The following is a 72,089-nucleotide window of genomic DNA, read 5'->3' as shown; positions in this document are numbered from 1 at the left end:
CTTGGACTATCATATATTTATTCATTCTTTAATAAATATTGATTAAGAAATAATTATGGACCAGAGCTGCGCTAAGTGCTACAGATACAGCATTGGATAATATGTGATTACTGACTTTCAAAAAGCTCACAGTCTAGTGGAGAAATTAGCTCATGGGAAGTTGAAAATTGCCCATTTCAATGCATTCTTTTTGTGAGTAATCTTAGAGTCATTATATTTTGGAACATTTGGACAACTACATTCACCTGAGGCTTAAAATGTCTCTCCCAAGGGCAGAGCTTAGTGTAAGTGTGGGAGTCACAGAGAGGTTCTTATCATATGGCTTTATGATAGTGCAGAATAAATCCGACTTACCTTGCTATAATACTTCAGTGAAAAGAAACAGACTGATGCAGGAAAAAGAAAAGAATTTTTAAAAGCATAGTTAAAATCCTCAAAGAGATTCAAGATATCAGAGCCATAAAACTATTATAGGTTACTATTAAAAAGAAGTATTCAGAATTCCTAGAAATTAAAAATTAGGAGAGCCAAAATAAAATGTAATTCAAACAGAAGAGCTGAATAAAATTCAATATGGAAAGCTAGAAGATTGAGCTGATAAATTTTTGCAAAATGCAATGCAAAAATAACAAAAGAATAAAAAGTTTAAAGAAAAATTAAGTCATGGATGATGGTCTGAGATCCAAAATCTACCAATAAGAGTTCTAAAAATAGATACAAGAGAAGATGGAGAGAATTAAAGTTTTTTTTCTTAATTTTATTTATTTATTTGACAGAGAGAGATCACAAGTAGGCAGAGCAGCAGGCAGAGAGAAAGGGGGAAGCAGACTCCCCGCTGAACAGAGAGCCCAATGATGATGCGGGGCTCGATCCCAGGACCACGAGACCATGACCTGAGCCTAAGGTAGAGGCTTAACCCACTGAGCCACCCAAGCACCCCAGATGGAGAGAATTAAATAAAGAAATACTAAAGATAATTTTTTCCTGAAATGAAGAAAGAATTAAGTGATTAGATAGAAAGCACATGCTAAAAATTGTATAGAAGTGCTGAAGGTGGGGGTACCCGTAACATATAGATAAATACTGGAGAAAGTTGTGACATTTGAGATTAAAAGGAAAGCCTTCAAGCTTCTAGTATGTTTGGGGGCAGGGGAAGCAAGAAGATTACTTACTAAAGAATGGTAATTAAACAACTTCTGATATGTAACATGTAATGCTAGGAAACAATGGAAAAAATGTCTTACAAGTATTGATGAAAAAGAATTTTGAACTAAAGTTCTATACCAATTAATAATTCAAGTAGACTGAATAATGCCCCCTAAAAATATCCATATCCTAATCCCTGGAACCTGTAAATATTTCCTGATATGGCAAAAAGGACTTTGCTGATATGATTAAATTCATGATCCTGAGGTGAGGAGATTATCCTACATTAACCAGGTAGGACCTAAATGCAATTACATGTACCCTTAAAAGAGAAGGCAGAGGGAAAATTTGACAGAAGAGGAAGCAATGTGGCTCTGGGGGGGGGGGGCAAAGAGTGGATTGACGCAGCCATGGCCAAAAGGCAAGAAAACAGTAGCCATGAGAAGCTCAAGAGCCAATGAACAGATTCTTCCCTAGGGCCTCTGGAGGGAGCACTGCCAAACCCATACCTTAGTTTCAGCCCCAGTGACACTGATTGCAGACTTGTGGTCTCTAGAACTGTAAGAGAACAAATTTCTCTTGTTTTAAGAAGCCAAGTTTGTGTTAATTTGTTAGAGCAGCTACAAGAGACTGATACAGTGAGTTATTACATAAGTAATACTATGAAAATTTCAGGTGCAGTACATACAAATGAGCCCCTTATCTACCACAGCTGAGATTACCAGAAAGACTAAGATAGTATTTCAAAGCCAAGGTAAGACGTAAACATCCCAAGTTTCAAAGCAGCCTAAAATGATTCCAATATTAAACTATTAATATTAAACTATTATATTAAACTATTAATGTATATTAATAGCCAGCAAAATTGGGCATAAATACAGATTTTAACCTACAGTGCTTTTTTTACTTGAGAATTTCCTATTTGAATCAGCCTTCTCTGTCCCAGTATTTTAAAGCTACATAATATCCATGCTGGATATTATCCAGATGCATGGCATCTGGAGCAGAAGTATTCCAAAAACTCCTTTTTTGCAGAGCTCTTCACTGTTCTGGTCTTTGTGTTTAGCAAGTAGTGCAATAACCAAATATCACAACAGGAGTTCAGATCATAAATGTATTACCAGTATATTCAACTACCCTCTCTCCTGATGTGTTTAGAACTTTCCTTCCTTTATATAAATCCAATACAGCAGTAGCCTACACTATTGGTCTTTAAGTCACACAAATATACTGGAACTCATAACAAAGGCTCTTTTGGAGAAAGGCATCATGGATGACAGGATTATGGGGATTTAGCACAGGTGGCCCCGCTGTATATAATGCTGTAAATCAACCAAGTCATCATTTCCTAACACGCCACTGTACTTCTAAAAGACTGTTCTCTACCTTTACAACTACTTCTTAATTTTAATTAAGTTGTTCAATATACTAGAGGACCCAGAAAACAAATGGTAAATTTTAAGTGAATGTTTAGCATGTCCCAGCATTGTACTATGTACTATAGTATATTTTTTAAATTGCAGAAAAAATGGCTCTGGTCAGAGGAAGCATCACCTGCTGGGGAAAAGAAGACTCTACACAACAACCAGAGAACTATGTTCCACAACAGCTGCTGCAGTGCTAAGACTGCTCTGCTGCTTCATTCCACTTCTTCCTATCAGGATGAACATAGCTCGAGTACCAGGACTACATCCAACCTTTTTATGAATATAAAGACTCCTTAACCAATTTTACACATTTTTCAACTTGATGCCAATTTACTACTTTGTATACTGAAAAATATGCCTATCCTGTGTATTGACTAGTACATGACTAGGCTGCTCCCATCGGTTTGCCTGCCCTATACTCCACTTTGAGACAGAACTGCATGGAAAGCCAAATGCCAATTGTAAAAGGTTTCTCAGAGCATGGACTCAATGCCAGGTGAGATATGTGAATGATGGAAAAGTTGAATGGTGTCAACCACGACTGACTTTCCAAACCACTCTTTGTGGATGGCTCACCTGGCCTGACGCAATTGAAGAGAATCGCCTTGTATGAATTAGCACCCATCACCCCGGCCTGAGTGGGTAAATCTAAATTAGTAAAGTTTTTTGTCTTCTCAAGTTTGCTACAGCTCTGCTAGCCAAAGATGAGCATTTTAGGTAATGCAGGCGCTTTCAGGAGCAGACCTTGGAGTCAAATATCTCATATAAAGCAATTTTAAATCACAGGTCTGGTAAAAAGCATATTTGCTAATAATGATACCAGCCAAAAACCATTTTTTCAAGAAGACTTTCTATTTCAGGTCTAAGCTACCTTCACAGCTTCTTCTTGGCAGATCAGTTTTGCCCACATGGTAGAAGGCAGTGCATGTTCCTTGAGAACATGGCATTATTTATTGACTATCTGCCTCACTCGCATCTGTGAGATGTGGAAACTCACCACTAGTTTATAAGACCACCAGTTTTATATAACACCATCCATCACAAAATGGAAAGGACTGATCAACACTCCCTCAACTGCAATGCATTATACGAGGGTCAGCAAGTGGGAGTCACGGTTGGCAACATAATTGCTGGCCTCAGGTAGCAAATCCATCCTTCCAGCTGTTCTGATCCATATGGGTTCAATGAACCACAGAGAGTGCAGCTTCTTCTCATTGGGAGTATCTGCTATAACTCTTCCAACCAAACCCCATAATAAAACAACTGTAAGTTAAGCTGACGACCATTTATCTAAACTTCATCTGGTACTCAAGTGCTGACAAAGAGGAAAACAGGCACATTAGTGAGCAGACAGATGTGATGAGGGAAATTAAGGTGTTCTTATCTTAAGAAACCAAAGATTTCAAATGTGGGAAAAAATTAAAATAATTTAGTCATTAAGTCAAAGCCAGATGGAAAGTCATTGCTGCTATTTTCCCTGCTAAGCAAATCGTAGGGCTGTCCTGATAATCCTAACACTCAATTTCTTACAACGTAAAGCTGTTAGGAGAAATACCATAACCGTTCAGTTGTCAAAATCAAGACTCTCACCTCCGTCTCTAGGGCCTCAAAATGAATTTCAAAATAGTAAGTAGTGCCTTTTCTTCTTTCATTTTGGTTGCCAATTTTAACTTTACTCCAGAACAGCAAATGTTCACCCCAAGAATTTCCCATTAATACCTGACTTACATTCTATATAAAAACTTGAAAAATAAGTTGATATATGACCAGACATACTGCCTTAACATCTCTGATTTTCATTTTCTTCATCAATAAAATAACGGTTTCTTCATCTATGCAATAACTATTCCTTCTTAACACAGTGGTTCTCAACTAGGGGTGATTTCCACCTCCCAGGGCACATGTGGAAATATCTGGAGACATTTTTGGTTGCCACAATTTGGGGGAGATGATTGCTAATGGCATCTAATGGGTAGAGGCCAGGGATGCTACTAATCATTTTCAATGCACAGGGGAGCCCCACACGAAGAACTGTCCAACCCAAAATGTCATTAGTGCCCAGGGAAAGAAATTCTGCCTTAAAACCAGGAGGTTATCATGGAGATCAAAGCAGATGATTAGTGAAAGGTTTTCTGAACAGTCATAATAATAATAAATTTTAACTTGTAGTTTATCCGTATTTCACTAAACTTAAAAAAAAAAGATTTTACTTGTTTATTGGAGATAAAGAGAGAGAACACGCACGCATGAAGGGGGGGGGTGCTGGGAGAGGGAGAAGCAGGCTCTCCACTGAGCAGGGAGCCAAATTCAGGACTCAGTCATAAGACACTGGGATCATGACCTGAGCTGAAGGCAGATGCTTAACCGACGGAGCCATCCAGGAGCACCTAAGCAAATTAAACTCTCATTGATGCATCATAAAGTAAGTGTAAAGGACCAATGATGACCAAAGGAAAACACTGTCAATGAAAAGTGTAAGCTGAGAACTGCAGTGATGCAGAGGCTGCCCTAATCACATCACTAAAAACTTGGACATAGGCCTGGGTCCCCAAGACCACAATGCTCTCTCTACCCTGATCTTGTGTGGTTCATCCCCCGGCTTCTGGCATGAAATCAGGCTGGGAGGCTGGTGCATGAACTCTGGAGCAAGGCCCACTGGGCTGGATTCATCTGTATTACGTTGGGCAAGGAGAGTGGGCTGGCTGCTTGATCTTGAGTTGTCAGGGGCCCCATGAAGGGATCTCATAGGATCAAACAGTGTTTGTGAAGGGTCACTGGTAAAGTCAAATTGGGGTAGGAGTTAACTAGGTAGAGTAACTTTCAGGGAGCAACATGTTAGTAGAAGACATAAAGCACAAAACTGGCATTATTCCTAAAGCATCTTCCTTTGGTGGTGGATCAGACTGTGGTCTATTTGTTCTCAGATTTCTTTCTTTCTTTTTTTTTTTTAAATTTTTAATTTTTTATAAACATATATTTTTATCCCCAGGGGTACAGGTCTGTGAATCACCAGGTTTACACACTTCACAGCACTCACCAAAGCACATACCCTCCCCAATTTCTTGCTCTTCTCTGTTCCTCTGTGTGTGGGTAGTGCAGGGTGTTTTCCTTAGGCTCCAAAGTCAGCAGGTATTCTGTAGGGTTTTCCAATGACAAATTAGAGGGCAGAAGGAAAGAAGTCAAGAGTATTTCTCCCTTCCTTCTTTGCCTCCAGTATCTCCCTGGCAATAACCACATCACATCCTTGATGTCAGTGTCCATCAGACAGGGTCTCTGTGATTTCAGGTTCTATCAGGTGCCCCCAGTCCCTGAGCTGTGATAAAACCACTTCCTCCTTTTGGTTCTCCAGTCTAGGGGGGTAACTTCTTACTGCCACTACCATGTGGGTTGCCTCCTCTTTTTTTCTTCTCAGTTTTTCTGGCACCTGTGTAACCAATTCCTGATACCCAATTCTCTCTGACTTAAATAGAGAGCTTCCTTTCTCCTGGTTGGACCTTATATGCTATTTTTCAGGATAGAAAGTCAGGCACAACAGTGTGACACCTGGAGCTCACATAGTTACACAGGTATAAGAAGACCATGGCAAGAAAAGGATGCAGAGGCAGCTGACATTCACCAGCCCAACAAATATTTGTTGAGCACCCACTACGTGTTGAAAATTGTGCTGATCATAGGAATTTGGTATGAACAGAAATGTATACCACTTCTAAACACCAACAAATAATAATACAACTATAAAATTATTATATAATAGTGAGTTGCCCTAATTAGGAATTTAAAAACTTTTTTTAATTCAAGAATTCTGGTAACTCCTATAACCACAAGAAAATAATCACAAGTTCTTCCATCAAAGTAAGAACTGAGCTGAGGTTCAGCCTAATAATGTACTGGAGAGAGAAGTTATAACTCTCCAGGTTTATAATTTCTAATATGAATATCATTAAGCTGCTTTTCCAAACCCCAAAATAATAGCCAATCTGGTTACCTTCTGCTCCTCAGTGATGCTTGGGGAGCAATGTATTTTTTAAAAGATTCTTTTCCAGTTTAAAGTCATATATCAGAGCTGAGAAAAATTAATAGGCCTTGGATTAGAGCTTTCCTGGATGACCAAGTGATCTTGTTAGCCAACCAGCTATATAGGAATATTTATGTAAAGAAAGAGAAAGCAGTTTTAAGACTGGTCTAATGATTCAAGACATGAAATACATTCATTCTGGGAGCTATTTGAAGGATAGAGTGAAACATAAATATAACTAAAAAACTAAATTGTTGAGCCAACTGAAGAGACTGAGAATTAAATTCTAGTCATATACATTTGCAAGGTTCCCTTTTGAAATCAACAGGCATGACATATATGTCTAAAAGCATTATATTTACATATTTTGCCCATTCCCAATTTGGAGTAAATTTTTTATAACAATAATAGAGGTTTATAGATTAGACACTGTTTTTGTCTGAGTTTGTTCTAATCTATTTTACTGAATAGTAGTCTCATCAAGGTTTAATTACTGCTTAAAAAGGGAAATTGAGGAACTCACAAAATGAACTGTCCCCAACTTGTCTTATAAATCTGTGGCCAATTAAGATTTCCAAAATTTTTAATTCTACACAATGCTATGCTTTCTGAAGATACAAGGCTGATCAAATCTCCTTTGTGTAATAACACCTGTGGGCTTAATCAGCACATGACTTACTTCATTAGACTCCTTTTCTACATACATATGCAGAATGAAATTCTTAGGAAAATAAAAACCTTTGGTATGGCATAGGTTTTGTTAAAAACGCAACTTCTTGAAATACCCTCATTTGTAAATCCTTCAATGTTTAAGAATAAAACCCTCCCTTTCCTTAAACAAAAAGCAACTTTTAAAACAGAGATCGTTAACATCAGTAGCTGATTAGTGGTTGAATAATTACATTCACTTCAGTGAAGACTGTAAACAAAGAGATATTAAGTAATTTTTTCCCAAGAACCCTGCTGTGATACCAGCTGATCCGGTTTAATAGCAACCAGCATTTCTACTAATTTTGTAAGAAAGATATATTTTGGGGATAATTTCATCTTCTGGAGTGAGTGTAAATAATCTGCTCAGCAGCAAGCTTACAGTGACACCTTGTAGCATAACCACCAGCGATCAACTCGAAAATGTAATTTTTAGAACTGTAGTATTTGCAAATTAAAGGATTAATGTTAACTTCAGTCAATACAGAAAATAAACTTGATTAGCAGAATGCATTAATATCAATTCAGTTTTGCAGATAATGTTCCCGGCTATACCCCAAGGTGTCTGTCTGTCTTACTCTTTCTCTAGAGAACCCTAAAGGATAACACTTTTCATTCTAATTGTATTATTTTAATATTCATCTTGTAAACAATGCAGTGTTTTTGCATGAAGGTAAAAATTTCAGTTGCTTTTAAAATGAATCCCCAAGGAACTGGAGAATTAGAAAACCTAGGTTATTTTTTAATTGATATCAAAAAACAGTGGAGAAACCACAGGTATTAAGACATCATGATTTTCTTTTTACTGTTAAATATACAATTATGTAAAAGAGGAAGACTCTGTAGTTATTCCTCTAAATAATATATAAACCCTGGAATGGGTTTTCATATAGCATAAATACTCTAGTAACAAAGTGAAAACTAAAAATCTATTAATTTTTTAAAGTTCAGCCCTTTGTATAGATATTTAATTATATTATTTTGAAGCAAAAATGGGGCCAGAAAGGCATGAGTATTTCAACAGCATAAAACATGGTGGCAGCTAGCAAAATTCAAACTTTTTTCTTCATATATAAAAGACAAATATAGTATTATTAGAATTCTAACCATCCCTTCCTATGGGTGCTTTACAATTTCATAATCATGGTTATAATTTCTATTATGATACCATGCTTAATTATCAGGATATTAAAAATACAACATAATAGAGGAATTACCAAGTTATGATGTATCCAAAAAGATCCTTTTTTAAAGGTAAAGATAATATGACAAGAGATATGATAGCTATTTTAGGAAAGCTTATTTCTATTCAGAGATAATGAAATACATCAGAAAAGTTTTTCTATCTGGCAAATGAGAATAAAAGTAATTATTTTTGCAAAGTACTTAACACATAAGAGGAAGGAAATATTTGAACACATTTAATTTAATACATTCCTAATTCCTCAAGCTCCTGCCTCTTAAGTTAGTCTTCAAAAGCTCTGCAAAACACAGAAACTCAATTTATTAGAAAGGATTAGACTAATTCAAAAAAAGGAAGATCACAAATGTTTACAACCTGTTTAGAGGGTTTAAAAGAGTAGAATTTTATTCCAAAGAGTACTAAATATTCTCTATTGAAGTGGGAAGTACACATCCTGATACCAGCCATATATAGATATTTTTTATTATATGCTAAGTTTTGGTGTTGATGAAGAATTTATCCATACCTTATATGAAGTCACTAATAGTTTATTATTTTTTAATTTTAATACCAAGAATGCCATATAAATTGTCACTTCTTTAGTGACTCAGAAGACTCAGACTCAGAAGAATCATACTGATTCAAATAACTAAATTTTGTCCAAAATTCTTTCAAATATCTTTTAGTATTCAGCAACTTAAAATCACAGTGATTTTTCTCCATAATCAGGAGAAAATCCTTCAAGAAAAAAACAGATCTAGGAAGGACAGAGATGATTAACTAGCATAGATGAGTTTAAAAAGACTCAAATAAAGTTTCTAGACAGGGAAAACATAATTAGAAATGAAGATGTACTGGATGTATTTAATATCAGATTAGACACAATAGAAGAAACAACCAGGAACTTGAAAATAAAGGAGTAAAACTTATCCAAAATGGACAGAGAAAACTGGTGATAGATATTAAGGAGGGCACTTGTGATGAGCGCTGGGTGTTGTGTGTAATCGCTGAATCACTAAATTCTGCACCTGAAACTAATATTACACTGTATGTTAACTAACTGGAAATTAACTATAAATTTGGAAAATAAAATAAAAAAAATCAAAACAAAAAGAGGTAGAGGGAGAAAAAAAATGACTGACAAAAATCAGTGATCTGTGGAATAATATCAAGCAATCTAACATATATGAAAATAGAGTTCACAAAAGCAAAAATGGAATCATAAAAATATTTGAAAAGAATAAATTAAAGGGGAGAAAGGGAATAAAAAACATATGAAATTAAAATTTTTGCTGAATGATTGCCAAAATTTTTTCAAATGCTATGAAAGTATAAACTTACAAATCCAAGCTTAATGAAGTCCAACTAAAATAAACACACACACACACACACAGGCATAACATCACATGAGAATCAAATTACTGAAACCAGTACTGAAATATTAAAAGTAGCCAGAGAGAAAATATAAAGTCTGTACAGAGGAAGAAAAACGAGAATTATCAGAGACCTTTAATAAGAAGCTATACAAATCAGAATAAAAAAAATAATAAAGTCCTGAAAGAAAAAACTTGATAATCTAGAATTCTGTACCCAGTGAAAATATCACCCAAATTTAAGTCAAAGTAAATATTTTCTCAGACAAACAAGTTGAGAGAATTCATTAGTAGACCTATACTGTAAGAAAAATTAAAGGAAGTATATCAAGAAAAAGGAAAATGATTCCAGATGGAGATTTGGATCTACACAAAGGAATGAAAAGGCATATATTTAGGTAAATATAGGATATGTGTTCTCATTTTTAAATCTTCTTAAATATAATTGCTATTTTAAGCAAAAACAATAATAATTCATTTCAGGATTCAGGGCATAGGTAGCAGTAAACTGTACTATGACAAAAGTAGAAAAGAAAAGAGGGGGGAATGAGGATATATTTTTCTAAGGTTTTTACCTACAATGTAGTATAGTATTATTTGAAAATAGAGTATGATAAATTTAAAAATATATTTTAAACCCTAAAGCAACTGCAAAAAAACAAACGAGAAAAAGGAGGAAAGAAAGAAAAACAGCTAGTAAGCTAATAGTGGAGACAAATGGAATCATAAAAATATTAAAAAAGAATAAATAAAAGGGGAGAAAGAGAATAACAAACATACGAAATTTAAAAAAAAGTAAGATAGTAGCTTTCTGCCCAGCTATGTAATAAATATAAATATAAATTGTCTGCACGCTCCAAATAAAAGGCAGTATTTGTGAAATCATATAGAAAGGCAATATACATGCTGTCTATAAGAGATCACTTTAAATAAAAAAATACAATAGCTTAAAAGGTAAAAGGATGGAAACCCTAATCAAAATAAAGCTGAAGTAGCTATGCTAACAACAGATAACAAAGACTTCAAAACAAGGAATAAAGAAGGGATAAAGATGGACATATCACAGGTAAAGGAATTAATTACTCAAGAAAGCATACCAATCCTAAATACATATGCAACTAAAACAGAAGTTCACAATATATGAAGTCACAGACTTATGCTGCTAAAAGAATAGACAAATCCACAATTTTCCTTAGAGACTTGAACATTCTTCTCTCAGTAATTGACAGAACAAGTAAACACAAAACCATAGTAGGGATAGAGAAGACTTGAACTATACTTGCTATCAAATTGACCTCATTGACATTAATGGACCACTACATCCAACAAAAACATAATAAACATATTTTTCAAGTGTACTTAGAACATTCACCATAATAAACCACATTCTGGTTTAAAAATCTCAGTAAATGTGGGGCACCTGGCTGGCTCAGTCAGTGGAGCATATGACTTGATCTCAGGGTTATAAGTGTGAGCCCCACATTGGGTATACAGATTCCTTAAAAATTAAATCTTAAAAAAAAAATCTCAGAAACTGGGGCACCTGGGTGGCTCAGTGGGCTAAAGCCTCTGCCTTCAGCTCAGGTCGTGATCCTGGGATCCTGGGATCCTGGGATCCAGCCCCATAGGGCTCTCTGCTCAGCAGGGAGCCTGCTTCCTCCTCTCTCTCTCTGCCTGCCTCTCCACCTACTTGTAATCTTTGTCAAATAAATAAATAAAATCTTAAAAAAAAAATCTCAGAAACTATAATAGGATTAAGATCATACAAAATACAGTTTCTGACACCAATGGATTTAAACTACAAATAAGTTTTTAAAAACCTGGAAATCCTCAAATACTTGAAAATTAAATAACACACTTCTAAGTAACACATGCATCGAAAAAGAAATCACAATGAAAATTTAAAAAATATTTTGAACTGCATGAACCTGAAAATATAACACATCGAAAGTTACAGATGAAGCTAAAGCAATCTTTTAAAAGTAAAGTGAAGGATGCCTGGGTGGCTCCATCGGCTAAGTTGTCTGCCTTCAGTTCAGATCATGATCCCAGGGTGCTGGGATTGAGTTCAGCATCCGGCTCCTTCCTCAGCAGGGACCCTGTTTCTCCTTCTGCCTGGCCCTCCCCTGCTTACGTTAGTTCTCGCTCTCTCTGACAAATAAATAAATAATATATTTTAAAAATATAAATAAATAAGTAAATTGATAGTTGGGGCACCTGGGTAGCTCAGTCAGAAGCATCTGGGACTCTTCACCTTGGGGTTGTACATTTGAGCCCCACATTGAAATTACTTAAATAAATAAAGTAAATTGATAACCATAAACATCAATATTAGAAAAAAAAATGGTCTGAATTCAATAATTGAAGCTTCTGCCTTCAATAAAAAAGACAAAATTTTAAAAAAAGAAGAAATTAAACATAATGGAAGCCAGAGGAAGAAAATAATGTGATCAGAGCAGAAATCAGTGAACTAGAAGACAAGGATACAATAAGCATCAAGGAAGCCAAAAGCTCATTCTCTGAAAATATTAATAAAATTGATAAACCTGTATCCAGACTGATAAAGAAAAAATGAGAGAAAACTAAAATAATTTTAAGGGAATAGTATGACCATCTTTAAAGCAACAAATTAATCAACTTAGATGAAATGACAAATTTGTTTAAAAACACAAACTACCAAAACCCCCTCAGAAAAATCTAGATAACCTGAACAGCATGATCTTTATCAAAGAAATTAAAGTTTTAGGGACGCCTGGGCGGCTCAGTTGGTTAAGCAGCTGCCTTCGGCTCAGCTCATGATCCCAGTGTTCTGGGATCGAGTCCCACATCGGGCTCCTTGCTCGTCAGGGAGCCTGCTTCTCCCTCTGCCTCTGCCTGCCATTCTGTCTGCCTGTGCTCTCTCTCTCTCTCTCTCTCTCTCTCTCCCTCTGATAAATAAATAAAATCTTTAAAAAAAAAAGAAATTAAAGGTTTAGATAATAACCTTCTCACAAAGAAAACTCCAGAAAGCTCCAGAAAACTCCAGGCCCAGATGGCTTCACTGGAGAATTCTACCGAATATTTAAGTTAGAGATAATATTAATATTATATTATATATTACATTATATTATTAATATAATATTAATTCTACACAGAACTCTTTCTTAAAAGATGATCATATATCAAATTATCTTGTGATCATGATTACTTTGATTCCAAAATCTAGACAAGACAAAAAGAGAAAACTTTAACCCAGTTCCTTCAGCAAACTGAATCCAGCAATATGGAAAGAGTAATACATCATGACCAGGTGGGTTGATTTAATACTCAAATATCAACAAATATAATTCACCATATTAACAGAGAGAGGAAAATCATATTATCATCTCATACATGCAAAGAACTTGATATAGTTTGATATCCATTCATGATTTAAAAACTAACTCTTATAAACTTAGAAGTAGAAGGAAACTTCCTCAATCTCACAAAGAACATCTATAAAAAACTATAGCAAGTATCATATCTAATGGTGGGAAACTAAATATTTTCCCACAAGATCAGGAACAAAACAAGGATACACTATAACATTTCTATTCAACATTTTTAATGGAGGTCCTACACAATGCAATAATGCCAGAAAATGAAATAAAAAGCATGCTGATTGGAAAAGAAATAAAACTGCCTTTATTCACAGATGACGTGATAGTATACATAGAAAAATATAAGAAATCTGTATAAAATTTACTAGACATAACATGTGAGCTTAGCAAGGTGGCAGAATACAAGGTCAATATAGAGCTATTCTGTATAATTGTATACTTTGTATACTTTGTATACAATTTGTATACATTTTTGTATAATTAGCAACAAACAATTGGAAATTTATTTTTTATTGTTACTATTTTTTAAAGATTTATTTATTCAGTGAAAGAGTGGACACGCATGCTGGGGGGAGGGCCTGCAGGAGGGGAAGAGAGAATCTCAAGCAGACTCCACACTGAGAGGAGCCCAGTGCAGGGCTCAGTCTCACAATCCTGAGATCATGACCTGAGCTGAAACCAAGAGTCAGACGCCCTACCGACTGAGTCACCCAGATGCCCCATTCTTTTTTATTATTTTTTATAAGTAATCTCTACAACCAATGTGAGGGCTCAAACTCATGACCAAATTCATGATCAAGAGTTGCATGTTCCATGGACTGAACTAGACAGGTACCCCAACAGTTGGAAATTTAGATTTTTAAAAAATACCATCCACAAGCATCCACAAGCATCCATCCACAAGCAAAAAAAATGTCTGGGTGGCTCAGTGGGTTAATCCTCTGCCTTTGGCTGAGGTCATGATCTCATGATCTCATGATCTCAGGGTCCTGGGATCGAGCCCTGAGTCGGGCTCTCAGTTCAGCATGGAACCTGCTTCCCCTACTCTCTCTGCCTGCGCCTTTGCCTTTGTGATCTCTCTCTCTCTGTTAAATAAATGAATAAAATCTTTTTTAAAATACCATTTATAATAGAATAAAAAAGGATTTAGCAAAATATGCGAGATCTTTTCACTGAAGGTTACCAAATATTGTTGAGTAAAATTAAAGATGTAAAAAATACAGAGAAATAGCATATTCCTAGATCAAAAGACTCACTATTGTTAAAATGTTGTCTCCCAAATTGATATTTCAATATGATCTCATTCAAAATCCCATTATAATATTGTAGACATTGACAGGCTGATTCTAAAATTTATACAGAAGGTAAAGCATCTAGAATAGCCAGAATAGTCTTGATAAAGAAAAACAATGTTTGAGGACTACAGAACTTGAGACTTATCAGACATACTATAAAACTATAGTAACCAGAGCACCTGGGTGGCTCAGTCAGCTAAGCATCTGCTTTAGCTTGGCTGAGGTGGTGATCCCGGGGGTTCTGGGATCGAGCCCCAGGTCAGGCTCCCTGCTTGGTGGGGAACCTGCTTCTCCCTCTTCCTCTGCTATCCCCCATGCTGTGCTTTCTCTCTTTCTCTGTCAAATAAATAAAGTCTTTATTAAAAAAAATAATAAATCAAAAATAAAACCACAGTAACCAAAACATACTGGCAGTACTGTAATTCTAGATGTGTGGAACCAAAGAGAAAGTCCCTACTAAAATATTGACGAGGGAGCAAAGGCAATTCAATGGAAAAAGAATACTCTTCAACAAAAGGTGCTTAAACAACTAGGCATCCATCCACAAGCAAAAAAATCAATCTAGACACAGACCTTATACTTCTTACAAAAACTGATTCAAAATGGATTATAGACCTAAATGTAAAATACAAAACTATGAAGCTCTCAGAAGAGAACATAGGAGAAAATCAAGATGACCTTAGATTTGGTAGATGACCTTTTTAAAGACGCCACCATGATCCATGAGAGGAAAAAAACGATCAGCTGGGATTGCTTTAAAATTAAAACTTCTTGGGGTGCCTGTGTGGCTCAATCTGTTAAGTGTCTGACTTTGGCTGATCTCAGGGTCCTGGGATTGAGCCTTGAGTCCCTTCAGCAGGGAGCCTGTTTCACCCTCTCCCTCTGCCCCTGCCCGTACTCTCTCTGTCTCTCTCTCTTGCAAATAAAAAAATGAAATATTTATTTTGGGAGAAGGGGGTGGGATTATGGACATTGGGGAGGGTATGTGCTTTGGTGAGTGCTGTGAAGTGTGTAAACCTGGTGATTCACAGACCTGTACCCCTGGGGATAAAAATATATGTTTATAAAAAATAAAAAGTTAAAAAAAAAAAAAGAAAAAAAAAAGAAAAAAAAATGAAATATTTAAATAAATAAATAAATAAATAAATAAAACTAACCTCTTGGGGGACCAGAATGGCAAGCGTCTGACTCTTGGTTTTGGCTCAGGTCATGATCTCAGGGTTATGACATGGAGCCCCATGCTAGACTCCTCATTGATGAGATTCTCTCCCTCTACCTCTCCCCCATTCTCTCTCTCTCATAATAAATAAATCTTTTTAAAGAATAAAATTAAAAATATTTTCCTCTAAGAAAGACTCTGTTAAGAGAATAATTGCCAAAAACTGGAAACAACTCAAAGTTCTATCAGTAAGTGCCTGGATAACCAATTGTAGTATATCCACAGAAATAATAACTTAGCAATAAAAACAGACTGATTTTAGATACATGAAACAGCGCAGATGACCTTCAGAGCATTACAATAAGTTAAAAAAAAAAAAAGCCAGATACAAAAGACCTCATATTTTCTGATTTCATTTATATGAAATCTTAAAAAGGTAAATCTATAGTAACGGAAAGCAGATCAATGGTTGCCAAGAGCTGAGGGTAGGGAGAGAGGATTGTCTACAAAGAAGCATAGGAAAACATTTTGGGTGCTGAGAATGTTCTATATATTGACTGACTCACATATTTGTTAAAGCTAACTAAACTACACACTTTAAATGGGTCAATTTTATAATTATACCTCAACAAGGCTGATTATTTTTAAATTTTTTATGGATATATTTATTTGAGCGAGAAAGAGCTAGTGTGCACAAATGACGGGGAGGGGCGGAGGGAGAAGCAGACTGCCAGCTGAGCAGGGAGCCTGACACAGTGTTGGATCCCAGGACCCCAAGATCATGACCTGAGCTGAAGGCAGACACACAACTGACTGAGCCACCCTGCTGCCCCAAGTCTGATTATTTTTAAATACATCTGCAGGAGCACCTGGGTGGCTCAGTGGGTTAAGCCTCTGCTTTCGGCTCAGGTCATGATCTCAGGGTCCTGGGATCAAGCTCTGAGTTGGGCTCTCTGCTCAGCAGGAAGCCTGCTTCCCCCTCTATCTCTCTCTGCCTGCCTCTCTGCCTACTTGTGATCTCCATCGTCAAATAAATAAGTAAAATCTTGGAAAATAAATAAATAAATAAATAAATACATCTGCAAACAATGTTCCCTTTAGATTAAAGATAATGCTCTGCTGCTATTATTACTTACAATGTCATTTGAAGTTTTGATGCCTCACAGAGTTAGTGAGAGCAGCCAGGTTTATTTAGCCAGCCAGCCAGCCAGCCACCCAATACAGAAACCCTACAGTTTAAGGTTCTAGACAATGAGAATATAAGTAAAATAGAGTTTTATTTTTAGAAATCTTATAACTTAATAATAACGCTATCATATTTAACATCCATGGTAAGTATGTTTTGTACAAAGTACTATTTGCATATGTTAACTTATTTAATTCTTTCAACAATCCTATGATGTGGACTGCATCATTAATTACATTTCACAAACAGGAAACTGAGAAACAGAGAAGCCAAGTACATTGCCCACATAGCAAATGGCAAAGGTGAAATTCAAAGCCAAGAAGGCTGACACTACAGCTTTGCTGTCCAATATAGTAGCCACTAGCCACTTGTGGCCACTGAGCACTTAAAATGTGGTTAGTGTGAATTGAGACATGGTGTAAGTGTAGAATACACCTCAGATTTGAAAAACTTCATGTGAAGAAAGAACATAAAACACTACATTAATAATTTTAATATTGGTTATAGGTAGAAATAATGAAATTTCAATGTATATTGAATTTAAATAAAAATACATTATTGAGTTAAGTCTGTCGGTTTCTTTAGCTTTTTAAAATATTCTCCTAGGACATTCAAAATTACATATGTGGCTTACATTATATTTCTACTGGACAGCACTGCTCTAGATTCTAAGAATCTGGCTGTGACAGTCTACTGTTTTAGTGACAGACTTAAGAGCAATTATGATGAGATGGTGTATCGGTGGTGAAATAGAAGTATGAACAACATATTATGGGATTATAAAAAGAAATCACCAATTCTGACCAGGAATCAAGAATCCAGAAAAGAAGCTCCAGAGGAGGCCTCTGACCCAGGAACAATCACTATGTCTCACATTTGCATAATGCTGTACATTTCAGAAAGTGATTTCCTATGAAGAATGCATTTCCTCCATATGTGCGCGTGCGCGCGCACACACAAACACACACACACACACACACAATGAAATAGGCTGGGCAGATATTATTGTCCCTGTTTCACAAGCAGAACCTGAGTCTGAAAGATAGTTACTTACCAAGGTTACCTGGCTTGTAAGTAGCAGAGTTGAGAATTTAACTCAGGTCCTTTAAGTCCAAGATCAGGGAATTTTTCACTAGATCATGATTTCTTTGAGATGACCTAGAAACAATTTTTTTTTTGCTATATTTTTTTATTAACACATAATGTATAATTTGTTTCAGGGGTACAGGTCTGTGATCAGTCTTACACAATTCATAGCACATACCTCCATAGGAGAAAAATCATATGGGAGATAGGGTAGAGTCAGTTGCATACGAGAGCTAGCTTTTACCAGTTAACAAAAGCCATTTGTGCTCATCTCTTGCCAACTGATGTGAAGTTATGTTTGAAATGGGCCATGGTGGGAGTATTATACTATAGAAATTGGCAAATACTACCAATGAAGGCTTTTCTCCATCAAGAACCAGCTTTCTAACACAACACTGAATGGAGAATAGTGGGTATAGTGGCCACTAGCTCTAGAGGGAGGAACCTGTTAACATTCTAGCTCAGTCACTGGCTATGTGAGCTTAGGAAAATCATCTAACCTCTCTGGGTTAGCACTTTAAACTATGAACAGGAACATTTCAATTTTAACTATAAAACAGAAGTCAAGTATCAAACTCTGGAAACTGAGAGCCTGGAGCTCCTATGGAATTTGGAGTTTTCCTAAGTTGCCTCCTATGTTTTCCTTATCTTTATTTTTACCTTTATCTTTATACCTTATCTTTAAGATAAGGGTGATAGGGGCGCCTGGGTTAAGATAAGGGTGATCAGGGCGCCTGGGTGGCTCAGTGGGTTAAGCCTCTGCCTTCGGCTCAGGCCATGATCTCAGGGTCCTGGGATTGAGCCCTGCATCGGGCCCTCTGCTCAGCGGGGAGCCTGCTTCTCTCTCTCTCTCTCTCTCTGCCTGCCTCTCTGCCTACTTGCGATCTCTCTCTGTCAAATAAATAAGTCAAATCTTAAAAAAATAAAAAGTAAAATAACATAGGGGTGATAGCAGAACCTACCCCAAAGACATTTGTTTATCAGAGTCACATCTCAAGATATTCACCATATTAGATATTGAAATGGAGAAAATTTTACATATTTATTTACTTATCCATTTATTTTAATATACTATTATAATAAATCCATTATACATTAATATGAATTTTTATGAATAACTATATTTGCTAAAAAAACAATCAGAACAGTATCCTTCTTTCATATTTTTGTAAATATGTCTTTGTGGTAGGCTCTAGATCCTAGATGCTCATGTCTGTTTCTATATACAGTCTGTTTGAAAAAGCACATGCCCTGATGCTTCTAGAAAACTCCACGTATACTAGAGAATGAATAAGAGTGGAAAAGGCAAATAATGTCTTAGTACTAATGTGAAGATGATCTGAATCTCATGGAACCTATGTAAGGTTCTCAGAGAATGTCAGGGTCCCAGAACTACACTTTCAGAACTACCGGCATAACATCAAGAACTCAATGGCTATTAGCCATTTTTATTCATAGATTCCATTCCCCTATGAGTTACTGAGGGTTAAATGAGAGAATGTATTTCTTTGGAGATCGGATATCATGAAGAGCTTCCAGTATGAAGAAACTACATTTTAAGAAGTAGGTGTCTATTCTTGAGCATGTATTTTCTTTCACCAGTTAAAATTTAAACTCCTGAAATGAATTTATCACAGCTATGCTTTGCTAGTTAATGACCTAGGACTGAATTAGTCCTCAGAAATGCTTATGAAAGGAAGGAGGAGAGAAAGGAAGAAAAGAAGGAATGGAGGGAGATTGGGAGGGAGGCTGCCTGTCTTCTAAGATTTCTCAAAGGCTTAGGGATGTGCTGATGGAGACATTGTGTTACCTCTTCATCCTTAGACTGGCAGGCTCTAGAAGCCTTGATAAGTATCTCCATAAGCGTGCAATATAAAGTGTCCGCCAGGGAAGAAAATGAAATTCCAAAGGCCAAGAACTACCCAGTTGGTAGTTGGTGGGTGACTCAATTGGTTAAGTGCCTGACTCTTGATCTCAGTTCAGGTCATGATCTCAGGACTATGAGATAAGGCCCTACTTCAGGCTCCATGCTGGGTGTGCAGCCTGCTTAAGATTTTCTTTCTGCGCCATTCTGCCCCTCTTGTCCCCTTTTCCCCCCACACCTTGCACACACACACAAACTCTCTCTCTAAGGAAAAGAAACCAATTTGAGTCGTTCCTGCTAGTGAGGACAAACCAAAAGAATAGGCAAGATTTTCAGCATGAAAGCTGCTTTGGGTCTCGTGACAATAGGAAAAGGATATTATTTATGATCTCCTTAAAACTTAGCTCAAACAGGCTCAAGAGAAAACAAAAAGTATCAGTTTAGTCCCCCAAAAGTCCAAGGCTCACATGAAGAGAGAGCATTCTCTCTCCTCCTCCTCTTCCTTTTCTTTCTCTATTTACTTCCATGCCATGGACTCTGCTTTTGCTTTTGTCTCAGAAGCTCCTAGAGACAGTTCTTGGCTGCAAGAAGTCCCAAGAGAAAGCTCTTTCCCAGTAGCCCACATAAAGTCCTGATTTGTATCTTATTTGCCTGGCTTATGTTTCCCTATTCGTGCTTACAGGAGGACAACAGGTATTGAGTTTGACTCAATTGTTAGTGATCTAAAATTATTTCTAACTTCCATATGCCCATTGTTTTGAATTTTATTCAGCATATTGCAATGCAAAGAATGCCCATTTATAGACTGTATAAATCAGTGTATCCTATGTATCTATCCAAGGCAATTAATTAGCATGTCTGCAGTACTAATCTGCACAAACATGATTAGCGAAGTTTGTTAGAAAGGCTGTTGGCCGGCTCACCCTCTGGTCTAACAGGATAGAGGGGGGATAAATTTTGTGTACACAAGTACCGGGTGCTTTGAAAAAAAGAGATATTTCCTGTTTCATTAAAAGTTATTATGTTGGACAATCATAAGATGTTTCTTAGAGTCTGGCCTCTGCAGTTTATTAGAGCCACAGGAAATAGAAATGCTCTCTTGCAAAATGAAGTATCACATGGCATTTAATAGCCTTGTCTGACAACATCAGTTTGGGTTTATCAAGTCTGGCTCATTTTAAAAATTCTTTCACGTTGGGCACCTGGGTGGCTCAGCAGGTTAAAGCCTCTGCCTTCGGCTCAGGTCATGATCCCAGGGTCGTGGGATGGAGCCCCTCATCAGGTTCTTTGCTCAGCGGGGAGCCTGCTTCCTCATCTCTCTCTGCCTACTGCTCTGCCTACTTGTGATCAGTCAAATAAATAAATACAATCTTTAAAAATATAATAAAAATAAATAAATAAAAATGCCAAAGATATTTACAAAAAATAAAAACTCTTTCACATTGAATTTCACATTTCAAAGGAAGAATGAAGGGAGACAGGAAGAACAGTTCTTCAATAAGAAAAATCTAAAATTCAGCTACTTAGGAGAAAAATGGTTCTAACCCAGCTCTTACCAGTTGGAAAGCAATAAAGCCTATCTACTTTGGGTCCACACCAATAGCAGCTGCTGCTTCAAGGGTCTGGTAAAACTAGCCCTTGTGCGACTCCACTGCTTTTATTTCCAGACATACAGCCTTTTTTGAACTTGGAGGGTGATTTTACAAAGAGTGCTGTTTTATTTACTCTAAATTAATCATGCTCAACTGTAAACAAAGTGTCTGTTTTAGTTCTGCTGACAATTATCCACTTGTCAACATCTCCCTCAAGTACCTTCAGCATCTGGTTCCGGAAGAGAAACCTCTACATCAAAATGAATGTCTCAGAGAACTCTGGAATTCATCTGTTTCTTTAGCTCATGAGTAGTCAGGAAGCTACCTAACAAATGTCACCAAAGCACCTCGATGAAGAGGTGTATCATCTAATAATAAAGGGTTTCTCAGGACTTCCGTTCATTCTCCTGTGTTTGCCTTGGCGAAAAGAAGAAAATGATTACAACTTGGGAATCTTGAGGGAGATACTTTTACAAGCCATCAAGCACACGATGACAGCTCCAGAAGTGGCTGAGAAATCTGTCCCTCTGTTAGTAACATTCCACTAGATCAACAGAACCAAACTGTGCTATAATTGGTGGTAATTTATTTGAGGAATGCCTATAGGTTTTGCTGCTGTTTGGAAGATTTGGAAGTGGCAGGACTTTATCCACTGCCCAAATAACCCTTTTACCTCGATAAGTTTTTTTTCCTTCTTTCACTTAAAAGGTGTAGAGAATGTAGGGGAAAGTTGCTGCCAAAACCATTAACATTTCACCAACAATAAACTGTTTTAAAAGGCAAAACAAATGTTACATTTGGTGATTTGTTGAGGGAAAATTGCCCTAGTATGTCCCCTGGAATTTCCCTTGGAGACAGGAGCCCCAGAGATTTAAAATTTAAACTGAACACCCATTCGCATTCTGTTCTTTCATCCATAAGAAACCAGAGAAATCATATAAAGCATGGGGAGGGGGGACTGGAGGCTCCGACAAGACCAGTCCTCTGGGACAATATATGGGTTATTTACCAAGATTTTATATTCTGGAGACTAATTTACACCCACTTCAAAACCGGGGAGATTCAGCTCCCTTCAAGTTGGATTCCTGAGTAAGGAGTGGTGGCAAGCTCCTAAGGATGTAGACCAAGAGAAACCAAGAGCCCAGGAGGCCAAGCCACGGTCCAGGTCGATCGAAAATGGCCCAGAGCCTACGTCAAATCGGGAAAAATTAACCTCGTCAGCTAAGGAAACCGAGAACCGGACTTGGGGACCTGCTCAGAGAGAGTCCCAGATCGTTACGGAACCAGCTTAAGTGGACGGGAAGCGGGGCGGCGGTTGTTAGTAAAGGGGTCGGCTTTACCCCCTCCGACAAAAGCTGATCAATCTAACTGCACGTAATTGATTCTAATGAGCAGGGGAGTTTCCTTCGCATTAACAATTGCCCCGGGTCATCACTTTGAGCAGCGGCGACTCCCGGTGCAGATCTCAGCGTTTCTCGCGCGCCAGCCTGTCGCGACCTGGGTGCCCACCACGCCGCCTAGCTTTGGGGCCCTAGAAGAGCAGAGGGGTGGGAGAACCGTGATCCTAGCCGGACTGCCGCCTGGTTTCACCTGATAATTTATGCACAATTAATTGAGATATCTTTTATACTTGATGTGTTGCAAAATTAATGCCTAATTTATGTAATTAGTCAATTAACTCTAATTCTAGCATATGTTCCCAATGCCCAGAAGGTGTTCTGTTTCCCAGGTACTTATTTTGATGTCACGAAATGCAACTAATTAATTTTACATGCATATTAATTTGGGATCTCTTTAGCTGTTCCCTTTGTGCAAGTAATTTTAATATTTGTCTTTCTAACCTTTGGGGTAGGGTGGGGAGGAGCAGGTAGGTGTGAGCGAGCGGCACGTGGGCACCAACCTGGATGATGCCTGAGGGGTGGCCCCAGTCGAGGGCAGGGTGCTCAGGCACAGCCTCAAGTGTCCTGGGGCAGGGGTGCGGCGCTCAACAAGTCCTTGGAATGTTGCGGTTGCTGACCCCATCAGGAGCATTTTGCTTGTGCCTTTGGTTAACAGAGAACCTCAGGGCCTGGAGGTGGAGTCTCCTAGGCGCGCTGGCCGCCACTTTAAGGGCACTGCGGTATCCCTGGTCAAATCTCTCCGCGCCCAGTCTGTCGCACTCCCGCGAAGCAGCGAGAGGCCTTTTCCCACCAACCTCCTCCCCGCCACGCCCGAAGGAAGAATTCTGATTTCCAGGCGGGTCCTGGGAGGCTGCTCTGCGGTCGCGGCCCTTCCTCTCAGACATCATGCTGCTCCCCGAGTTCGCGGATCCAGAGCGCCTGCGCTTCCCAAAGCTGAGGGGTGGAGGGAGGGAGGAACCGCGCCTCCATCTCCGGCTTTGGAAGCCGCCATCTGTCCTCTTCTGGCCGGGAGCGAAGACCAAGCAGGGCGAAAGTTTACTTTCCAAGTTATTGGGTGGCATATTAAAACTTTTATCCTTTTTGGACAAATTAATGAGCAATTTAATTAATAAAATCAGAGAGTAGTGTAAGTGCTATGATAATGAAGTTAAATGAGTGCACAGTAAAATATTCACTAATCCAGCGCATTGCCAAATACCCCCTTAATTCTGCTTAACACTAAAAGGGTTTTGAGCACCATAATGAGATTCCTCTGTCTGCTAATTAATTGACACGCTCCTGAATATTCATATGAGCTAGCACCAATACGTTCCTAATTGCACCGTGGAATAGATCTCAGAGGAAAGTAAATCGCCATAGACTTAATTAAAATAATGTATTCCAGATCCAGGACGGGAAAAGATGAGACATTTGCCTTCGAGCGCGCTAAGAAAGTGGCACCTGGTTGGAGGGGAGAGATATCAAACGTCGGCGCCCAGCCTGAAATAAGCGGCGCGGGACGAGCAGGGAGGACGTTCCGCTTCTGAAAACAGTGGCTACGCTGGGTCCAAACCCTGAGGCTCGGGAGGCCTTGGCTCCCTGGAGCATCCGTGTTCCTGCTGCCCTCCGCAAGGTTGCCCTACAGAAGGAAGTGGCTCTTGGGGCAGAGTCTAGGACCCCGACTCCGAGCCAGCGTCCTCTCTTTCCTCCCTGCGGTCCCCCAGGCTGGTCCGAAATGCTGTTTACAGCAGCGTATGGGGAAACGTCGCCGGCCGGGAAATTCCCCGGGAAACTTTTCCTAGAGGTTGTCGGAGCCGCAGCAGCCCCAACTCTCCCAACCCAAATTGCGAGCTTGGAGAAGTCGTTAGCACTTGTAACTTGGGGAAGGGCGATAGCTCAGGGGAGAACAACCGGGTCCTGTGGTTGCTGTCCTCTCTCCTGGATCCCACTTGTACATGAGGCGCCGCGGTCCCGAAGACCGCGCCGCTAAGTCCCTGGGTGCATCCTCCGTTTCCCCGCGCATCCTCCCGTTCTTCGCGAATCCATTGCGGGGGTCTTATCCCAGCCGAGCTTTCCTCGGCGGGTCGGAGGGGCTAGCCGGGCTGCGGATTCCACATCTGGGCTTGATGGCAGAACAGTTTTCACCAGAGCCACGCAAGTGAAATAAACTCTCATTCCTTGGAAAGATGAGATTCACTCCCCACTGCCCCCACCCTCCTTCTTTTAGGGGGAAAAAATCACCACAGGTTAGAAACTAAAAAGAGTTTATTTGAAGACATACAAATGCATATTTATTATACACATGTAGGCATTAACAATGTAAATTACACCGCCAGCAGTTGCTGGTTGTTTATTCATTAGATCTTTAGAAAATCTACATTGCCTCCAGTCAGCGGGATGATAATGTGAAATACACAAGCAGTTTACATAACCAACTTCGAAGCTGAGCTCGGCGCTCTGTGATTGGGAGTCATCAACAGGTCGCGGGGATCCGGACGCGGAAACCTAAGTAGCTAATAATTACCGAAGATCTGGGGCGCCAGCTCCCTCTGTCCTTTGAAAAGGGGTAAAAGACGTGTGATGTGGGAAAAGGGAAGGATCTGACTCACTGTGTATGGTCCACATATTTTACCCTGTTTGTGTGTAGTTTTTTGTTGTTAAGTAAAAAGAAGATGAACAGACGTACAGAGATCAGCAGAGAGAGCAGCAGAACAGAGAGATCAGCAGCTTCCCCAAACTCTGGGTATCCTCAAGAGCCAGGTAGACTATGGATTCAAACTGCTTTGGGGAAGGGGTGTGAAGTGAGAGGTGAAGGGTTTACTTTATAGCTGGCGCTGTAAGGAAGGCAGCCTACCTCGGTTAAGGGAAGCTCTCAGCTCCACCAATCAAATCGCGGTGGTCACCATAAACAAATGGTTATGGCTCCAAAGAAAATCACCTGCTGGATCAGCCTTTTGGGAATTATTAAATGGTCCATGGTTCTGGATTTTCCCAAAAAATGGAGGGGGAAAGAACTTCAGGGAAAAACTGCAGTGCCGATTTAATATTTATTTTACATGTATAAATATTTCCATAAAAATACATATTTCCAAAGTTCTTTCCTAATAAAAATACTAAATAAAATAAATGAGAGGGAAGTGAAGGTTCCTTACTAGGATCGCTGCTGTGAGTGAGTAATGCCAACTACAATTTCAAGTACTAGTGTCTAAGAACCGCACCAACGCTATCTCTGAACGGCCAAATTAATGATTATCCCACACTCCGGAGCCACCCACTCAGCACGGCCTGCCACTATGCAGCTAAGGTGTGTAGCTGATGGGGTGTGGAGGTGGGGATGTTTGAGTTTTCGGTTTCCTTCCCCCTACCCTTTCTTCTTTCGAGTGAGCCGGCTGGGTACATAGGAAATGCACTGCCAATCGTGGACACTGCATTGCTGAGAAGGCAGCTAGTTTTCGGACCTAAAATCTAGTGTCGGTACTGCTGCGGTAATTAAAGCCAGAGTCTCTGAAAGAAGAGATGAGGGTAGAGAGGGAGAGTAAAGAGGGAAGGAGAGAACGAAAAAAGAGGATGGTAGATCGGTCTGGGGTGTGCGTAAGCCCTCGGGGCAATCTGTTTTCCCCTACATCTTGCAGTACACAGCTACCCACCAACAGTGAGCAAATTGAGCGCCCGAAGCAGGGGCGTGCGGCTGGAGGTCTGCACCCGTAGCCGGACCGCGCGAAGCTTAGCTCTTGTCCCAGGTGAGACCCGCCTGAGCGGAAAGACCACGCCGCCCCATCCAGGCAAGCCCCTCCTCCTAGCCATTCCTAGCTGGGGGAGGCCAGTAAGGATCAGCCGCTTTCTTTCTTTTCTTTCTTTTTTTCCCAAACCCGCTTTGTGGGTGGCAGCTCAGCAGGGGACGCTTGGAGACAAAAAACAAAAAGCCCAAACAGAGAGACAGAGGAGAGAGACAGAAGGAGAGAGAGAGAGAACAGAGAAGGGGGAAGAGGGTAGAGAGAGAGACAGACAGACAGAAAAATCAAAGTTTTAACCTTCCCAGGAACACAGTGAATTATTATATCTAAAGGATGCTGTAGTCTTCAGCGAAATCTGCTTCTGCCATTAAGAAAACACATACTGCACACGTCCACAGGGTTAAGCTCTCCTCCTCCTCAGCCTGAACAAACAAAGCAGAAGCGCGGGGTTTTAAGGCTGGAGACCTACAGGTTATCTGGTTTCAAAACAAATTAACACCGGAAAATGCACCAACAAATATTATAGATGCAAAATATTCTTCATTTCAGATATTTTGCAGTTCCTCCCAGATTCGATTTTATTCAAATTCATAAGCAAAGTGCATTTAGTCTGCTATACAGCTTTTACCTCCATATGCTACTGAAGTCAAAATCTTGTTTTTTTCTGGATAACGCACGCAAAGGAGGATAAAGTTTTCCTATTTAGTGGAAGCTTTAAAACACTTTACAAAGCTAAACCTCGCCTTTGTGCTTCTGCTTTCCCAAAATTCCTCTCCCAAAAATAACATTTTAAGAGTGAGTGCCTAGCTAGAAATACTGAATCCTCCCCCCCCCAAATCTGAGCAAACAAGTAATTCCTGACAAAGAAAATTAATATGAAAAGTATAGGCTGATTTTTCTCCCCCTTCCCCCTTTAAAAAAAAGACCCTTTGCTCCACCCCACTATTAAACAAAACACAATACCTTTTTCTGGGTGGTACTGCACAGAAGTTGATTCAGTTTTGACAATGTTGTTTAGCTATCATTTGCTATTTTGAATGAATGGGAGCAATCCCCCCTTTTACAACATTTGTTTCCTATTATGGAGAGGTGCAGCAGTTGAGGGCAGACATGTGAAAGTGGCTGTTTGATTCTCTTTTTCATCCCCCTGACCCTGCTTTTGTCCCTCCTCACCCTGGGAATGTCACGCCTCGCTACTTCACTTTGAGATGCTCGAGAAAGTGGCTTTGTTATTCCCTTTTAGACATACACGAAATTGTTCTCATTCCCCCCGCTGTAAAAGATACTTCACATCAGGACTCGGTTCACAAGTGCAATGCAATTTGGCTTAGTCCAACCTTTGTTCTGCTTGTACAAATGAGCGAACAGTGCACACATTATACAGTTGATCTACTGCTGTCTTAACCCCAGAGTTAGGGGCTGGGAGAAAAGCAAGTTAATCCCTTCAATACCAAGGTGGCTTTAGCAATATTTCCTCCAATAATAATAATAATTTGAATTGCTTCTTCTATTTCACACAGTATAGAGCAAAACTTATGGACAGGGTTTAGCGGTAACAACAAAAATCCTTCCACCAACCTTTCGCAAATAACTTTTTAAACAATACATTTATAGGTTTGGTAATGTCCAATTTAAAGCTATGCAATTGTTTGTGCAAAAGAGGGACTGGATTTAGAAACTCTGGCTTTAAAGACTTAAAATCTCGGAGCAAGCAAAGACCAAATGGTATTTAGCAAACTGATTCCAAAGACAGGACATTATGACCAGCAGAGCAAGAGTTGTTTTCACAAGCCTTGAAATTGCCTGCTCCCTCTGGGTGGGGGTTGGCACTTCTTGGGGATGGAGGACAAGGAGGACTGGCATCTAATGCCAGCAACTGTTTGTTTTGTGCTTGAGGTGGAGGGAAAACTGAGCCTTCTATCCTATCCAAATTGTAGCTGCTGCTTGGGAAATACTTAAAAAATGTATGTAGTGTTGCCACTCCCTTTCCCCCAACTCCAAGGAAAACAGATTTTAATTCCAGGTGCCACAGGTCATAGCCAAAGGCCCTACTGAGGAATAAGGATGGGACATCTCTGAATATAAGCCTCCCAACAGGGATGGGAGTAAAGAGTGGGCAGGAAGGAGACTCTTGCCTTTCTTAGAACCCAGGCAAGACTGGAGGGGAGGGAAGAACTGATTTTAGGCAATGTACTCCTCATCAAAAGTTTATTTTCAACCTTCTTGTTATGACTTAAGGTCCAAAGCTCAGGTAGCCCTGTCACCAACCAGTGAAATACAATGGCTCCAAAGTTCCATGGCTGACATTTCTTCCTACTATCTGGAAAAATAGGTGCGCTCCTCTGGCTGCCTTGCGCGAGAGGATGGGGGTGGGGGGTGAAGGCGCCGGCTAACAAGGAGGAAGAGGGCACAGAGTCCTTTCACAGACGGTTGGCATGACAGGGCACACTGCGTCCCCTCCCCCACCTCTCTTCCTAGGGCAGTTTGATTTTCCATCAGATTCAGTCGAAGTGGCCTGGCAGTGTGGGCTCAAACTCCCGGGGCGGTCCTGGGAAAGTCATGGCCGAAAGGTTTCCCCTGACGCAGCTCCCAACTGGGTGCAGATCTCCACCGCCCAAGAACCCGCAAGCCCGTGTCCGGTGGTCCCAGCCAAGTCAGCTCACTGAATGGGTTCCCTCTTGTCCCCAGATCTAGAACACTAGAGCTAGGCTATGCCAGACGAAGGTGCTGGCGGCGGAAGCGCTCAGATTCTGAGGACAAACAGCCTCCAGGACACTTAGAACAATTTTTAAAAATTGACTGCTGACAGGCTGAGGGAGTTTGTTTTAGTGCTGAATACCCCGGGAACAAAATCCTTTTGAAAGAAAAGCTAAGTCGTTTCACGCCACCAAAGTGCAGATTTGGTGAAGAATGACTGATGGGACAAAGCGGCGCGGTGAGTTAGCGCGGTTTCCCAGAGCGCGCCGACAACTCGGGCAAATGCGGAGGCGGCCTGGAAAGGTGGGGCCGGCCAGAGGAGGCCCTAAAATCTAAACTCGATGCTGCGCACGCCCGAAGACCTTCCCCCACGTGCACATTTCACTGCCATTTGGTAGAGAAGATGGAAAAAGTAGAGGGAAAAGAGGAAAAAATTAAAAAGCGAAGAGAAGTGAGGGACGAGGGTGAAGTAAGAAAGGAGGAGAGAGAGACGAGGGTAGGGTGGGGTGGAGAACTCAAGGAGAAGGAGGGAAGGACTCTGAGGGAGAGAGAAAGAAGAGAAGGGGCAAACTAAGACACAGCCCCCAAACGCTCCAGGCTGCCCCGAGTTCGCTTTCCAAGTCGGGAAGGCGGGTATTGTTTTTGGCGCCTAGGAAACCTTCGGAAGCTGCTGGGTACTTTCCCTCCACCTCCCTCGGTGTTTGGTAAATATTAACAAACCAGGGCGCGTTACTTTCTGGAGTGTGGACGAAGGGGCTGGCCTGGCCCCGGACGGTTTTCCTCTCCTAGAGCCCCCGCCCCCTAACCCCAGCCCCGCCGTTCACGCACACATACACCTGCTTGACAACAGAAGGAATCAAAATCAATATTGTATTTGTCACCCCTCTGTCTCCTTTTTACTCCCTCAGCAGCCCGGGTGCCACTGAAGCGAATTGTGGATTTATGGAGGGAAATTAGCATAAATTATTACGAAATCTGTAGCCGTGTGTGGTCCAGCTTGTGGGAAAAGAGGCTATTGCGAACTCTCCAAGCAGAAAGGTGGTCGGTGGTGGGCTCTGCGGAGGCGATGAATGACTATGGCATGAAAGAGATTTCCATTTGGTTTGCACATGGGTATAATTGACTTATGTGTATTTTATACAGTTTTCCCAACAACTCCCTAAGCCTCGAAGTCGGATGTGCCCCCTCCCCAGAGCCTCTGTTTGCTTTGGGTTCTGTACAATAGACTCTGATGCACTTTTCAAGATTTCTGGAAAGTGCTTCTTCCCTCCTCTTCTTCATTATACCGGTCTTAAAACGCTGTAAATGGCATGCAAATCCCCTCCCCCTTCCCTCAGGCTCTTGGGTAGGATCTGAAATAGAATTCTGTAGTAAAGTATGTGTTTTAAATGTGCATCTCACAGCTCCTCACCCCACCCAAGGCAAACTTGTGCTATTGGGTTTGATTTCCTTAATTAATCCCGGGCATAGGCAATATGCCTCACCTCCCATCCTCACCCTAGCCAAACTCTGAAGATTCCTCGAACACGAATACCTACTTATATCCTCACGCGTCTCAGACTTGGTGACAACTTTCCCTGGGGAGATGGACAAAGATTTATTTCAACTTATTTTTTTTTTAACCCAAACGCTTCCACTTCTTAGAATTTAGCTAATCTTCTGTTTATTCCACGCAATGATTTCGACAGCCATACAAAGGTGCTTTGCAAGGCAACAAAATGGCAATTGTTAAAACAAGAAAACATTTCTCTCCCTCCCCATCCCCCACCCTCAACAAGCTTTCGCACGTACCCTGCGAGAAGAATCCTCCTGGCCCTCACTGGGGGAATGGAGATCTTTCACTCCTTTCCTTACATATCCCCAATCCAACCACTCTCAATATTTTAATCTACGTTTCTATAGATCAGTATGCACACTTTTGCTAAGATGATTCTAAAAGACCCTTGGGGGCTTCGATGGTGGTACCTTTCCTTCCCAGGAGCACTCCTGCCTCTGCCACAGGAGCTCCCTTAGTTCTGGACCTCCGAGGCCAGCTGCCTTCTGAAGCCGAAAGCTGTGGACCAACGCCTTTCCGTCTGGAAAACACAAGCCCTCGCTACTATTCTTCATCGGGGTCCCTTAGGCTCCAGGTCTCCCCAGCTCCTCCCATCCCTGAACCCTCAAGCCGAACTGGGCCGCGCCAAGTAACAGCCCCAAATGCCACCCCTCGTTAGGAGCTAAAGCGCGCACCGCTCAGGCAAGGACGGCGCCGCCTTTAGCCAAAGCTCCGCGGAGGTTCCACCCGAATCCAACCCGTTTATCTGCAGAGGGTTTATCTGCCCTTCTCAAGCCGTGCCCCCAGAGACAGGTCAGCGTCCCGCCTCCACCCCTCGAACCCACCTCCTCCTCCTGGTTATTTTTTCCGAATTAAGAAGGTGACATTATTCTTTTCTTCAAGCACTTCTGTTAATATTGAAAAACGTGTGCTTGCATCTCAAGCAAGGCAGCCCAGACGCGAGAGCCATTTCAATATTAATGAAATTGTTTAATCTCCTAAATTCATCGTGTTTAAGTTACGTTTTGGTGAGTTATTGACCACCTCCGAAACTGTGGTTAATGGAGGGGTGTGTGTGTGTGTGTGTGTGTGTGTGCACGCGCGCACGTGCGCCAAAAGATTTTTATGCTAACTCCAAATGGCTCCACTAATAATGCTCTAATATCACTAAAAGTATCCAAACTTCACACCCAGAACTCTCCCACCACCACCACTACCATCACCTCCTCCTCCTGGGGGGGTGGGGGGGAGAGAAAGCTCTCATATTTCCGGATTGAAGATGATTCAGGGTGGGCAGTAGGTATTGAGTGGGAAAAGAGGCTAACAACGAGGTAAAAGGAATTTCTTTTAAAAACCCATAAAGGTTGGAGAATGTGCAGAAACCAGTGGGAACTCCCAGGGTCTACTCCTTGACTAAGTGCATGCAGGCAGGGTCCACTCACTATTTCAAAGCAATATGATGATGCCGCCACTGCCGCCCACGATGATGATGATGATGATGATGATAATAATGATGATAATAATAAGTCATTGAATCTCTGGAGACTGATCTGGACCAAAGGGAGCCTACAGCTGGCATTAGGCAGGAGGACCCTAAGCACATCCCCGCTCTGTCCTTTCTCCCAAAAAGGAAAACTGTCAAGTCTAGAAGGTACTGCTGTTCTAGTGGGTCGGCAGGCAGTGTTTGCTAGGCTCTCTACGCTCTAAATATGTTCTGTCAACTGCAGGGGTGGGGTGGGGGGAGATGGAGAAGAGGGAGGGATGGAGACAGGGACGAAGTTCCGGCTGTAAAATGCAAACCTCCATGCAATGCCTAACTCCTGAAGTTTCCAGCCACCTGGGGAAAGCATGAGACCCTGCCATTCATCTGATGATAAAGTGTATCAAACAAACTCGGGCCCTGCCCCAGGTCCACATACTGCCTGCCCCAACAGCCCCAGAGCCTTCATCCTGTGCCTAATTAAATTCCTAAAGGCCTTTTACAGTGAAGACCCTTCCTACTGGCCCAGAGAGACTTTTTTTTTAACTTGGTCAATACACTTACAAAATGGGTTTTTACAAGGGGCTGTCCGATTATATTTTTGTAAGTATTGTTAAAACCCCATCACTTACGCTACACACTCACTGTGTGTAGAGCTATGGCAGTAGCCAAGGAAGGTCAAATCAAACTTTGACCTGTATCTTGGAGAACTAAGGGGAAGGGTGTATTTTCATTGTAATATCCCATGCAACCAGCCCCATATTGCCAAGCGCAGGAGAAGGGTCTGCTTCAGGGGAAAGCCGTGCCTTAAGTTAGCTAACAATACAAACCCGGTACAATGCAGAGGAAACAGAATACCCCAGCCAAGCAATTTCCATGTCAAACATCATCTGCGCGGCAGCTCGGTCTGTGAACGTGAGTGGTCGCCTGAATCCCTGCTCCGCGGCCGCCACCTCCTCATACCTTCACACCGCGCACCCTGGCCGGCGTCCCGCTCACCACCGGCGACCGAGGCTCTTCCCCCTCGCCCAGTCTTGAGCTGGAAGTGATTCCTATTGGCCAAGGTGTCCATGTAAATAGGTGTGAAAGAAACCAGAGCTGGCCAGGCTCTCCCTTCTCGCTCAGTCCCCTCCCTCTGCAGCCCCCGCTCCCCCTCCTCTTCCTCCTCCTCCCAAGGCGATTGTCATATGATAGCTAAGAAGTGGCACATTAATGAAGCGCCGCTACAGGGGTCTTTTCTGCTCCTGTCACCGCTTAAAACTATCAGATGGTTCGAGGGAGGATATGGAGGCAGCCACCTAGCTCAGCGGAGCCGCGGAGCCCACAGCAGCGCCCTCCCGAGCCCCGAGGCCGCCCTGCTGCCGTCTGCGCGGGGACTCTGCAGCCGAGCTTGGCCGCCCGGGGATTTCACGGCCAGAAGCTCAGCGGACTGATCAGCTCCCGGCGCTGCAGGGCTGAGCTGCGAAGCTCGGAGACGTGCGGAGCCTAGCCGAGACCCGACACTGCGTCCCGGCTGCGCACTGGGAGGGACCCGAGAGCTGCAGTGCCATCCCGGATGCGGACGCACAACTTGGAGCAACTTTAAGGTGAGCCCTCTGGTTGCATCCCTGCCCTAGTCCCGCTCCAGGTCCTGCTCACTTCTATGCTTCCCTTGCGCAGCTCATCGGCTTCCCCTTTCGCGTCCCCTGGCCGCACCCCACTCTGCACTCAAAGTTGCCAGCTAAAGAGTGCGGGCGCGGGCTGATCCGGCGCCGCAGCCCCTACCCACCAAGTCTGGTCTGTACTCGGCCTGGCTGGCTGGCCTCGCGGTGTCTGTCTGTGCATCCGTGCTCCCCCCTCTTCCCATTATCTTCTCCCCGTCCAGATCCAAGCAGCCGCCGGCCCGCGCGGACCCGGAGCGAGAAGGGGGCAAACAAGAAGATGCCTCGGCCCGGCCGCAACACGTACAGCGACCAAAAGCCGCCCTACTCCTACATCTCGCTGACCGCCATGGCCATCCAGAGTTCTCCAGAGAAGATGCTGCCGTTGAGCGAGATCTACAAGTTCATCATGGACCGCTTCCCCTACTACCGGGAGAACACGCAGCGCTGGCAGAACAGCCTGCGCCACAACCTCTCCTTCAACGACTGCTTCATCAAGATCCCGAGGCGGCCAGACCAGCCGGGCAAGGGCAGCTTCTGGGCACTGCACCCCAGCTGCGGGGACATGTTCGAGAACGGCAGCTTCCTGAGGCGCCGCAAGCGCTTCAAGGTGCTCAAGTCCGACCACCTGGCTCCCAGCAAGCCCGCCGACGCCGCGCAGTATCTGCAGCAGCAGGCCAAGCTGCGCCTCAGCGCGCTTGCGGCCTCCGGCACGCACCTGCCACAGATGCCCGCCGCCGCCTACAACCTGGGCGGCGTGGCACAGCCCTCGGGCTTCAAGCACCCCTTCGCCATCGAGAATATAATCGCTCGCGAGTACAAGATGCCTGGGGGTCTGGCCTTCTCCGCCATGCAGCCGGTGCCCGCCGCCTACCCGCTCCCCAACCAGTTGACTACCATGAGCAGCTCGCTGGGCACTGGCTGGCCACACGTGTACGGTTCCGCAGGCATGATCGATTCAGCCACCCCCATCTCCATGGCTAGTGGCGATTACAGCGCCTACGGCGTGCCACTGAAGCCGCTATGCCATGCAGCAGGCCAGACGCTGCCCGCAATCCCGGTGCCAATCAAGCCTACACCGGCCGCAGTGCCCGCGCTGCCCGCGTTGCCCGCGCCCATCCCCACTTTGCTCTCGAACTCGCCGCCCTCGCTCAGCCCCACGTCCTCGCAAACAGCCACCAGCCAAAGCAGCCCCGCCACTCCCAGTGAAACGCTCACCAGCCCGGCCTCCGCCTTGCACTCGGTGGCGGTGCACTGACCCCCAACAGCCGGAGCCCCCTCTTGTCCCCCTCCCGCAAGCTTATTTGCCTTCCCAGCCTCCCAGCCCTGCCCTCCTCCGCCTAGGACCGCCACCCTAACTTATCCAATTCACCTTCCGCCAACCCTCTCCCCACCAGGAGAACTTTGTTTTGGACCCAGAAGACAAAACACGAACTTGCAGCTGGCCTGGAGGCGCGTGGGAGCTGTCCTCGCCTCCACAAGAGGGGAAGGCAGGGGGCACCTGAGCCAAGCCCTCCGATTCCCGGCTCCCCCCCCCCCCCCCCCCCCGCCCAAACCCTCTCCCATTTAAGAGGCTAGGGAGATCCTGCCTCCCGCCTTTGCCGAGAGGAGCACGTCTTCCCTCGGCCTGGACCGGCGGGGCTCTGGACTCCGCGCAGTTAGTTCCAAGACAAGAGAAACCGCCTCAGAGGTTTCCTGGAACAGATCTCCCCTTAGGGCTGCAGCCGCACAGCGGAGGGCCGGATCTCGTTTACGTCTTGGAAATCTGCCGGAAAAAGAGGACCACTAATCTTCCTACCCCACTCGCCTCCGCCCATCGGGCAGGGGCTGGGCGGACCACAGCTTCCCGGAGTAGCGGCCCAGCCTCCCAGCTTCTGCGGAGTTGTTTTGTTTTGTTTTGTTTTGTTTCCTGCCAGAGGCTCCAGGCACTGGGAGTTAGGGGAGAGGCTGCCAAACTGAGAAGGGGACGCTAGTCCTCAACACAAGCAAAACAAAACTAAAAGTAACCTTGTAGTATTGTTTACAAAGGCGCCCGGTAAAATGTAAACAGTGAACTTGAATCTGTATTGCTTGGCGGGCGAGCGGGCAAAGCCCACTTTACAAGTACCTGTTGTAATGTGAATGTTTACTCTTCATTTCTGACCAGGTTTAGGGGAGGGAAGGGGGGATGGAAAGTTAATTGGGATGTTAACTTTCCTATTACTTAGAGACCTTTTAGCTATTTATTTTATTGTTGGAAGGAAAAAAAAAAAAAAGAAAAGAAAAGAAAATGAAATAAGCCCAAACTAAGAAAGCATCAAGGGCAACCCTAGAAGAACTTAGCTGACTGGTAACATGAAGGAGATGTCACCGGATAGGTCTCCCATGGACAAGTCTTTCTGTTTGCTACAAGAACTTTCCCAAGAAGCTAAAGGGCTGCAAAGAGATGTAAATGCTTGTGAATAGGAATGATTATACACTGTGTAAAATGCACTTTTGTTTGCTATATTCCTTTAGAGTCTTAGGTAATTTGCTGGAAAACGAACTGTTGTTCTGGTGTGACCTGCTTAAGTTAAAAAAAAAAAAAAGTTGTAGTGTCATCAGGGCTGTAAAATTTTTGCCTTTCATTTTTCTCCCTCCTTGTTCAGAATTAGCATGGCATTTTAAATATTGATGTTCTTGTTCCCAGCATGCCTGTTTTAAGACAAAGAATTTTAAAAAGGTGTCTACATTAAATTATGAATCTAGTCCAAATAATATTTTCTCATTAAAATATGTAAATCCAAATTTTAGTTTTGTGTGTTTTTGAAGAGTTGCTGCAAAATAACTTTACAAAAGATAGATGTAGTGCTTCTCTAAGCATGCTTTTGATAATACATTGTCTGAATAGTTTGTCTCTTTCATATCTTATTTTTTAAAATAGTCAATCTCCCCCACTTGCAGATTGAGGGAGAAATTATTCAAATGGATTCCTGAAGCCGAGGAAAAGAGGGAAGTATTTCTAGAATAGATCAGGTACAAAGGTGTAGTGCTGAGAAACTCGTTAAAAAATGCAATACTTCGTATATTTATCTATCTTAAAATTTACATTTTACAAAGTATACTTAATATAAGGCTTAAGTAGAAATCAGGTAGAGGCTACATAGAGATACAGTAAGTGAAGCAGACTTGTTTACTCAGTGCTCATACTCTGATGCATTAGAGTATTCATTTCTGCGCTCCTTAAATTATTTCAGTTGTAGAAATTTGCTTTTTCAGAAGTTACCTAGAAGTTCACTTTCCATGATCAAGAAACCTGTTCACTTTGATTAGAACAGATTTCACTCATTCATATGGGAAAATAATGCTCGATGCATTTATTTTAAGGAAGTGAATGAAGTTAATTTAAATGCTTAACTCTAAGTATTTGCTTTTCTTCAGATTTTTGCCGAGAATTACAATTTGCCCAGAATTTATGGCTCAAAGCCAACTGAAACTTTACTGAAGGGGTCACAATATTTCCAGAGCGAGGTGTGTATTCAACTAATGAAGTTACAAGACAAAGAAAAACTTAAATGGTGATTAACACTTTACTGTGTAATATGATTAAACAAAGACCTTTGTGCAGTACAGAGAAACCTACACAAAAATCATGATCACTATACTCTATAAGGAGAATCCTTAGCACCTGCGACCCTTACATATTTAGAGGGTTATCTGAAAAAAAAAAAATTAGGATTAATGCAAAGGGTAATTAATCCTGTTGTGACCATTTTTAAAAAGGAAGGATCCCACACACAGCCAAAAAAAAAAAAAAAGGTGGAAAATAAATGAATCATTGGACTGATTAAAATGCATGAAGCTACTAAAGCTCGTCAGACGGGGGACAACTAAACTCATTCATCAAGCCCAATTCACAATTATATCAACAAGATCAGCAAAAGAAAGCCTGGAAAACTTACCCACCCCAGGCTAGGAAACTCTTGAAACTTTGTTCTCAACAAGAAATCATCTACATTTTTAAAAAATTAAATACATTGTCATCATTTCCTGAAAAATAAAATTAAGGTCATTTCTGGAATATTCTAATTTCATTGAATTTACTAACACTGATTTCAAACTGGGAATGAAGGGCTAATATGGGCCTTAAACACTTTATAAATTATCAGCTTAGATAATCAGGTAAAATATTTGTCCTATAATAGGCAGTAGAATATATATGTATAAATGTACGATACATACATTTAATAAATGGGGGTGAGATGCAGATGCTATTTCTGATTATTAGCAATGGAGTGATTTCAACTCACTATCTGAAAATGTTCTTTTCAGCTAGTAAGCTCGTCATGGTGTATTGCAAAGAATGAAAAACTTGGGCATTGTGAGCCCTCCTTTCACAACTGCAGACATCTTTTCTCAGACAAAGTCGAATGAGTAAAGTAAAAAATCCACTGATAATATTTTCACCTTGATCAGAAATCCAAAGGCAGTCCAAACAACACGTCTCCACCGTGCTCCATCCTCAGCTTTGAGACTTATGCCCTGTTTAGGTGAAGTGCCCCCACAAACAAGGAAGTTTATAACTATGATACCTTCAATGGCTCTCTTTGTCATGTTAAATCTTTTCACCTGGCTCAAGTCCAAAGTCAATACACACAGCTTTAAAATAAAACTGGAAGAGACAACACCATGCAGTGAGGTGTACGTTCAGGGGTCTTATCCAGAAGATCAAGTTACAACTTGTATTTTCTATTTTGCAAATTTGGGCCTTTTTAAAATTTAGGTTTTTGATTTGGAAACTTGGCTGTCCTGTTACTTTTGTTTTTTAACATGATTCTGTACTCAACTGTGTTTTTAAAATGGCCTTCTCTGTGATTGGGGAAAATGCTTACACAATGGGTGAATTTTGTTCACTTTCTCAAGAGAGAAGCTGAGGAAATTCTCACTGTTCCTGTAGCCTGAGTTGGGGATTTTGAGAAGCCTGGAGACTAGCAGGAGCAGTGCTGGTAAATGATCATTAGAATGGCTTAAATATTATGGTAGTATGTTTAATTCCTTTAATAAATGAGAAGATTGAGTGTCTCGGAAGCATAAATCTGGCCAGGTGCTCGCTTGAGTGGGGTGAAGTATTGAGGAGCAGGTGGGAAAAAGAAGCCAGTGAGTGTCGCAAAGAGAAGGTTTTGCATTAGTGTATGCGAGGTTGGAGGTGGAGGCATGGTTTATACATTTACCAATGAAAAACTCCCTTTTTAAAAGGTATCCATTTAAGAAATGAAAAGAATCAGGATCTGCTCTCAAATTCTTAATATAAATGTCAATTAATTTTTTTCCCCTGAAGCCACATATACACAGAGACACCCAAACAGAAACAAAACAAAAACAACCCAACCCACTGGCTGTGAAGCCTCAAAGGGGATGCATTTGTTTCGTTTAAACTAACAACAAATTATCTAATTAATATGTTTCAATTACAGCATGAAAGGCACAGCCCCTGGACCGCCCGCCGTGGGGGCACAATAGCCCCAGAGCCCACTCTAGGAATTTACAATAACTTCACATCTGTTTCTTTATTTTCCACTTTTTGAGGCTAAAACTCCTCTCAAGATCACTTCAAACCACAGCCTGAGTTATGAAATATGTCCCAGTGTTAAAGGGGGATGAAACTTTGCCCACGGATGCTTCATTTGCAAGCAAAAAAGTGAAAGCCCATTGAAGAGCATTAAACAAATATATTAGAATTCTGTCACTTTATGCAATTGAGTAGATCAAATGAAGGGTCCCGGCCACTTCATTCACTCTCATTCACTCGAATAGAAAATGCAAAGAATAGCAACCCGAGACTGGGCCACCGATGTAGATTTAGCTCCTTTTTACTGGGAGACAAAAAGACTGAATTTTCACAAACACATTGCTGACTCGGGGACTAGGAAACCGGCACTGGAACCCCTTTGGAATTTAAATTCATTTTATCTTCCTCTCTCTTTGCGGGGATCTGTTTGCACTACAGTGCAAGATGCAGCAGGCATCCTCAGGCTTCTGAAAAAGTGGGGGAGGAGAAGAAAGTGAGTGGGGGTGGCGATGTGGGCCTCAGGATTCCCAAGAAGCTCTTTGGTGGGCAACTCACACTCAGATCTGAGATAACTCTTTAAATAAATCTTTATTTACATCAGTGTAAGCATCGTTATATCACATGCATCTCCAAGTTTCTTACCTCCTTGCTTGGCATAGATTACATAAAACAGCTTGTTTTCAAAGACCTGAATTGCATCTGGGTCAATTGTTTTCTTCCTTCAACTAATATCAGGTCAGTGATGACACAACAAATTTGAAAGCTGAGCTGTCAACCTCACCTGGTCAATTCTCTGTCTCTGTTTCTCTCTCTCTTCTCTTTCTCTCTCTTCCTCCCCCACCCTCCTACACATCCCACTTTCTGATAACCCCTCTATCTGAGCACCATGATGGTAAACTTGTGTAAAAATCAGGAGAGGAGATACTCTTTGGTTAGAATTTCCAAGTCAGAATCCTCCTACATTTCCCTTTCCCGTTCTCAGGGGGAAACAAAAAACAGAAACCCAAGCCACATGTGTCAGTAGGTAATTAAGATAATCTTGTGCCAGTACTTCTATCCTGTGTCTTCTATGGCTGACCTATTTGTTTTGGTGAACTTTATAGACTTTTAATTGTCTAAAGAAAGCTTACAGTGACTCTTAAGAGCTGCTTCTAGAGGCAAAGCAGGGCATAATAAAGAAGCAGACTTCTCAGTTTTCAATGTGTGATTACAGAGGAATGAACCAGTTTTTCTCAAACTTGAAGTCTAAATGAGATCTGATCTGAAGGAGAAAGTATTTGGAGGGTTTTCTACTGCTTTCCAAAATTTTGCCTGGTACTCATCCCAGGTACATCAAAACCTTGAACATTTTTCAGTTTAGTTTCAAGACCTATAAGGTCATATTTAAGATTCTTCATTTAATTTGTGGCATTGGTATCTGGAACTAGGGATGGGAGGTGGCTCAGACCTACAGATACAAAAGATACTTTAGAAATAGTTGGCTGTTTTATAACCATAAGCTAACAAACTCACTGGAACTAATAATAAAGTAATCAGAAATTATCCATGAAAAATTGTAGCTGGCTACGTAAAACCTTCCTTGAAAGATGTTCCTTGTGGAAATTTTCAAGAATATATGGACAAAGGGTTCTTTTTTGCAGGCAGCCTCCTTTTGCCTGTGTCTGCAAATAACCGATGTCAAATCAGTTGCAAGCTTTTGAAGGGACAAACTGGGAGCATTAATTAGAGCAGATTAAGCTCACAGATAAAAAGCATTCTTTAAGTATCTGTTGTTTAGAGGCACTGTGATTCTGATTCATGCTTTGCAGTCTGTATATTTTTATTTACTCACTTAATTTCTTCCCCAGAGTGTTCCCTGTTGAGTGGATTTACTAAGGTATACAATAAAGAGTTGTTGGTTTGCAGAAATAAATGTTTCCAAACTCTGCTTTTGCTATAGATTTCTCTCCCCTCCTTCCTGAAATACAATGTATTGGTCTGATGATTCCAGCACACAGCAACATATAGAGAAACTGTTCAATAAAGGATCTGAATTTTGTGCCACTTAGAGGAAGCTTAGTATTTATTAAGTAGTGTCTAGAGTGTTTTGCATTAATTAGAGCAGCTCCTTGGAGAGACATTACAGCCAAGAATGGTTTCACACAACAGGAAAACCCCGAGCATCTGAACTCCCCCACTAGACCTGCTTCAGTGAAACACAGAGCAGCAAATGTCTGGCTCACTTGGAAATACCAACATATACATTATTTATTTACATACATTTGATAGACTAAAGGCCTATAGCTAAAACAATAAAAAAGATCATTGGAAAGTTCCCCATCACCCTGGGTACCATGATATTTACGTCAACTACAAAAACAACAACAGCAAACGTGACATAATGGTCTGTCTCAAGATACCTAGCATGATTTCATATTGGAGAAAAACTGATGAATGACTACCCAACCCTCTCATGTTCAATGGATTAGTCAGATGGAATCAAATATTTCTGTGGCTGCCTGGAAGATACAGTTCTCATCCTTGTGGTGAGTGTTGGTAGATAGGGAGCGGGCAGTTAGAACAGGCAAGGATGAAATTTTATGACTATCAGATTAGTACAGATCGCGTATATGCAATGATTTTCTGTCCCCACCACAGAACAATTAACTGAATGAATGGGAGTTCTGAAAAGAGTCCTGTTAGTTTAACTTAGGTAAAAACCTTAGCCTTTGTTCCAGATGTCAGTAAATGAGAGCATTGACTATAGGCTTCAGCTGTGATACTCAGGTTGTACAATTAAAATATATGAAATGCATTTAAATTTACTTGTGGCTTTAATAAAAGAACCTCTTTCATAAAACAAGAAAATGAAAATGATTAACTTTGACACAGAAATATAAACAGCAATTTGATTAATTATATTGCTAATTATTCTTTGCTATGTAGCCAAACATTATCCAATCCTTAAAATGACAGATGCTGAATAAATCATATAAAATAATTACTTGGAATTTCACTACAGTGAGAAATGGTGGAGCTTATGGAGAGATTTATATTGATTCCTAAATATATAACTGGTTTTGTTCTGATCTATTCCATTTAGAAACCTAGCCTTCACTGTAAAAATACTACACCATATTTATGTTTTTTCTGTATTTTTCCTATGCTATTTTAAAATAATCCATTTCTCCTTTTAGTATTTTCCATAATTATAATCAGTATACTAATTTGTATTACTTGCTTCTCCCCACCACTATATCATAAGCATTTACCATGTTTTCATAGCACAGTTTTCATAAACGTTTATTTTAATATTTGTATAGCATACCAATTGAGTGGAATACTAACTGCCTAATTGGGGCATTTGGAATGTTTTTAGGTTTGTTTGTTTTTGCTAATATAAAGATTGTTGTGGTGAACATCTTTCATATCTAACTAAACACTGTTTCCAACAATGTAAAATGCATCAGTACTACTATATAGAATTCCCAAACAGCTCCCTACAAATCAATAATATAATATAGGGGTGCCTGCGTGGCTCGGTGGGTTAAAGCCTCTGCCTTCAGCTTAGGTCATGATCTTGGGGTCCTGGAATCCAGGCCCACATGGACTCTCTGCTCAGAAGGGGAGCCTACTTCTCCCTCTTTCTCTGCCTGCTTCTCTGCCTACTTGTGATCTCTCTCTGTCAAATAAATAAATAAAATCTTAAAATATATATATATATATATATATATATATATATACACACATACATATACATAAAATTTAACTTAGGATTTTAGCTTTGCTATTTGCCCACTGCTATTTGTCCTGTCTGGGAGCCAGAGCAATATTGCCTCAACTTAGAATCAAAAGACACTGAATCTTGAGTTGGAAGGTCCTGAGAAATTCTAGGTAAACTAGTTCCTTTGTTTCACTCATTTGGTGAATCCCACTGATACATTGCCTACATCCAAATACCTTAACAGCACCAAAGTCAGGTTCTGAAAGTAAAACAAAAGTTCAGTCTTAAATGCCAGCCATATGCCACTAAAAGTTAGAAATCCCAAAAGTACTGAAATTGTCAAAATGAAAACTTTTATCTGATAATGTAGGCTGACATCATTTCAAGGCAGTTTACACAGCACAGCAAGCTGCAAACTTTTTAAGGGGGGGCCGTGGGTAGTTTATGTAACAAAAGGGAATGGTCTACAGTCCCCAGTCTAAAGATCAAGAGATCTACCCTCTCAGTACGAACCATTTCTTAACTTCTTGATACCCTCCCTGAAACCAAAAGCAAACAGTCTTCCAGACAGACTGCCATAAGTCTAGATGGTCCAGGCCCACAGCAGATGAGACTATGTCACTTCTTCAGTTGCTTTAACAAGGCTAATTCTCAAGATGGAATATGGTAGGAGGGGGCGGAGAGAGAAACAACAAAGAAGGGCAAGGAATCAGAGCTTCAGATTTTGTCTCATTGTGGCATTTCATTTTGCCCTTTTTTGTATGAAATTTTCATATCTGATTTCCTCACTCCAGGTTCTTGAGATCTTAATTATTTTAACAAATTTGCTTTTAACTATGCAAGACACGACACTGGTCCTGGTTAGGTATTTGTTGATGAGAGAACAACCAGGTAGCCCGGAGCAGACCCAGAAAGAAGAATAAACATGAAAAGTACCAAAACTTGTGGCTACATCTGAAACCACTCTCCTGAATTGGAATAAACGTTCTTTGGTCTTGGAACCAAAGGAATTTGTTCATAATTACTTTTCCACAGTTTCCCAACCACCATTCCCAGAGCTGATCTCTCTTATTCCCGCTTGGCTCACTTGACACAAAGTAGAGATATAAGAGGAGGGAAAGAAGAAGGTTGAGAGACAGCAGATGAACTAAAGGAAAATCTGATGTCTCTGTTATTAGCATGGTTCTTTAAACTGGTCCCCTAGGACATCTCAGCACATGCCCTTTTAATTCAGCTCAAGCCAACTCCACTCAGTCTGCTTAAATCCAATTGCTAAGCAGCACCTACACAAACAAGATCTTGCAAGAAAATATTTTGGTCAGAAGATCTGAGTTTGGGTCCTAGTTTTATTACTTTTTACCTAAATGGTTCTGAGCAATTCTTAGCTCTCAGTTAACTGTCTCTTATGGAGAATAAGGGTTCACTCAAAGGCTTGTCTCGATGATCAAGTGGAGCAAAGTAGATGAAAGTGCTTTGAAGTGTCATGTAAACTTAAGTTACTATTACTGTCTGTGATAGAAAAATAGTAAAATAAAAATAGCTATCAGAAATTGTCCTGCCTGAGAGGAATTTAGCCTTAAGCTCTTCTGGACAGATTGTAGACTAGTGGAGGGAAGGTCTATTTTTTCATGCTATTTTTTAAGCCCCACATTTTTACTGTCTGCCCTTCTGTTCCCATACCTATGAAGTAACCTGTCAGTGACAACGGGGTGTTATTGCAAGGGAAATTGTGGCTGCTTTTTTGTATATTCTCCCCAAATCGGCCTTTTCACAGACTTAAAAATATGATGTTGACAAGCTGTTAAGATTGTTAAAAGACAGGACAGGAAACAGTATGATAGCCAGGTGCATAAAGATGGCAAACATAAAAATCAGGGCACTTTTAGTTTTCTTTTTCTCAGCAACCAATGGCTCACACTATTTCCCTCACACTTTAAGAATTTAATCAATGCCTATATAGCATTTACCATGTGCCAGGCACTGTTCTAACTTCTTTATAAATAGTAATTCATTTAACCCTAATAATAACCTTATGAGATAAGTGTTTTTTTATGATGTCCATTTTATAGACAAAAATACTGAGGCAGTGGGCATTTAACTAAATTGCCCAAAGGTACACAACTAGTAAATGGTGTCAATGTCCAGGAGATAGGAGACTCAGTAAAAATCTGGTTTAGTATCAAGACACTTTTGTTATTGATGACAGCAGCTCACATGATTTCTTAGACTCAAGGGCTCTATTAAGCTCATTAAGATGTACAGAGGGAAAAGGAGGATCACCCTTCAAAGGGTGATCCTCTCCCAGCTTTAAACTGACTATCTCAGACACAAAATGCTTTTTGCAGCTGTTAATCTAATTATTCTTTCATTATTTCTCTTACCCCCCCCCACAAGTTTTGCTATGAGTTATGAGTCACTAAATTGCCTTTTCTTCCTAAACTATCTTCTATTTATGTGGCTGGGGTGGAGAGAGAAACAATACCTCAACAAAGCCAGTAATACCCCTCTATGTTAGTTCATAGCAATATTTGATCTTTGATCTTAGTCAGATCATATACCAAAAAAGTCACCATAGAACACCACTATCCCCTGAAAAAAATGGATCTTTAAAAAAAAATTTATTTGAGACAGAGAGTGAATGAGTGAGTGAGCGTGAGTGAGAGAGAGAAAGAGCACAAGCCAGTAGGGAGAGGCTGAGACAGAGGGAGAAGCAGACCCCTTGCTGAGCAGGTAGCCCCATACAGGGCTTGATCCCAGGGTCCTGGGATCATGACCTGAGCTGAAGGCACTCAACTGACTGAGCCACCTGGCAACCTGAAAAAAGTGGGTCTTAAGTTGTATTCAACCAACCTGGATCCATGTACGATTATCTCAAATCCTTTGGGAATGAGAGCAGCTGATAGGAAATCTAGGCAGGGTTGTGCTCTAGTAGTTAGAAGAAAATTACTGACCTGTGTGTCTTTTTCTTCTCTTACAGTCTGTGTCAGCTGGCAAAATAAGTTAGAAGGGGGAAGAAGTACTACTTTAGTACTTATACTATAATTTTAGAAATAAGGAAAAAAGAAGGGAGAGAGGGAGGAAAAGAGGAAGGAAAAGGGTAGGGGTAACTTTGTATCTCAGTAAATACAATTTTGTTTGTTGTTGATGGAACCGAATATTGAAGAGGTCAATATCTGGTGTTTTGATGTTCACATTTCTTTAGTGGTACTTTTTATAAAAGTATGCTTGAGTATTCATATTATCTTCTTCAATCCAACTACCAACTACCATGGCATTTACATATATTTTAAATATATGCGTTTATAAGAATGTTGTGTGTCTTTGTGTGTACTGGCTAGCCCTGGCCTCCTTTTTGACCACCTGCCTCAGTTATAAGTAACTCCTGAGGAAATAGTTTGTTTTATACATGGGTAGTGGGCTCCCAGTCTGCTGTGTGTTTGGAGCCTCTCAGGCTTTTCCTAACAGTCTGTGATTGGGCTGGAGAAGGCTGCTGAAGCTCACCCATGCTTTTTGATGACCTCACCCCAGTTTGGTGGCTAGACTTGCCAAATGAGGATTTATTATCTGTGTTTCTGGCCGCTCTGTACTGCAGATGAGCCCCCAATACAACAGGCTCTGAGACTACCACTCAAATGACCATCCTTAGTCCTTGAGTGTCTCAGCTACCTCATCTTTAAAGTTGGATCCACCTGCAAAGCTCAGTGTCCTTTTTGCACCTTTCTCTCTTATTCTGTTTTACTTCTATCTGAGTTTCAAACTGTGCACCCATGTAGGACTCAGCCAGTCAACTGCCAGTACTCTGGGGTTGGGGTCTGTGACTGTCCATATTCCCTGGGCTTCAGCAGATGGCACATGAAAGGGAACACTGGGAGAAGATGCTTTTAGATATTAAATCATCAAGTTAGGAGATGGTCATGCTTCGCCTTCATTTGCTGACTTTCTTACAGAAAAAAATGAAACCTGCTTCCACTTAGTAGTAGAAGTTTTCTGTAATGGCTTCTGCTGCAATGTGTTAGGTTGTTTTTTGGAGTGATATTGATATTGATACCACCAGCTTGGTGGTAACTGAAAATTCATATGCTGTTGGGGAGGCTGACCCAATGACCCTCCCTAGACCTTATAAAAATATCTTGTTGGAACCAATAAACTTGGCAAAGCAGTAAACTTTTATTTCCTTTTTCCTAATTGTTCAAAGCAATATGTGTGGTCTTATACGGCATATGCTACATGCCATTAATCTGCATAAAATGGCCTCAGATCAAAGGATAGGTAGAATGACATTTTCACAATTTATCATTTGGATATGATCTCCTCAAATGAAAATAATAGCACTATTCCTAAGGGGTTATATTAAGAGCATGGAATCAGTGATTTAAAGAGAGGGCATCGAGCAAATCACTGAAACTCTGAGCCCTCTTTTTTTCCTCTAAAAAAATGAGAGTTAAGTTGGGGGTGCCTGGGTGGCTCGGTTGGTTAAGTGTCTGCCTTCAGATCAGGTCATGATCCCAGGGTCTGTGATCAAGCCCCAAGTCCTGGGCTCTCTGCTCAACACAGAATGTGCTTCTCCCTCTCCCTCTGCCTGCTGCTCCCCCTTCTTGTGTGTGCCCTCTCTCTGTGTCAAATAAATAAACATAATCTTAAAAGAAAAAAGAGATGTTTATCTGGTTATATTTATATATCCTCTCAGCTCCAAACGCAGCCCTCTATACTTTGTTCTGAAAACTTTATTTCCCAAACTCCTTTGCCAGCCGACTTCCTGTGAGTCTCTACAAACAGAAACTTAAGTTGGGTGCTGAGTGTGTATATGTACTAGATGATTCATACATGCTATTCTCCTTTAGTCCTCACAGCAAACTTACGAAGTAGTTCTCATTACACAAATAAAGAAACTAATAACTAAAGGAGTTAATAAGTTTTGTGGTAAGTGACTGAATAAGATTCAAACTCAGTTTCCCCCAACTCTAAATTTGGTGCTATTCTGCTGCCATGGTAACATATTTCTTGTTTCAAAAAATATTTACTGAATATGATACCATTGTAGCTACCATGACAAACAGAAGAAAGTAATGGTAAAATAATTAGTAGAAAAAAAGGGATGGATATGTAAAACATGCTCAATAAATTAGAGGACGTGATGATTGACTAGTGAGAAGTGGGAGGTATTAGGAAGGAGAGGTACAAATCAAAAAAATTAAATGGCAATTCAATTAGTCAGGATTCCTTGAGTTGCAGGTAATAGAAACTTAATTCAACCTGATGGTTCTATTCTAACAAAAGTCCCAGGAAGGAGTATGAGCAAGATCCTTTAGAGCACGATCCTTATAGAATGCTCACTATAAAATGACTCTAAAGATTCAAGCCTGGTTAACTAGAAATGAGGTCCCATTGATGGAAATAGAGAAGGTTGAGAGCAAGTGACTAGGGGAGGAAATATTGAGTCAAGTAAGGTAAAGATCCGCTAAACTTGCACTAGCTTGAAAAAGATACAGCCTAATCTTGAAGATATCCAGTCAATATCTAAAATCACTACCGTGTTTCTTCAGAAATTTTAAATGTTTAAAGGTAAAAGTGTGGGGCGTCTGGGTGGCTCAGTTGGTTAAGTATTGGACCCATGATTTTGGTCCAGGTGGTAGTCTCACTTGTTGTGGTCTCATGGGTTGTAGAATGGACTCCCTCATTGGGCTTTGAGCTCAGTGGGAGTCTGCTTGGGATTTTCTTCCTTTACCCCTTCCCCCACTTGTGCTCACTTTGGCTCTCTCTCTCAAAAGAATGAATGAATCTTAAAAAAAAAAAAAAAAAAGGTAAATGTATGAGTTCTGGGAATTGAGGATTATCCACTAGTATTGAAAGATTAGTGACATGGACAAAACAAACAATGACTAAAATTACAGATTCTATATCTCACCTATAGGGTGAGATTTTTCATGAATGCACAAAGTATCAGTTTAGGTAATGCCGTTTTCATAAATCTCATGGTTTTCCAGCTTTGAGCTAAAATAGGGGTTGGCAAATTATAGTCCATGAGTCAAATACAGCCTACCACCTGTTTTTGTACAGCCTGTGAACTAAAAATAACATTTTAAATACCTGAAAAAATAAAAAAAATGAATCATATTTTATGACTAAATGAAAACTGTATGAAATTCAAACTTGGTGCCCATAAAGTTTGGCTGGAATACAGCCATATTCATTCATTTATGTATTGTCTGTGTTACCATTTTTGTGTACTATACAGAACTAAGTTACTACAGAGACCACATTTTATGCACTGCAAAGCCAAAAATATTTATTTTTTCTCTCTTTAAGGAAAAACGTTTGCTAGCCTGAGAGCTAAAAACTTGGGAATGCTAACTGGCCTATGAGGTCTTTGTTATCATTCCTACATTTATTGGGTGGTAAATTAGCCTCTAATCTGGTAAAAGGTCAAGATGATGTCTAGATTTTCATAAATAATCCATTTGACTGTGAATTTGGGGGCTGTTAACAAGTTTTTTTAAAGCTTGTTACAAAACTTGGATCAAACATTTAATGTCTGTCACAACTCCAAGTTCTTACATTACTCTAGTTGCTTAAAGGATCATCTCATGTATCTTTATAGACTGCACAGTTTACAAAGTACTATTAAACACACCATTGGTTTGGGATGATATGTAAAATACTATGTAGTTTTGGTAAGTCCTGACCTCTCCTAGGTATAGCATTTGCTAGGGGTTAGCTGATTGAAATAAGATAGTAAATAAAAAATGAATACATATAGGAACCACATTACTTGTTATGTTATGTAATGTTATGTTATGTTATGTTATGTTATGTTATGTTATGTTATGTTATCTTATGTTATCTTATGCTATGTTATGTTAGCACATTCTAAGTGGGATGGAAATTGTTGCCTTTCTAGAATCTATTCTTTCCAAAGCCTCCAGTTTCAGTTTGGGAATGCATGAAATTATATAATAAGATGTAGGGATTTTTACCAAATAGCTGATAGTAAGCCAATTAAGGCATTCCCAGGCACAGTGATTGGTCAGTGATGGACATGTGACTTCAGTTGGTGCAATCAGACTGATTCTTAGAATTTTGACAGGAATGCTTCCACAAAGACAGTCATTCTGTCCTGCTGGAATTGAATGATTAGTGGCTGAAAATTGCTAACTGCTGTCTTGGGAACCCCAGGGAAACACCTTAAGATACAGCTGATGTTACAGAAAAAAAAGAGAGAGAAATAGTCTTTTGGACATTACTGGGTCATTCTACAGAGTGCTGCCTGATGCTGGTCTTGCCCTGGATATTTGAAGGTGCTGTCATGAACCAGTAAGTTCTTTTTACTACTGAAGTCAGTTTGATTTCAGGTTTTCATTTACTTGTGACTGAAGTATACCAAGTAACAAAGTTTCCTTCACTGTTTCATTTGCTCATTCAGTCATAAAACACTAAGTGTATTTTCTTTTGTGACATCAAATGTGTCTTTTCCAAAAACCACCACAAATTCTTCAAATCTCCAACACGGAACAGGGGTCCTACAATTCAACTTAATTTTCACACTAGCTATCTAGAGTTAGCAGACCACATAGATGAAGGGTTCAGTCCCACAAGACTGCCCCAGTTTAGACACCAGCTGCAAATGGAATATGCAGAACACCAGAACTTCTGCTTGGCTGATTGCAGATTCAAAGGTTATCACAGCAACCTCTCCTCCATGTTCAGGAATTTGCTAGAAAAACTCACAGTTTATTATGAAAAATATAACGCAGGAAGAGCCAAATGGAAGAGATGCATACAGCAAGGTATTTGGGGGAGGGGAGGAGGGTACAGACTTTTCATTCCCTCTCTGGGAAAAACCACCTTCGCAGCACAGCAACATGTTCACCGACCTGGAAGTTTCCTGAATCCCAACATTTGGAGGTTTGTGTGTGTGTGTGTGTGTGTGTGTGTGTGTGTTAAGATTTTATTTATTTATTTATTTGATAGACAGAGATCACAAGTAGGCAGAGAAGCAGGCAGAGAGAGAGGGGGAAGCAGGCTCCCCGCTGAGCAGAGAGCCCGACGAAGGGCTCCATCCCAGGACCCTGAGATCATGACCCGGCTGAAGGCAGAGGCTTAACCCACTGAGCCACCCAGGCGCCCTCCAACATTTAGAGGTTTTAATGGAGGTCTCACCATCTGGGCACAATTGATTAAATCACTGGCCATTCATCAAATTATAACCTCTCTCCTCTCTCTGAAGGTGCGGCTATAAGTTCTACCCTGTTGCCACTTGGTTGGTTTTCCTGGTGACCAGCTCCCATCCAGAGCTATCTAGGGCCTTCCCCTCAGACTCATCACATTAGCACAGAAAAGACAATAAATTCCAAGGGTTTTAGGAGTTCCTTGCCAGGAGACTGGGACAAAAACCAAATATTTATTATTTATGATACTACAATTATATATACTTACTCTAGTCAGAAATGTTGTCCTATAAGATAGTTAATCTTTGCTTTCAAGGAAGTCATTGGGTAGGGAAGAGAAAAGTTTGGGGGGAAGTACCACAGAGATACAGTATTTGGAGCTTAGAGCAATAAGCTATAAATAATATCTATAAGAATAAGTGGTATGCTAGATATTTTGAGTTATCGCCAATAGTAACTAAACTAATGCAGGAAAGAAATTATTCCTGGTCTAGCTCACACTTTGTATTCTTTTCCTTAGACAATCCTCAAAGTGGCCATAATTAATAATAAATTAATCACAGCAAGCCAATCCAACAGAAGATGCCTCCCTTGAGGTTGCAATAATTTCCCTTCAATGTCCAACTCAACACATCATATATTTTTCAGATTTTGAGATAAGCCCAAATTATACTTAAAAACTTAAAAATTTTTTCTCAGGTTTTCTTCATGCATTTCCCCCCCCTCTACTAGAGTACACAGCCTACTGACTCCCAGGAAATCTTAAGCACCATCACTCTGAGAAGGTTCTTTAGCTCAATTTTGCCAATCGCCCCTTGGATGTATGGAATTTCTGAAGATGTCAGGTCCCAGATCCCGCAGCTGGGGTGACTTACATGCCAACTTGCAAAGCACTCAAATATCAGGGAATGTCAACTCAATTGCTGATCAGGATATATAAGAGAAAAGCATCTGGTGTAACACGATTTTAATAATGATAATGACAAAGAGTGTGTGGTTTAGTGAAAGGAGTCTTGGAGTCACATATATACAAGTTCACTTGCTGACTGTGTCATCTTGGCCCAGCAACCAAGCATTTTGAAACCTTCATTTCTTTTCCTGCAAAATAGGGGTAAAAAATTCCTCTTTGTCGAGATGTACACTGTAAGTGAGCTAATATCTGTAGGGTGGTTGGCCCAAGGTTGATAGCTGATAAACAATTGCCATATGTTAATTTATAATAAATACAAAGCTATCCTACTTTTGGTTATTGTTTTGAAAAATTTCAAAACACGATACGTGTTTAGAAATCCTAGAGCGGGGCACCTGGGTGGCTCAGTTGTTTAAGCATCTGACTCTTGATTTCAGCTCAGGTCATGATCTCGGCCCCTGTCCCACTTTGGGCTCTGAGCTCAGCAGCGTCTACTTGGATTCTCTCTCCCTCTGCTCCCCCCAACTACTCTCAAGCACGCACACACTCTCTCTCTCCCTTACATAAATAAATAAGATATTAAAAAAAAGAAAAAAGTGGGGCGCCTGGGTGGCTCAGTGGGTTAAGCCGCTGCCTTCGGCTCGGGTCATGATCTCAGGGTCCTGGGATCAGGCCCCGCATCGGGCTCTCTGCTCAGCAGGGAGCCTGCTTCCTCCTCTCTCTCTGCCTGCCTCTCTGCCTGTTTGTAATCTCTCTCTGTCAAATAAATAAATAAAATCTTTAAAAAAAAAAAAAAGAAATCCTAGGCTAAGGATGCTAAGCCTAGGCTCCGATTGAGCACCTACTTTGTACAAACCCCTCAGAGCACATAATCGTGCCAAGATGTGGCTCCTTATCTCGAGGGGTTCACAGTCCAGGCCTAGGGAAACTTATATCCAAGCAAAGGATGAAAATGATACTTCAACACAGCAACAGGAAAAGTTTAAAAATAAAATCCAGAATGAATTACCAATCATATTAAACCGAGCATTATGTAACCACGAAGAAAGAAGAGTTGCAAGTCAAAATACTTCAGGCAATTTTAGTTTTCATCCCAATTTGGAACTTATAGAATTCTTCCACATTTTTTTAAGGTGGAAAAGAGTTATTTGGATTTACTGACATCATGTTCCCTAATGACTGGTCTTTCTGATTCAGAAGTTCTATCAACACTCCGATGCTGTATCTCAGGGATACAAAATCAAGGGGAAAATGCTCCACACAGATGTCCTAGAACAACCCTTCTTTTCCAAATTTGGTTCTTATTTTCAATTCCAAAAACAACACACGAGGCCTTAGAAGGTACAAACTGCCTCATGTTTATGCAATTGGCCCTGGAGAAGTGAGGATTTCAGATGCCTTTGATTACGAATTGGCTGAAGAAAATATCTACCCAAAGTTACTCACTGAAGAACCAATTCTCCCTGCCCCCACCTCACCTCAAACCTAAAGAAACTTCCATCCTGCATCAATTTGCAAAAGAGCACTTGACACGACTTTATTGGTATATCTTTCTTATGCATTTGACCAATCAAAATGATAATTTAGACAAACTGGGGATGGCAGAGTGCATTATCCAGCAATATCTCATTATTATGCAAAAAATCAGATATTCACAGCAACTGTCTCATCTATTTATTGTTTGGTTACTCATCTGGAAATTTTAATACTTTCTTCAGGGGCAGGGACTGGCAATAAAAAAATAGACCTATATATCAAACCTTTAACTTCTCGCCATCATTGTGTGCCATAATACAGATGGAGTGGCTATCAGCAAGCTTTACTGTGTTGGTTTATTTTCTTCAACAGCAAATGTGGATTTAAATGGGAGAAAGCAACAAAGCCGACTTAAGGCTAGAGGGCCTCTTAGAACCTTCTAGTTACTTTGCAAACAGAGATAACTGGCTATAGTCACCCTCCCAGAGAATCGATGCCAAAGGTTGCCAATATACCCATCCACAAGATCAGAAGAGTGGGTGTGAGAAGGAATGGGAATTGTTTAAGGTGAGGGATGAGGCCACTGCATTTCAGAAAGTAATCTCACTTCCTCATATGGCAGTGTTTCTATGGGCCACATTCCCTTTCTCACAAACAAACGCAAAGCTTGTTGTATGCCAGAGCTGTCCTAATTACTTTACAATCAATTCCTTCTTTAATCTTCATCACAAGCCCAGGAGGTATGTACCGGTATCACCCCCATTTTATAGAAGGGGAAATGGGGCATAGAGCAGTTACATAATCTACCCAACTAGTAAACAGTGAAAGAAGGATTTAAATGTAGGTGGTCTGGCTCCAGAATTTGTGCTTATAAGCACTATATTCTGCAGGCCAGCTGTACAGAAGTGTAGTAGCTTTCTGCTTCAGCTTTTCGTGGTCTGTGCCAGATGGGTAAATTGGTGAGAAGGAAACTGTAGTGTACCTACAAGATAATCGTATGGACTACCTGTTTAAAGATCAGATTCTCAGACCCAGGCCAACTGATTCAAAAACTTGCAACTTTTAACAAGTTCCTTAAATTGTTCCTAATCATATCAAAGTTTGAGAACTACTAGAATAGATTTTTCTGGACTAACAGTCAGAAAATAATCTGGGTTTGGATCCCAATTCTACTGCTTACAAGCTTCTTAACTTTGGAAAAATGACCTGAGCTTTCTGGGCCTTAGTTTCCTCATCTGTAAAATGAGGACAAAAATATCTGTCCTACATACTGCACATAGTTGTAAGAATGAGAAGAGATAAAGGATGTGCAAGAAATCAGTGACTTGGAAAGCATTTCCAAATATGAGCTATTATTATTGGTCTCTCATTATTTTGTGTGTGTAAGATTTTTCTCCCTGCTAAAATTATAATCTCTGAGGACATAGGCACTGTAAGTACCCTTTTCTTCTAAAGTACCCTTTAGAAAGGACAAGATAATTTTAAAAAAGAATAACTGAGTTGAAAGACTTACACTACTTGATTTCAAGACCTAATATTAAGCAACATTAATTAAGACTTTGTGGTATTGGTGTAAAGAGAGACATACATGAGAAATAGACCCATACATATGTGGTCAACTGATTTTTAACACATGTGCCCACATAATTCAATGGATAAAGAATAGGCTTTTCCACAAAGGATGCTACAACAAATTAATATTTATATGAAAAAAAATCTTGACTTTTATCTTACATCATTCATAAAACTTGACTCAAATTGGATTATAGACCTAAATGTAAGGCTTAAAAGTATAAAACTTTTAGAAGAAAAAAATTGGTGAAAATCTTCATGAACTTGGGTTAGTCAAGGATTTCTTAAAGGGGACATAAGAGCTCAAATCATAAAAGAAAAAAAATGGACACTCTGGAATTAAGAGAAATGAAAGATAAGACACAATACATATACCTAATAAAGGACTTATATCAAGCATACTTGAAGAGCTTTTATGACTCAATAATAATAAGGCTAAAAGTAATGGGCAAAGACCTAAACAGACACCTCACCAAAGAACAGATATGAATGGCAAATAAGGACTTGAAAGGATATGTGCTCAAAAACATTACTCATTAGGAAAGTACAAACTAAAAACCACATATAAGAATGACTAAAATTTATGGTTTGTCTCCCTCCCAAACCATAAATTTTAGTCATTCTTATATATGATTTTTAGTTTGTACTTTCCTAATGAGTGCTGTGAAGTGTGTAAACCTGGTGATTCACAGACCTGTACCCCTGGGGATAAAAATATATGTTTATAAAAAATAAAAAATTATATTAAAAAAAAAAAAGAATGACTAAAATTTAAAACCCAACAAAACTAAGTGTTGATGAAGATACAGGATTACTGGAACTCTCATATATTGCTGATGAGAATACAATATGGATAGTCACTTTGGAAAATAGATCAGTAATTTCTTTTTTTTTTTTTTTAAGCTTTTATTTCTTTATTTGAGAGAGAGAGAGAGAGCACGAGCAGATAGAGGGGCAGAAGGAGAAGCAGGCTCTCCACTGGCAGGGAGCCTGGTGAGGGGCTCGATCTTAGGACCCTGAGATGGTGATTTGAGCTGAAAGCAGACCCTTAACTGAGTTGATAATTTCTTATAAAGTTAAGTATTCTCTTACCAAAGGACCTAACAATTCCACTCCTAGGGATTTATTTAAGAGAAACAAAAGCTCTGCATAAAGTCCTACACATGAGTGTTTATAGCAGTTTTATTTACAAGGGCCCCAAACTGGAAACAATCCAAATTTTCTTCAACTGGTAAAAAGATAAATGGGTATATTCATACAATGAATATTGCTTAGCAATAATAAAAAAAAATGAACTACTTATACATGAAACAACTTGGATGAGTCTCCAAAGCACTGTTACAAGTAAAAGAAGCCAGATACAAAGGTTACATGATACAGCATTTTATTTATATGAATTTTTAGAAAAAGCAAAAATATAGGAACAGAAATCAGACCAGTGGTTGCCAAGGGCTAGGAAGAGGGATAGGGATGTGAAGGAACTTTATGGTGGTGATGGAGCTGTTTCGTATCTTGATTGTGGTGGTATTTACTCAGCTGCATACATTTGCCAGGTCGTTAAATTATACAGTTAAAACTGGTAAATTGTACTCTGTGTAAATTATATCTCACTAAACCTGAAAAAAAAAAATCTTTTTTTTCATGGAGGATCTGTCGTTCTATAGTAATTTATTCTGAGGGAAATAAATTACTATAGAACGACAGATCCTCCATGATCTGACCCCACTCCACACCCTTCAGACCTCATCCCCTTCCACTTTCCCTTTTGCTCTCTCTGATCCAGCTACAACAGCCTCCCAGCCATGGGGCCTTTTGTGGACATGCCAGACATGTATCTTCTCTAAGGCACTGTACTAACTCCCTACACATCCTTTAAGTCTGTTGACTACATGTCAGTATTTCAGAGAGACTTAATCTCTCATCAATATTCTTTACATGGGCCTGTTTCCTCATCTATAAATGGCAGAAACCGAATCAAAGGGTCTCTCTGAAAGCTTTCTAGTCTAATGTTCTACAGTTCTGAAATTTGGCTTTTAGGATGCATAACTTCCCATAGATGATAATGGAATTATGTAGGAAGGCATTAAATGATAAATGGCAGGTGAGTGGAACAGAGTTCTGGGGTGTCTGAGGGGGAACCATCACTTCCAATTGTCATGACTGAAAGAGACTTAAGAGAAGAAGTGACTCCTTAACAAACTGGTAGGATTTCTTTACATGAAAACAATTAATGGGACAACTGGAAATACTGTTCTCGCTTCTCTTTAGAGTAAAATTATAGCTTCTGCTTAGTTTGTACAGTTTGAACAAATTCCCCTGCTTTGAAGACATTCTAGAAAACTGACATATCACCAATGACTCAGAATCTCTCTTATATGTCCATGGTGCTGTCTTCATACTTGGTGGCCTGCTGGCATTATTGGCAATTAACCCGCTAAGGTAACAATACATCAATGCTATGGCAGTCATCAGGAAAACTGACAAGATCTCTCCCTTGTTGCTGCTATATATCTTTTCACATGTCTTTTGCACTATATTCTGATATCCAGGATGGCAGTGTTTGATTCTCAGGTTTGGATTTAAAGTGGTGCAGCACAGTAGGCTCAAAGCATAAATGTTCCTCAGAATTTTGAGCATTCTGCCTGTATTAATGTGTGCACATCAGGGAAGAACAATTAGCAAGATCATTAATCATGACTCTCTCTATTTAATTGTAAAAACTAATTGCCTGTTAAGGTAAGGCAAGCCTTATTTCCTTAATCAGAGGGGTTACAACCTGAACATGGGGAAATCTGAGATGCTGATGTGAAAGACAAAATGGATGAAGTTCAAACACAAAGCCAAAATCCCAAGGTCTTCTCATTTACTCTTGTTTACTCATGATCTTTAATTAAGATAGAGTCTTTTACCTAGACAAGCCCTACAAGGGAAATATGGACAGAATGTTAGGCTGTGGTTTGGATCACTCTCTGAAACAGTTGTTTCCTCTTGTTACAGACTGAATGTGTTACCACCCCCAAATTCTTATGTTGAAGCCGTCCCTAACTCTGAATGTATCTGTATGCGGAGATCAAGCCTCAAGGGAAGCAATTAGGCTTAAATGAGGCCGTAAGAGTGGAGACCTGATCTGATAGGTAGAATTAGTATCCTCATAAGAAAAGACGCCAATGAGATTGCTCTTTCTATATACATGCCCTGAAGAAAGGCCAATGAGCACACAGCAAGGAGGCAGCTGTCTATAGAGCAGGAAGATGGAGGTCTCACCAGAAACTAAATTCACTGTCACCTGGATCATGGACATCTAGCTCACAGAACTGTGAGAAAATAAATGTCTGTTATTTAAGCCACCTTGTCTGTGGTATTTGTCATAGTAGCCTGAGTAGACTAAGATAATTTTCCCAGGAATTTAGTGCACTTGGTTATAAATAGACCTGATCTTAAATTCTCTGCTGTACTGATTTGGAATCTCCTCTATCACAAGATATAAGTTAGGCCAGGGTTTTCAGAAATCTCTCATTCCCAGAATGACCTGCTCTCTCCTAACTTTCCCTGTTACTTTTCAACTAATACACGAAACTAGAAATTTCTCTTTTTGCTCTATTATTTTCTAGTTAGCAATGACTTTCATTTTCCAAAGCCATCATTAATTTAGATTTGGAAATCGTATTTTCCAGTAATTTTGAACTGGAAAATTTTAGAATAGCCCAAGGAAGATTATAGGTATTATCTTTGTATATGTGTTTCTAAAAAGAGCTGAAACCAGCAAAAAGCATTCAAAATCCACATTTCCGAACATTACTTAATATTCTCAATCTTTGGAAATATTTATGGATATTGTTATGGAAGACTTTTTGGCACTGTCTAGAATAAATACAAATTTCTCAGTTTGTTGCATGGAGCACCATATGGCTAACTGTCATCCCTGCAGTCATTGAAAATAGCTAAGAAAGTTATGAGGCTAATGTCAACCATCTCCTCAACTCCAGATGCCCAAAGTATTTTTGTTCTACACATTTGCCTTGTATCACAATCAAGTGGCATTCCAAGCCCTAGTGTTCTGAGTTAAAGACTGGGAATACTCTCCTAGTCTACTCTGAAGGTTGTTTTTTCAGTTATTATGACAATGTTCTTTTGCACTATGCTCCTCTCTTTGGAAGCAAAGACAATATAATACCGTGAAAAAATATTTAGATAGAGTTGGATTCTCAACTTTGTGGCTTTCTTTTCTTTCTAGTGTCAGCTTTCTCACTTGCAAAATGCAGACACTAATGCTTTGGTTTGCCATGCTGTAAGCAATGACAACTCTAAGACATGCCTCTGGACATTTTCGGATAGTGCATCGATCGGAGTTTAATCAGAAAAGCAAAATCACTATACGAGATATAGAAGAGAATATTAATGTAGGAGCAAGTGTGGAAGTCTATGTAGGGCTATGGTCTCTATGTCTACGGTTGGGTTTGAACTTAGCTGGCAATGAGGAAAGACGACCTGACAATGAAGTGGAGAACAAGGACAAGGAAGAACCCATGCAGATGTACTGGAATGTGCATCCATCTCTCTGGGCCTCCATCCTTAATGGTATGGATGACTTGCAGGAAAAACCTAGTGTTTTGCCACAGTGCTGCATACATTTCTGGTCCAACACAAAGAGCTGGGGGAGGAAATCTAGTGGGGACCCACGTACAACCCACACCCACAAGTTGAGCTAGCAGATCAGCGACAATCTATCAAGTTACTGCAGTACCTGGTACACTTAAGCAAACTCCAAAGCTTAAAAATTGATACTACTCCACTTCTATCTTCCAAGTCTCACGCAAATTTCTGTCATGGCTAATCCTAACCTAGAACCCTATAAGGAAAGGAGTCTTTCCAGGAATTAGTTCCAGTTTAGCTGAATTTACACAGGGCAAAGCCACTATAGTAAGGATTTCCATAATTTTTAAAAGAAGTGGAAATGGATTATTATTTTTTTAAAGATTTACTTATTTGAGAAAGAGTGAGAGAGCATGTATGAGCAGAGGAAGGGGCAGAGGGAAAGGAAGAGAATCTTTAAGCAGACCCCCCACTGAGTGGGGAGCATGACCATGACCTGAGCCAAAACCAAGAATCATTTGCTCAACTGACTGAGCCACCCAAGAGCCCTGTGGAAATGGATTATTATAAGAAGGACTGTGATTAGATCTGTATATTTTGGTAGAAGGCAGAGACACTGAGGAATATTAATATTCTTGGCTCTACTAGTTTGTAAATAGTACATAGTTTATTATAAGCAACATCTTGGTTATCTTCCTAATGCCCCAGAGGCAGAGTTAGAAAAATTTTTAAAAAAACCTTGAACCTGCAGGAACCAGTTGATATTCTTTCTGGAAAAACCAGCTAAGTGAAGAATCTTTTGAATAAGTTCTTGAACCAAATGTATTCCTGTCTGAATAGAGCATGAATTAAACTATATAAACTCAGTTTCATGCAGTAGAAACTGTGGACTATATAGCAAATTGTCAATAGGGCATTACACCTGTCAACACATGTTAGTTGAATCACAGGACAGAAAATGAAGGATTAATGCTTCTTTCTGGTTATTAACATATAACCATATTCAAACCTGGCAATTAATACAACTTATATTTATTTTGAACTTTTTTCCTTGATGGAAAAATGTTCAATGGAAAATACACAATGCAAAAGTTATTCCATCATGTGATAATCAATCATGAAAGATATTGTTCAAAATCATATAGCTTTATTCATGTAAAAAGATGGGCATAAAGACAAACTAATAGGGGCACCTGGTTGGCTCAGTTGGTTAAGGGTCTGCCTTTGGATCAGGTCATGATCCTGGAGTCCTGGGATCAAACCCCACATGGAGCCCACATCCGACTCCCTGTTTAGCAGGGAGGCTGTTCTCCCTCTCCTTCTGTCACCCTACTTGTGCTCGCTTGTGCGCTCTCTCTCTCGCTCACTCACTCTTTCTCAAATAAATAAAATATTAAAAAAAAAAAAAAAAAAGACAAACCAGGGACGTTTGGGTGGCTCAGTCGTTAAGTGTCTGCCTTCAGCTCAGGTCATGATCCCAGGGTCCTGGGAGCAAGCCCTGCATTGGGCTCTCTGCTCAATGGGAAGCCTGATTCTCTTTCTCCCTCTCCCCTGGCTTATGTTCCCTCTGTCACTGTCTCTCTGACAAATACATAAGTAAAATATTTTTTAAAAAAAGATAAACTAATAAAAACATATTCAGAAATCTATTAGTATGTAATCTCCACTGGCCTGTCAATATGTTTTATAATGTTACTTTCAAATGCATTTAATTTTTTGAGTTAAATTCAAGGGAGTAAAATATTTAAAAAGTAGGTTAAAGTAAATAAAAGTATACCAGTAAAATTTCTTCCCATGCCATCCCCCATCAGCTCAGGCTCTTACTGCTGCTTTAAAAAAAGATAACCACTGTTATTTATTTCTCGTATATCTTTCAAGGCACTCTATGCATATGCAAACAAATACAAACAAAACTGTCTCAACCCTAACTTTTTTACACAAATGTTAGAAGAGTTATATACACACTATTATCTTCCATCTTTTTTTCACTTAATATATCTTGGAGTTCTTTCCATAACATTAAGAATTTCCCCATGTGGGATGCCTGGCTGGTTTAGTTGGTAGAGCATGTGACTAGTGATCTTATGATCATGAGTTCAAACCCCGTGTTGGATGTAGAGCTTACATTAAAAAATAATAATAATAAATAAATAAATTACCCCATCCTTCTGTTTAGCTGCTTAGTATTCCATTGTATGTACATATAGTATAAACTATACTATTTAAAAAAAAAAAGATTTTATTTATTTATTTGACAGAGATCACAAGTAGGCAGAGAGGCAGGCAAAGAGAGAGGGGGAAGCAGGCTCCCCAGTGAGCAGAGAGCCCGATGCAGGACTTGATCCCAGTACCCTGAGATCATGACCTGAGTCGAAGGCAGATGCTTAACCCACTGAGCCACCCAGGCACCCCATAAACTATACTTTCAAATTTTATCTCCTATTTTCAACTTCTGGGAGTTTGATTTTGGCTTCTCCTTCCATATATTCTGGAAATAACTACCATTCAGCAACTGGCAGTTCTTCCTCTGTTTGAATAGAAGCAACACAAATGATGCTGACCTCAGGATTTAAACAGTTCTGGTATTTTCTCCACCACATAGAGCCAACAAAGATGTGCTACCGTCAGCAAGCTGTGTCCTTTGCCCTCAGCCAAGCTCTGGATGGCAGTGAGCATGACCAAGGCACCAGACTTCATTTATGGAGCTTGATGTTTAAGCCTCTGTGACACCATGCCCAGCTGTAAACTGGTGAGCCAGTGCCACTGGCACATGTGCTCCATTTGCCCAGGAGCCTCAGGCTGAGCCGACCCTGAATAGCTCCTCTTCCAAAATAAAACTCTCTTCATGGTCATAATGCAGTCCTGAATCCATATGCTTGGTTTAGTTCTTCCTAATTACATCCACTGATGTTGAAAAACACTCAAACCAAGAAAGACCAAAGGGACTGTGGGCACTTGTAGCTGCCAAACAGGCAGGTTTTTATACCATGGCCGCTGGGGAGATACATAAAGGCCAGATGGTATGTCACAACATATGTTCCCTACAAGGACAGCACACAGACATTCTGCATTTGGAGAGCCTGGGGCAGAAAACACCACTGGGAAAGCCATAAGAAACACAAAGGGATCAAAGCAGGAGTCCTGGAGTTACTCCAGGGGAGTGGCAGCCCCAGGTGGCTGCCTCCTGGTCACCCCTAGGCCTGAGTATGCATTCCTTGGGGCTAGGGCCTTTTCTCCAGAGCTGTGCTCTTGCTCTGGGATACACGGTCTTCTCTTGGGCACACTGGAAAGCAAGCACACCCTTACACTCTGTGTTGGACAAGTCATTTCTGAGAAATCCATGGAGCCACAAAGAACTGACACTTTCAGTAAGTCAGTAAAAGTAGCATTTGGGTGATTAAGAATTCATTCCAGGCTTTTTGAATGGGTCATCTGTAGCTGTAATTTGGTTTCTGAACCGAAATGAATACGTGTGCGTATGTACATTCTGCAGCTTCACACCCCCATATGGTTATAACGTTATAACTTACATTCTTATATTCTATGAGCTGTGGAAGACTCCTAGCTTAATTCTGAAAATATGGCAATAAAATCCTTTTATGTAGACATCCGAGATGTACTTGCCTTACCTTACTCATGCTAATTATTATAATATTCATATTATATAAATATAATATAATATAATATAATATAATATAATATAATATAATATATAATATAACTTACTGGGGGCCCATCACTTTGCTAACTACTTTACATACATTATCTCATTTAATCACCATCAAGAATCCTGTGATATAGGTTCTATTATTATACAAGTCTTAACATATGAGGAAGCTAAAAACTAAAGAGGCTGAGTGAGTTGTGCAAGGTAACAACAAGGCACATGGTAAGGAAGTGTGAGTTGTCTGACTCCAGAGCCACCACTGTCAACATTAAAAAAAAGAAATCACTCTGGAACCTAGTTTTTGTCATAGATTCTAGTTTAATAAGCTATGGGGCTTCCTAAATTTGCTGACAAGGTGAGGGGAAAGAAAAATCTCCCTTTGGGTTTAGCCATCTACTAATTTATAGATTCTCTGCCTTTAAATTATATTCTACTCATGCATATAAACCATCTTTTCTTTCTTCTATTTCTTTGGTATAAAATGGAAAACAAGAATGAAGCATATCAAAATATCTCTCATTTCAAAGCATACTGGCACTATAGTTAGGAGTTCGGGGTCTTCAGGATAGTCTATGTGAAGCCACTGCAGTTCCACTGGGAAGAGTCCTGGTGTCCCGCCTGCTACTTGGTTTATTTAACTAGAGCAGCAAATTCCACTTCTTCTTCTTTTTTTTTTTTTTCTATTTTATTTATTTATTTGACAGAGAGAGATCACAAGTAGGCAGAGAGGCAGCAGAGAGAGAGGAGGAAGCAGGCCCCCTGCCGAGCAGAGAGCCTGATGCGGGGCTCGATCCAGGACCCTGAGATCATGACCTGAGCCGAAGGCAGCGGCTTAACCCACTGAGCCACCCAGGCGCCCCGCAAATTCCACTTCTTTACAGAGATTTGTCTGTGACTCTTTTCCTGTGAGCTCTTGGAGAGCAGGAACTACGTGACATTCATCTTTGCATCGCCTACATCTGCATCATAGCTGTGGCTCAGTAAATAACTGAAAGGTACTGATTTTACCAGGGTTCAGTGTAGTGATGTGATAGTGCATTTTCAAAAGAAGTCTCCAAGAGGCAGAGAGACCCCGGCCTCTTTCTTGGATTTTTACTTTGGTTGAGAGACAGAATTCCTTTTACCAGGGGTCCTTGGTGGTCTCAGAATAAGGGAATTTGGTGCCCCACATAAGTCCATCAACAGGAAAATATGGAATTTGAGACCCTTATGGTCTTCACTTTCCCCAAACTTCCTATATTGTAGCTACATGGTGGAGGTCAGGAAAGAGTGGGAATTCCATTTCTAAATGTAATGATATGATATTAAGAGCTAGGTCATGAAGATGAAGTATCCAGAGTAAGACATTAGGCAAACAGTGCAATGAACAGTGCAAACAGGGAATGAATTTAAGGAATTATAGATCAATAGGCATGACACTAATCTCTAGCAAAATTATTAAATATTGTTAAAGTACAGATTTGGTAGTATTTAGAAGAGAGTGTGATGATTATGAGGAACTCTTGTGGGTTCACTAGACATAGTCTTTTTGCACTTAATTTCTAATTTTCTTTTTAAAAGATTTATTTATTTGAGGGGTGAGGGAGAGGACTGGGGGAAAGGAAGAGAAAGAGCCTCCAACAAAGTCCCTGCTGAGATCATGACCAGAGCCGAAATCAAGAGAGGCATGCTTAACCTACTGAGCCATCCAGGCACCCCTAACTTCTTCTTCTTCTTTTTTCTTTTTACTTTTAAAGCATTGTTGGGGGGCACCTGGGTGGCCCAGTGGGTTAAGCCTCTGCCTTCAGCTCAGGTCATGATCTCAGGGTCCTCAGAGAGCCCGCTTCCTCCTCCTCTCTCTCTCTCTGCCTGCCTCTCTTCCTACTTGTGATCTCTCTCACTCTCTGTGTCAAATAAATAAATAAAATTTAAAAAAAATATATAAAAATAAATAAATAAATAAATAAATAAAGCATTGTTGGGTTGGTAGATTAGGAAAATTCTGCAGATAAATAATTTGACATAGTCCCCTTCTTTCATTTAACATGTCTATAGAACATTTACTTTGTACTAGGTGGTGAACAAAATAAACCTTATTAATCCTGTGGGAGATAAAAAATAACAAGTAATCTCTGAAATTTGGTAGAGAAAAGAGACATGGCTTACTTGGATGCTCTGTCAGTGTTCAAGAGTAGGTCCAGAAGGAAGTCTCTAATGGGGTACAACCCAGAGCTCATTCCTTCATGCTCCATGCTTATCAAATCTGGGCAGCCCAGAGCAAACTAAATGGCTGATATGCTTGATAACAGAGTTAATATTTAAAATATTCTCAAGATACTAGCATGCTCTTAAAAAGAGAAAATTTGAAAATAAAAGGTAATATGTTCATCTGTATCTTACATTTCAAATAGGTTTGCATTATTTCTTTTGACCCACACTTAGACATAGCCAACAGTAAGATAAACTGCCCCAGTGAATGTCCAGTAGGTAGACTACTATAAATCTCTATAAGTAGGCAGTCCACATAAGGCACAGAAAGAACAGTCAAGAATTGAAGAAGGGTACATTGTATTCACAGCCCAACCAGAAGATCTCTGAAGTCCCATGTGATTTGAAAATTTAAGGGCTTCATCAGTGATTACAATGGAAAAATGATTTTATCAATTCTTCAAGGCAATTCGTTTTCTGAAAAGTAGTAAATCAGCTACATTCAAGATAACTAATAATAAATCAGTTTACTAATAGTAAACTACTAGTTTTAGTAAACATGGGTTTGACTAACTGGAAAAAAAAAAAGCGGTTTTGCTGATAAAAAATACCCTATATTCTTGCTCTCTCTTATTAAAAAGAAGGCTGGTTGTATCTTACAGGTCAGTTGCTTGTGTACAAATTTCAGTTTAAATTAGGGCTTGGTACAAAATTCACAGGGACTGTTGGGAGTAATTATGAAGTTAGAATTTTAGGCATATCCAGTTGTTTTCCAAAATGAATAACTTTTCTTTGGGATCATTTATAGAGTATCACTCTCGATCATCTTGTTGTTAGAAAATTAGAATGACTTAATCATCAGGGAAGTCCTATAGGAACATAGCTATTAATAGAACAATTTTAGGTTGAATGGAATTAGCTTATGCTTCCCATTACCCAAGAGCTGGTGCTCAGCTTGAAAAACTCTCACACTCATGCTTTAAGACTCATGCTTCCTCCCCTGAGGAGCCTTCCTTGACTCCCTCAGAGTTGGATAATCCCTCTTTTGTGTATCCAGAATAGTCTGCATGTTCACCTTTCAAGTACTTACCACATTATTGTGATATGTTTGTCTCTCCCAGTGGAGTAGTAAGTCTCTCTCTTTATATATATATATATATATATATACACACACACACACACACATATATATATTTTAATCAAAAAGTATCCTGTGCTTATAGCAGAAGAGGAAGGAGAAAAAGGAAAAGAAGAATACCAGCAAGAGAAGCAGGAGGAAGAGGAGGAAACAATAAAAAATAATAAGTAACTTTTCCTCTTAACTCAGATCCCAGTACTTCCCAGAAGCAAACTCTCCCAACAGTTTTTGTGTATTTTCCTGGATTGATTGATTGATCGATCGGTTTTTAATGATTGTATTTATTTATTTGACAGAGAGTGGGAGAGAAAGTGAGAGAAAGGACAAGCAGGGGGAGCATCAGAGGGAGAGGGAGAAGCAGGCTCCATCCCAGGACTCCCAGATCATGATGTAAACCAAAGGCAGAAGCTTAACCAACTGAAACCCAGGTACCCCCTCCTAGATTTATTCATGTAAGTACAAACATATATATACAAATGTTTATTTAAAAAATGCAAACAAGAACATTTCATAATCACCAAAATATTCTGGCACCAGGCACTGTGCTAGGAATACAGTAGATACTCAATATATGTTGACTGAGTTGGGGATTACCAAGGTTCCTGGTATCTAGATAGTCCTTTGGCTGTTTGATTCTTCCCCTTCCTTCCCCTGCCACTTCACCCTCTTGGATATAAGAGAGATAAAACCTAAAGCAGTCAATTTTACTATTAGGAGCAGAAGCTCAATAAAGACAAGAGAAGATTAATATTCCTGGCTAAAATACATATGCATTTCAATTTTCTCTACTGCTCCATCCACTAATGGTTCCAGATAATAGAGAACTGTACCTTTGAAAACTATACTCATAATATAGATTATTTACTGTAAACTCTATAATATAAAGATCACAAAGGAATGACACCTTCATGATCATATTAAGTAATCTTTATATTCATGATCTATATATTAGTACAAGTTACTACTTTGCTTAGTAGCACATATTACTAATGACATTGTTAATATGACTTCTGTTATTTATGCTTTAAGGACTGAAATGCTCTGCTGGTTGATTCTGTCATTACCATTTTTTGCTTTGTTTTGCCTTTTTTCCCCATCTTAGTATCCCCAGAAGAATCATAACTTTTCACAAAGGCATCTAATTTCTTAACCTCGAAACAGAAGAGAAACATTTTTCAAATTTTCCTATGATAGTCAAGGCAGAGGTGGGGGGTGGGTTCTGAATGTATATACTTAGATGAATTAAACTCAGACCTTCTCTGGTTGGATGTGTGAGCTGCCCAGACAAAGATGAAGGTTAACATAGTTTAAGGATGAAATATAGACCATCCCGTGCAAAACCACTGTGTTGCAGTTTAATTAAAAGAATTCATTAAAGTGGTGCCCCATCCAGGGTAATTAGTATGCGTAATTTATGCGTTGCCTAATACACAAGGGCAGTAGCTTGAATAATAAACTCAAGTTAACCTTAAGTGGAAGAGATTGAATGGTCAGATGTTTATTTAGCTCAGGTTTGCTCACGGGCTAAGGTTAAAGAGGTGAAATTCAGTTACAGTTAATTAATTAATTTCTCAGATTTTCTTCATGAAAATCCTGCCTGCTCAATTGGGTAAAAGTTTAGACAAAGGTGGAGAACATTATTTTTATTCATCAGCTATTTTCTGACATGTCCTTTAGGAAAGAACAAATTTAAGGGGAACTGCAAAGAGAGAGAAAATAAGACCATTCCCCCCACAAAAAAATACTGCTAATCTGGGGTCTGTGCCCACAAAAAGAACAAAACAAGGACAGGGGTACCTGGGTGGCTCAGTTGGCTAAATGTCTAACACTTGATTTTGGCTCAGGTCATGATCTCAGTGTTGTGAGATCAAACCCTATGTCAGGCTTCACACTGGGCATGGAGCCCGATTTGAGACTCTCTCCATCCTTCTGCCCCCTCTCCTTCTCTTTAAAAAAAAAAAAAAAAAAGAAAGAAAGAGCAAAACCAGGACAGATTCCAAGATCATCAAAATTTGGGGCCTAGGGATCCTTGAAGTGGCTCAGCCAGGTAAACATCTGCCTTCAGCTCAGGTCATGACCCCAAGGTCCTGGGATGGAGTCCTGCTCACTGGGGAGCCTGCTTCTCCCTCTGTCTGCTGCTCCCCCTGTTTGGGTATGCTCTCTCTCCCTGACAAATAAACAAGATCTTTAAAAAAAGTTGGGGGGCCTAACTAGGACAAGGGTATCCAGTTTTGTTTTGTTTTTTATAAGGGACCATGTGTTTTGGAATTCCTATATGTATTTAAGCTTTGACAGGAATAGCAAGAGTCCATGCTTGTCAGATACATAATCACAAATATGAACCAGTTCTTAGGCTAGTTGTTTATTCCTTTCATTAGGAATACTTCATCATGCTCCAATTCTGTGATGTAATTTTGTGGAACCAAACTTGAAGAGTTCAAGAATATACAATTAATTGCATTCAGCTTCAATTAGAATGAATATTTTTTAAAAAGATTTATTTTTAAGTAATCTCTATGCCCAATGTGGGACCTGATATCAAGAGCCACATGTTCTACCAACCAAGACAGCCAGGTGCCCCAATTACAATGACTTATTAATCAGCTGCTTTGGTAAGACAACAGACTCCTCACCCAGTGATGGTGATGGGAAATGGCATAGGCCTGAGGAATCTATTTCTCGTGTGAGGAAGCTAATTAGGTGAACTGGTGTTGACTGATTTGCTTTATTGGTGGCTACACGTAGGTAGGAGTTCTTAGGTTTAAGATTTGGGATAAGTCAGGAAAGATCAAAGTTAATTTGGTTTTTTGGACTGGAAAGACCAAGGACTGGAATAAAAGCAACAAAAGCTATCAATTATCAATATTTCTTGACCACCAATTATGTGTAAAGCACTGGGCGAATCTCTGGGCCTCCATATTGAATCTAAGCATAAGACAGAGGTATCTTCCTCCCCAGCCCACCCCAGTAACCCTAGGACTAACGGTCTAGTTGGTTGTTTAGACTGAAGAAGCAAGCGAATATAACCAACCACAACCAGCTACACGTGACAGTTGGTTTTAGAGTTACATAAATCATGGACTTCCTTAATATGAGGGCCATTTCTCCCTTTGTAGAACTGCCATTCCTCCATTCCACATCATTCCAGTGGGCTACCAACCATTCCTGGCCACCTGTCCACACGGTAAGCACATGGGCTAAACGAGGTCAATCAGATCATCTCTTCTGTATATTTGGATTTTGAGTTGAAAGAGACAGAGGGGGAGGAAAGAGAGCTGGCGCTGAGCCATCCAATGACCATTCTCAAAGAGCTGTGGAGATCCCTGCAGCTGCTATGGCTCCTTTTCAGAAAGTGATGTTTTCAACTCTTCCATTTTATGATCTTAAAGTATCTTGGCAAGATCATATTTGCCTCAGCCAGAGTTAGTTTCTGAGGCATAAAAGCAAAGACAACAAATGCTTCTCTAATTCAGAGATGGAAGAACTTATTTCCAGTTGGAGAAGTGTCGAGGAACAGTGTAAAAAAATGTACACTAGATTCCAGTCTGGTTTGCCAAATACTTGCTGTCTACAAAGCACTGCATCTACAAAATGCGTAAATCTGCAGGCAACACAACAAATATCCCCATTTTATAAATGGGGAATCTGAGGCTCAGGAAAGTTCTCTAACTCACCCAAAGCCACATTGCTAGCAAGGGGAAAGCTGAGACTTGAACCTAGGACTTCCTGACCGGAAAGCCTGTGTTTCTTCTGCACACCAAGTGATTCTCCAGCTTGTGGCCTTGGGCAAATCACTTAGCCTCTATACACTCTGGGTTCCTTAGTGGTAAAATTTGGAAGATAACAGCTGCCCTGTGTCCCCTGCAGGGCTGTTGTGAGGATCAAAGGGGAGAATGTCTGTGAAAGCACTTTGAAGGCTGTCACACTATCCAAATACTTGTAAAGGCTTCCTATTGTTAGGTGGAACTCCAAGTAGGATGGGCCAGATGCTGGGAGGGGATAAGGGAGAGGCTGGAATAGGGTGTGCTCACAGGAATGGGGTTCTGGGAGAAAATTGGGGAAGTCCTGGGAGACAAAAATTCCCAGGGAGGTAGGGGCCAGCAGGTGAAGGCCTGTTGAGTCTGATCCACAATCCAAAAAATTCAAGACCTGGGCTTTCGGAGTTGGAAGTTTGAAATGGATGGTTTGAAAATCAAAAAAACGAAGTGGTATTTTGAGATAGCAAGTAAAGGAAGAGTCTTATCTTCAAGAGGTTTGAAAAGGCATTTTCACATGTATCATTTCATTAAATCTTCTCCACAACTCTAGGAGGTCTGTGTCATCCCCCATTTCACAGCTGAGATTCTGAATCTTGCAGAGTTAAGAAACCTGCTTAACATCAAAATAGAAAGGGCAGGAGCAGATTTTAAATCCTGAGCCTTATGGGACTATACGCCCAATCTTTAGCTTCCTCTGATTCGCCCTGCCACCTACTCCCTTCTTCCTCTCCTCACCCACAACTCCTTAGCTGGAAAGAAAATGCAAAGGTCCTAGTTTCCCTGAATGAATATGCTATATGACCGTGGATTAATCACTTAACCTCTCTGAATTTTAGGTTTTCTTACTTATACAATGATCTGGTTGAACTCTAAAATACTCTGAATGAGCTAATTACTGAGGCAGTGTTTAAGGAAAATCTTTTCCTTTGCATACATCTCTGCTCCTAAAGACCCAGCTTCCAGTGCTCCACCGCTGCATCCTAGGAAGCAAGCACTAAGTATGATTCTAGAACTTACTGTACCACTCAAAGGAAACTGTGCTTTTTGTAGCTTTTGCAATAGTGTAAAAATCACCCATAGGTATGATACCTTGTAAGATCATGATTTACTGTTCAACGCAGTACTTTTAGCATAGGGCGATCTCACTTTATACCCTTAGAAGGAATGAAAAAGTCCCCACTTCAGTCTGATGTTCTTGATCTGGGAAAGTATCGCCCTTCTCATTTTACCATGTGCCCCCTTTGCCCTATTGTTTGCTTCTAAGAGACTGGATCATATGAGCACCAGGGTTAACACTGAATAGACAGAAATAAATGTAATTATCCAGAACTGGAAGTAATTACTTCAAAGCCAATAGCAAAAGCTTCCACTAAGCAACTATTTGCACAATCAACCTTAGATTCATTTATTTATTTGAGAAAGAGAGAGCGAGAGAGAGCGAGCTCACACATGTGCAAGTGGGGTGAGGGCAGAGGGAGAGGGAGACAAGCAGATTCCCTGCTGAGCACAGAACCCAAAATGGGACTATCCCATGAC

At 40.3% G+C, this 72,089-nt stretch overlaps 1 protein-coding gene across 1 annotated transcript; it reads left to right on the top strand.

The window, feature by feature from the left end:
• The first annotated feature begins 33,447 nt into the window (after positions 1 to 33,447).
• On the top strand, positions 33,448 to 36,623 carry FOXB1 (forkhead box B1). The gene is made up of 2 exons (XM_082736505.1): positions 33,448 to 33,803; positions 34,082 to 36,623. Exon 2 carries the CDS (start codon positions 34,138 to 34,140, stop codon positions 35,113 to 35,115), a length of 978 nt encoding a protein of 325 aa, XP_082592631.1. The 5' UTR covers positions 33,448 to 33,803; positions 34,082 to 34,137; the 3' UTR covers positions 35,116 to 36,623.
• The last annotated feature ends 35,466 nt before the right edge of the window (positions 36,624 to 72,089 follow it).

This window comes from Mustela nivalis, assembly GCF_964662115.1.
Source record: "Mustela nivalis genome assembly, chromosome: 6".
In the NCBI taxonomy this organism is placed as follows: domain Eukaryota; kingdom Metazoa; phylum Chordata; class Mammalia; order Carnivora; family Mustelidae; genus Mustela; species Mustela nivalis.
The sequence above is the reverse complement of the archived record's forward strand: the minus strand, read 5'-3'. Positions and strand labels throughout refer to the sequence as shown.

Bases quoted from the DNA above. Each gene is read 5' to 3' on its own strand.
- FOXB1 (XM_082736505.1), top strand. From the start codon at position 34,138: ATGCCTCGGCCCGGCCGCAACACGTACAGCGACCAAAAGCCGCCCTAC.